This window comes from Mixophyes fleayi, chromosome 10, assembly GCF_038048845.1.
Source record: "Mixophyes fleayi isolate aMixFle1 chromosome 10, aMixFle1.hap1, whole genome shotgun sequence".
Lineage (NCBI taxonomy): Eukaryota > Metazoa > Chordata > Amphibia > Anura > Limnodynastidae > Mixophyes > Mixophyes fleayi.
The window spans coordinates 11,185,194-11,257,282 of record NC_134411.1 but is presented as its reverse complement, the minus strand read 5'-3'; the positions used below and the strand labels follow the sequence as shown (position 1 = coordinate 11,257,282).

Sequence of the window (72,089 nt, the reverse complement as noted above, 5' to 3'; positions counted from 1 at the left end):
ACAATTATGGGGCACGGTCAATTCGGTGGGCCCCATAAAATTACCATAGAAATCTGCCGCAAAATAATTTTCCATATTAAAAAGAGAGTGAAGGAGAAGAGGGCAGAGAAGAGAAAAGCAGCAGCAGGGACTATAGTGCTTTTTGTTGACATTTTGACTGTCGACTTTAAAACACTGTGGACATTTTACATATTGACAATTTATCTGTGTCGACCTTAGACATTTTGATGTAGACACTTTCACTGTCCACATTTTCACTGTTGACTTTTCATACCCAGCCAGCCAAAAGTGCGATTGATCCAACCCTTGCTGGTTGAGGAGTGAATATTGTGCCTTTGGGAGTTCCTTTATGATAGGATTGTACACTAGGTATTTGGTGTTGTGACCTTCTGGTAATTATTTCTAGAACATCTGTAATTCCTATGTCTCTTAGTGTTACAATAAAAGCAACAAGACAACAATTTGGTTTCCCCAACTGTTTGCCTAAATTATTTCATATTGTCAGGTGCCATCCCCGCACTGTCCGCAGGTGTCGGGGAAGGACGAATGTACTACTGTAGGGGCCACATCCCATTGCCTGGCAATGGGATGCACTTTCGGTTTTGGCCAGACGCTGCGCGGTGAGGTCGCTTAGCAACGGGATGCTCTCTCTGTTCCGATATCGGCGGTCAGGTGCATCTGACCCCTGAAATTACCTGTAACTTGTCAGGGGCCAGTTCCATCTATTTTAGGCACCTCCTCACTAGGTTTTGGTGCCAGAGTATTGGTTCACCAGCTCCAGCGTTCCTGCCTCCAGTTCCCTGTTCCTGTTATCGTTATTTGGTATGGATTCCTGGCTTGTTCCTGACTATTCTTTTTTCCTGCACTTTGGTACTGCTCCCTGTCTGGATTCTGTCCTTTGGCTCATCTCTGAATATTCTTCTGGATCCTCCCTGTGTACCATGCCATTGTTTGATATCTGACCCAGACTGCATGACCATCCCTGTACTCTATACATTGTACTGCTAACTAACTTGGAAAACTGTGACCTGCGCACCCCACGCAACCAAGTCCGTACCTACTTGCGGAAGTCCATGGTGAATACCGGGGGTTCATTAGACTACGTGCCTCTCTGTTTAGTTGCGCCAATACCAGTCAGTGGCATCTATAGTGTCATTTACATGACACATATCCATTATGGGTACCTGGTATGCCACACTGCCTATGGGCAAAAAAACTAACTAGTGCTGTAAAACAGCTTAACAATAGCCCGGTATCCACACATTGATCACTGGACCTTTCTCTGATCATCATGCATCCTGTTCTTCTCTTGTTAACCTCCCAGGTAAAGATTTACTTTGCAAATTATACTGCACTATATTCCGTTCCATGACTATATTCCGTTCCATGAATGAAGTAGTCCAGATCCAATATGTTCTGGGTTATGGTCTTGTTATTGTCAGGTTGATCCCAACCGTTCTGCTTACAGAAAAGGATGACAACCCAAAGGATTATCAATCACAGTCTTTGCAATGAGTAACATACTTGTGACTGGATCACTTATAAATAACTTATGGTATAAATTTATTTCAAGGAAATAGCGAAGGGCGCTTATTTATATAATTTATTTATATAATTTCAAATGTACTTATTTTTTATATTGTGTGTATTTTGGTAAAGGAAATATCTTTATTTCTGAGACCAGGGGAAGAAATTCATTTTTTGTGTTAACTTTGCTAAAGTAAGTGCATTATTTCAGAGGTATATATCTGATGCAATAAGCATTTGTTGAGGAAGTCTTTTGTGTATTTTGGTGTAGAGCAATGCCTTGTTTGGGGTTTTGTGACTTTTCTTTGGGAATTCTCAAGTGGAGGAAATGTCTATTTTGCAACTGTCTGAAGAAAAGACCCATGTTAATCTTATGTGAATTAGATTTCTTGATGTGTGAGAGTCCAACACCTGAAGACACAGGGAGGTTTGCTGTTCGATTTCCTCTGTGTCTAAAACAAGATGCAGGAAATCACAGCAAGTTTTAGGATATCACAGATAAGTGTAAATATTGTTAGCTTTGGATTGCATGTAAATCCATGTTTGGGTAAACATATTGCATCCTGATACTAAAAATAACTCAGACCTCAGGGGGCTGGCTTACCCTGTGGGGCTGGGTCCAAAACTGTACAAAAAAAAGCACATAAAACATTGAAAATCGTTTTTTTTGTTTCATCAGACCTACTAACTGGTACCTTCAACCAGTGTGAGCAAATAAACATCACTTGCTTCAAAGACCTGCTTGGGAACTACTCTATCCCTGTGACCTACAGATTAGATCCAACTCTAATCCGTTCCTGGCTGTTCTAAGGTTTGGACCCAGCTTTCCGGTACCACCGCTCTGCCCACTACCCAGCAGCTCAGGCCAGTGTGATACGCCACAGGGGATCCATCCACAGAAACCCTGATCCATAGGAAGAGGTCAGGGGTACCAGTCCAGGTACACCAGTAACGGGGTACACTAGCAGCATCAGTTACCTAGAACAAATCCGGTACTGGATGCTGGTAAGGAGTCCAGTGGTGGCAGTATTTGTAAGCCCCTCCTACTATGGTTAGACGCGCATTTGGGTTAACGAAAGGGAACAGTGGCAAAGTGAGCCCAGCCGGTTCCCAACAACAACAGACAGGGTGGCATAGTTGGCCCATCCTGTCACAATACTCATTATCTTTACGCATTTAGTCTAAAAAAAAATAGACTTCATCAGAAGAAACAAATTGTGCCTCTTATTGAATGTTTGGGAGTCACAGACAACCATAAAGAGAAGACAGTACTACACGATGAGTATCCCTGTTAAGTTTGGGCTTTTTCTTGCTGGGGCCTTCACCAGTAAATCAGTGAGTAAGATATTTGGGTGGAATATTTCCAGGTTGTGAATATCTGCAGCCCTGCGCCCAGTCCCAGACCAAAATCGAGGTATTGGCAATAGGAGTAGAGTGCAGGATCTCTACTTGTTCCCATCACCTGGAGCATCCCTTCCTTTCCCTCTGTATTCTTTCTCCCAAGTACTGTCGTTAATGCAGTACGGCACATATCGGCATTTACGTTATTTAAGGAATAAGGCCCACAATCACAAACTATACATACTCCGTTCAAACTCATTCCTTCAGTCATTCTAATCAGCATAAACTACCTTCCATTCAAACTCTCTAATCTCAACCATACTGTAGAATACACAATCTAACTTCTATTCAATCTATTTAAAATACCATAGCAACCACTTGAAATCCAGTTTTGCATTCAAACCATCTTGTAAACTCTGTAATCTCAACCATGCAGAGACACAAAGGACCTGATTCATCAAGGCACACATTCCGAGCGCAACCCATGTTCGGTATTAAGCGCACGTATTTCTGCTTTGCATATTTCCTAATTCATCAAGGCACAGATCTCAAGATACGTGTGCTGTTGATATTGGGGTAGGTTTGCTGTGCTCTACGAAACAAGACACTACAGGATATGTCCATTACCTATGTAAATTATAAATTTGCAAAAGAACACACACAAAAAATATTATTGAACTAATGTCACCTGTTAATAATATAAGCATTAATTATATAACAGTTTAAAAAAAATCCTTGAAATACATTTATTCTGAAGCTGTTAATGTTTACTGAGCATAAAATACATTTTTACAAATGCTTGTAATTGCAAACACATGTTATAGCATGTGTGACAAAGCGAGTGTGATATGTGAATTATAGCAAATACTTTTTATAGCCCTTCTTTTGTTTCCCCAGCTCATCAGACTACAACTGCATTGTCCAATTACATGTGGTTAAGGGGACATTGTAATTTAATGTAAATATATATATTTTGTATTATATATTGATGACTTGAAGTAATGTTATTCATTGTCTTTAAACTGAAGCCAGGAGGGTTATGGGTAAAGATCTGATGGTGTCCAGGATACAGGTGAGAGGGCTGGAGCTGCATTCATTCTCCCCCCTCCTTCCTCTACAGGAAGCATGGAACAGCTGGGGACCCTGTGACATCACAAGGTAGTGTAAGGGGTTAATTTTAGGAGGGGCTCACTGCTACCTTATCCTTGGAAGTAGGGGAAGCCAATTAAGCATCAATTGTTCTCCTTAGGACTAGTCCAGACGTTCTGTCTGCATCCCAGCAGGGGGCTTCTGTGAAAGGACAGTTCATCTTCACTGCCCTGTCCAAACCCCCTAGTCGTGCACTGGCCAATGGTTAAGAAGAATAGACCCAGGGGTTTGCCCAGGGAGGGGAAAGACTGTGGAAGTTAGACCTGTGATATAAGGAACAACTCCAGAGGGGGAGGGTGTTCATTGTGGGATTTCATTTATGAAGGTGCATCTAGTTTTGAATTACCATTTTCTAACTAGTCTCTATATATGCAGCTGATAGAAATCCATGGTTCGGGAAGTCTGGATAGCAGGTGACTATATCTCCTTAAGTTATTGGGGTAAGGGACAGATGATGTGGTAAATCTGCCTGGCATTTATTTACTGTGTGTACATAATATTCTAGTGTTGTTTGTTTGACAATAAATATACTGTTGTATTTTTATAACTGCATTTTGCCTGAGTGACCATACGAATCATAGAAGATACTGGGTAAACTTCCCTGGCATAGGAAGGCACGCGTGAGTGGCCAGCCAGCGTGAAGTGGGTAGCATTGGGCCAGATACACCTGGTATCTTCACAGCATGCATGCTAGACTGTCATCACTACTGTTCAGCAATAGATTAAGCAGAAAAACAAGTAAGTTTGAGATGCTCAGATCTTGATTCAGACGTGGCTGTGTGCACTTGAGTTTGGCACACCCCTACTGTAAATTGACTATGACAAAACGCCCCTATCTCATCCCATTCACTCCCTAAAATTGAAGGCTGTGGTAAGTGTCCTTTACGTTCAAAGACACAGCGGACAGGGCTGCATTCACGGACCTGTCTCCTGGTTGTGGGCATGCTCAGAGTGATTTTGTGTACGATACACTAAAAATCAGCAGATATGTGCCTTGATGAATCAGGCCCAAACTCTGCAATCTTTTAATGCCTCACACTCCATTACAAAATACATAAATTCTTACATGACCATAAGCTTCTGTTATGGGAAGGGAAAGAGAGAACGATAGACCTTCCAGCCCTGCTTGTGGGATTTTAAAAGCATCCAGAGGGGTGGAGCAACCCATGTCAAAGGAAGTAGTCACTAGTTTTGTACCTCTTTGTCTGAGGTGACTTAAAGTATTCCATATGTAAATGCAGGCAGCTTCTCAGCCCCCAAACTAGTTCAACAACTTTTGTGTACTATGAGTGAATCAAACATGGCTGAAACTGAGGCCAATATATATAATAAAATGGAATATTTTTATCACCGAGCACCTAGAGGAAACCCACGCAGACACAGGGAGAACCTAAAAACTCCACACAGAGAAGGCCATGGTCAGAATCAAACTCATGTCCGCAGTGTTTTGAGGCAGAAATGATAGCCCCTGTGCCACTGTGCTGCCCAGCCTACATGTATTACTATAACCTTCTACTATTGTTATTATTAAATGCACTCAACACCCATGAAAATGTCTCTAAAGGAAATGCATTGGCTAAATCCACTGCTAAAACTACAGCTCTATTTTAAACTACATTAGGCAATCTACAATGGCTACATAGAGACCTTGTGGTTGTACAATGCAGTCTGATTACTTATGGCACTGTCTTTTTGGGCGTATAATGGCACCTATAGTGCTGCTACGATAGCTTGGTCGCATATATTAGGTGGCATATGTGAGCAAACAATGGATCATTTTATTGGTGAACCAGTAATGTTTGTCCCAAATTTTATGTCTGTTGCTCAACAGCACAGTCATGACGAAAAGTTTTGAGAATGACGCAAGTATTGGTTTTCACAAAGTTTGCTGCTATAGTGTTTTTTAGACCTTTTTGTCAGATGTTTCTATGTTATACTGAAGTAAAATTACAAGCATTTCATAAGTGTCAAAAGCTTTTATTGACAATTACATTTTTTATACACAAGTTTATGCAAAGAGTCAATATTTGCAGTGCTGACCCTTCTTTTTGAAGACCTCTGTAATTCGCCCTGGCATGCTGTCAATAAACTTCTGGGCCACATACTGACTGATGGCCATCAATTCTTGCCTAATCAATGCTTGGAGTTTGTGAAAATTTGTGGATTTGTGTTTGTCCACCCGCCTCTTGAGGATTGACCACAAGTTCTCAATGGGATCAAGGTCTGGGGAGTTTCCTGGCCATGGACCCAAAATTTAGATGTTTTGATCCCCGAGCCACTTAGTTATCACTTTTGCCTTATAGCAAGGTGCTCCATCATGCTGGAAAAGGCATTGTTCATCACCAAACTGTTCTGGAGGTTGGTTGAAATTGCTCTTGGAGGATTCTTTGGTACAATTCTTTATTCATGGCTGTGTTCTTATGCAAAATTGTGAGTGAGCCCACTTCCTTGGCTGAGCAGCAACCCCACACATGAATGGTCTCAGGATGCTTTACTGTTAGCATGACATAGGACTGATGGTTGCGCTCACCTTTCCTTCTCCGGACAAGCATTTTTCCAGATGCCCCAAACAGAAAGGGGATTCATCAGAGAAAATGAAATAGTAAACTTCTCTAAAGACAATAAGAACGTTAGTTGTCAGAACACTAACAGTGAAACGGAACTAGTTTAGAGTAGTGTCTAAGTGTCACTCACCGGACTGTGAGTGCCGCTTCTCGTGTGTTTAGAGTGTTTTGGCCGTCCACCATCCTGAGGGTCTGCGCATGTGCAGCCCTTTCAAACCTTCAGTACCTGTTGCTTTTAGTTAATTGGCTGATCAGGCAACACTCCCTATTTAAAGCACCTGTGGTCTATACCTCATTGCCTGATCTTGGAGTCTCATTCCCCATGAGCCTCTGAAGGTGTTCCTGTGTTTCCTTGTGTATTCAGCTCCTGCTGATTCCTGTTGTTCGTTTGTGGTTTCCAGACCACTTCAACCTTCCTGTGTTCATCGTGACTGCACCAGCTGGTTCCTATCCGCTGCCTACGTGCTTCTACAGTATCCTGTTCACTTCAACTCTCCGGTGTTCATCGTGACTGCACCAGCTGATTCCTATCCGCTGCCTCCGTGCTTCTACAGTATCCTGTTCACTTCAACTCGCCGGTGTTCATCGCGACTGCACCAGCTGATTCCTATCCGCTGCCTCCGTGCTTCTACAGTATCCTGTTCACTTCAACTCTCCGGTGTTCATCGTGACTGCACCAGCTGATTCCTATCCGCTGCCTCCGTGCTTCTACAGTATCCTGTTCACTTCAACTCTCCTGTGTTCATCGTGACTGCACCAGCTGATTCCTATCCGCTGCCTCTGTGCTTCTACAGTGTTCCTGCTCATTTCAACTCGCCTGTCTTCATCGGAGCGCTCCGCTGCTTTCATCTCAGCTACTGGTTATCAGACCGCCTTAACTCTCCCGTGTTCTCCAGGTGTCCAGTTCCATATACTACTGCTTCCTGAGTATTGCCTTGTTCTTGCTGGTCTACCTACCGTGCGCTGCACCAACTTGGTTATCGCTTCCATCTTCCAGTGGTCTCTCCTCCTGCCGGCCGTCAGCCGCTCAGGTATCCCTGCACGTCTCTCTGACAGCCTGCTCTCCTGAACCGCGGTATGCATACTTCTCATTGACTGTGCTTGTGTATTGCATATCTAGCTGGACTGAGTTTGTTCTCCTCCGGAGTTCCTATCCACTGAGACTATTGCTATCATTTGACTGTGTTTCCTATTTGCCTGGATAGTTATTGTGACTCTGTATATTTGTGCAGTGCTGCTCAGTTATTATTATATTGTGCATATCATCGTGGGATCAAGTTCTGTGTGCCCGTGTATACTCTGCATTGCATTCATCTCCTCGTGCTCCTCCTCACATATATATTGCAGTGGTACAACTTGCTAGATGCAGACCACTGTCTCCTGTTCCCTGTGACACCAGTTTCAAGTATCCTCTCACATAGCAGTGGTACAACTTGCTAACGCAGACCACTGACTCCCCTGATACCTTCACCTGGATTCCATTCCTTCACCTAGACAGTGGTACAACTTGCTATACGCAGACCGCTGACTCTCACCACCTCCTCGTTACTCCTGGACATTCCTCCTCACTATAGCAGTGGTACAACTTGCTATCCGCAGACCACTGACTACCCTCACGTTTCCTTGTCCATCTAGTTCCTCGTGTACAGTTATCTACCTATTACCAGTGCTGCTAGTCATAGACTTTTCTCGAGCATTCTCTTACCATCTGCTGTCTCCTGTTCCGTGGTCATCCCGCTACCAGAGTACCATATTACCAACTATACTGCTCTGGTAAGTCCATCATCTGGTGATACCTGGGTAAAGACTCCTAGTGCCCGTGACACTAAGCTAATAATATCAAAGTTTAGAACAATTCTTAAAAGGAGCTTATTAAAGCATAGCAGTAGGTGTACAAGATGGTCTTAGCTGTTGCAGTCAGGTCTTGGCTTAAGGCGTCTTGGGTAATCTGGTAACCATGGTCCAATATTTGGCTAGTATGCAGTACAGCAGGGGCAATGGACTCAAAGAAGATTTAGGCAACATATTTTTGGTAGTTATCATCTGAGGGAGTAGACCAAGATTAGCACGTAGGGCATGTGCTTCCTCCAAGTTCCTAGTTACATGATATTTGTTCTGGTGCCATATAAGTAGTCAGGGTGAGTATTCCCATTTATACTTAATGATTTGATTTCGTAGGAGGGCTGTAATGTATCTGAATTAGGAATACCTTTCATTCACACATTGTTTCTCCTAGCCCTATTGTCCTGGGGCAAAGTGAATCAATTTGCAACTTGCCTTTTTCAGCAATTTTCTCGGACAAGTTTGAACCAGCCGATGTATGAGTCTTGATTTAATTTCTCAGTTTGACCTTTAGATTGGAGATAGTAGGCTAAGGAAAAACTGAGACGGCTATTAGGATGTTTACAAATTGATCACCAAAATTTTGAACTGAATTGAACTCCACAGTCTGAAATGATCTGCTGGGGACACCCGTGCAGTCAAAATATATCTTTGATAAAGATTTTAACAAGAAATGAGGCAGAAGGTAAATCACTTAATAGGATGAAATGGGCCATTTTGAGAAGCGATCCACAACAACCCAAATCATGTTACGCTTTTTAACTAGGAGATAGGTGTAACACTTGTGTAACGTGCAGTAAATAAGTAATAAATATGGAGTACTTGCCTTACTCTAGATTAGCGCTGGTCGGCCTGTGGTGCGGAGTCTAACGAAAACACTTGTGTTCACCAAGAACCGCTGAAAGGCGGGATGGGCTTCGCTGCGGGGAACGCAGGTCGCGGTCCACTGGTCTGCCTCTAGAGGTAAGGATGGGGGAGATATAGACGTGGTCAGCAAGCCGGGATCTGGTACACTGGAGCAGAGATTAGACGTGGTCAGCAAGCCGGGGTCTGGTACACTGGACCAGAGATTAGACGTGGTCAGCAAGCCGGGGTCTGGTACACTGGAGCAGAGAAACAACATAGTCAATCAAGCCTGGGTCTGGTACACTAGAACAGAATCTGGAAGATCAGCAAGGTTCACTGGAGATCACAGGAAACGCTAGTCAGGAACAGGAAGACGTTGCTCTGACGCTGCCCAGGCATCAGAGCAGAGTTTTTGTAGAGCATCTTTGAATTCCCCGCCTGCCGTGTCATGTGACAACGCTGCCGAAACCCGGAAGCAGCGGAGATCGCGGCGCTGGAACGGGGACAGGTAAGTGTGTGACAGTAGGTCAGTAATGAAGTCCATGGCAATGTGAGTTTATGGCCTCATAGGAATGGGCAAGAGAAGTAAAAGGACAAAGGGTGCTTGACAATGGACATTGTGTTCAGCACAAGTTATACAGACAGAAACATAATCCCTTACACCCAGATGAAGGGTTGGCTATGAGGAGGAGTCACAGAGAGATTCATAAAAGAAGAAAGGAGGAATTTAGGATCCAGTACAGGACTATTCTCTGGATCCTCCAGATTCTGGCCACTTTCAAAAGTTTGACACAGAGCTTCTGATTTCTTGTTCCTGTCCCCTGGTATACAAAGATCAAATTGAGAGAAAAACAAAGACTAGCAGGCTTAACGAGGGTTTTGGCATTGGGCAGATGTAAGATACAGTAGATTTTTGTGATCTGCAAAGATGCTTATTGAAGAACAAGATCCTTCAAAAAGTTATCTCCATTCTGCAAGAGCGAGTTTAGTGGACAGGAGTTCCTTATCACCAATAGTATAATTTCTCTCGGCTGACAGGAAGTTTTGAGAGAGAAAAAATCATAGAGGTGCAACTTTCGCATGGGAGTTCTCTGGAAAAGAATGGCTCCTACACTGACTAAGGAGGCATCAACTTCCAATAAAAAAGGCATTGAAGTGTCAGGTTGTTTAAGGACTGGGACTGAAGAGAAAGCCAATTTTAGGGATAGAAAAGCTTCTGAAGCGGTCGCCGTCTAATGCTTAATATCCGCATCTTTACGAGTCAGAGAAATGATGGGGCAGCTAAAATGGGGTATCACCTAATAAATTGTCTGTAATAATTGTCAAAGCTAAGGAATCGCTGACTGGCTGTGTGCCCCACTGGCTGTGGCCATTCCAACGCTGCACAATCTTTTCCTGGGTCCATTTGAAGACCAGAGTCAGAGATTATGGGCCTGAGTCATTAAGGAGAGCACAGCAAAAAACAGGAGTAGCACCTGGCCAAAACCATATTGCATTGGAGGGGGAGGCAAATATTAAATGTGTTGACAGATTTATAGTTTGGGTAGGGCATGTTCTAGATCAACTTTAAATATCAGTGTTAAAACAAAGCTATCAAGTATTTATGTGCTAGATGTAAAAACAGACAGTATTTAACTTGCGTACAAAATAATAAACTAATTTGCACCCCTTGAATTGTAACATGGTTTGTCCCGGAGAACATTTACTCCTTTTTTTGCCTTGCTTTTCTTAATGACTCAGGCCCTATATTTTCAAGAAAATGCATTTGTTCTAGTTCGAGGAAAATTTCTCTGGTTTACAGTGGAGCTAATGTTTGCATAGTCGAGATAGTACAAATTTGAAACTTGAAAGCAGTAAGAGACAAGAGGGTACATTACTAAACTGCAGGTTTGAAAAATATAGATGTTGCCTGTAGCAACCAATCAGATTCTAGCTGTCATTTTGTAGACAGTCTTAAATAAATGACAGCTAGAATCTGATTGGTTGCAATAGGCAACATCTCCGCTTTTGCAAAACCGCAGTTTAGTAAAAAAAAACAAAAAGTCATCAAAAGAGACCAAACAGGAGTAAAATAGGTCTCTGAAGATCTCATTAACAAAACTTTGCAAGGGGGAGGACATTAGCTCAACCGTTAATCAGTTATTTGATCACAATCCTGATTGCAAACAGCACATACTTAATTAATCTATAAATATGTGTCCATATCCAAAAACAAGAGGCTGTGGACCATTATTTCTAACCCACATTTTGAACACAATTTATTGGTGTCCTCTAAGAGAGTAAGCAGCAAAGCAGAAGATGGTAAGGATGGTCAGGTGAACCAGATCAAACCGTGGGGGCAGAAAATAAGCATCAGGAGGATCCAAGAGAGGTCAGACAACCCGGGTCAGAACCGAGGGGACACTAGGTACCAAAGGAGGTTCCTGAAGAATAGTCAGGCAGACGAAGTCAAAGACTGGAGACGGATAACAAGGCAGGAGGGATAAACAGGAAAAGGTCAGGAGAAAGCCGAGGTCATATACAGGAAGCAACAGGAAGCTGGTAAACAATACTACGGAACGCTGGACCATGGGGACCCAATACTCTTTCACCCTAATGGTGCCAGAGCAGTCTTTAAATAGAAGAGAAGCCAATGTAATTACCAGCGGCGGTGACGTGAACCATCGCCGCTGGACCCAGGAATAGTGTCCCTTTGCCTATTCCTTTATTAACTTTAGATATCTAGGCTTATAAAATCCAGAACAGAAATACAAAACAGGTGCGCATGGAAAATAATGATGCTATACTATTATGTTATGTTACAGTCCTTTATTATTCAATTGATATTCAATTGTTAACTCATGTAAAATACTCTGTAAATACAGCAATGCCTAAATATGACTAATTCTTTGAGGGTGAATATAGTCCAAGGAGAAATAGGGTTTACTCCATCACAAATGTTCATTAGCGCTAATATGAATTAAAGTTTCAAGATCACAGACTATTAATTTTGGAGACCTACTGAATACTGACATCACCATCAGTAATGAACATTTATTTTAAATTAATCCATGAATGATATTACACTGCAAATTAGAGTGTCAGAAATAACAAAACAAAGAGGACGATAATGTTATGTTCACAACCTGGACCAATTAAAATGAAGCACGCACTATACAGGAGTAGCCACTAGATCACCAATCCACAACAACAGCTCTGGGGAAAGTCACAATCACATTTCGAAACGCGTCGGGGGGCCACACAGCACGTCACATAAAAGAAATAGCCATGTGCACTCCATGGTAGAACGCATTCTGGCTTACTGGTCTCTCTACGAACTGCGCTTTCTATCTCCACCTGTATCAATGGAACCATTACCTAGGAATCAGACTCAGGAGGAATTTGTTTGAACTACTTACCGCAAGTATTTGGGACTCAATCCCAGCAAGTCTCTTGACTTCACTTTTGTACAATTACTTCTTTGCAGACTGTTTTCATTTGTTATGGACAATCATCATTATGGACGTTTGATACCCATACATGCATTATCTATATACTTCAACAACGATTAACTTCATCCTTGTTATGGATATTACAATGGACCTTCAATAGTTATAATTCTTTTAAACCTACATGAGACAACATAAACGTCAACACACTGCTTTGTTTGTATGATACTATCTACTATATCCTTGTAATCAATAAGTCTTGCTTTTATACTTATTGCCATAGCCATCCCAATAATTGAGAATTACTTGAGAGTCTAATAGACAGGCACATATATACAATATAGGTACAACTACCACAATAATTGTAATATTGAGCACCGAATCTGTGTTATGTTGGTTACTTATTAAAATGTGGACTATCTTATAATTCCTGGCAGCTGCTTTACAATACACTTATAATATACTCCTGTATTTGGCTAGCTGTGCGCATTTTGGTCTTTGACCCTTAATTGTAAAGACATTATGCTTGATTAATGTAGATAGATACAGAAGTCATCTACCAGAATGAACAGAAAAAAGTTGCAGTTATAGAAAAGCTCTGGAAATGGGACCTTTTAAATTAAAGCATCTGTGTCATTTTAACTGCTTGGTAAGAAAAGTGTATCAGTTCAACTAGAGTAGTTCTGTGAGAAGAGACCCTGGGTTAGTAACCTGCAGATCCGTATTCAATGCACTATTAAGTATACAATGGATACTGTGAAAGGTGAAGCTAATACCAGACCAATAAAAATAGAATAGCAGAAGTTTACGTAGCAGATATCAGGTAGCTAAAGCAATTGGGTGAAGTAATATTGTTACAACTGTACACTAAGTTATTAATTTCAGTTATCAAACACTAGATGGTGGTGTTGTAGTAGGTGTTCTGCAAGTGCAGAGAACTCTGTTTCTATATTTGACCAAGTGCACAACAAGAGAAAAGAGAGTTCTGATATTAGAGGCACAATTTTATATACTAGGATAGAGACTCATTCCCACTCTTATATTAATAGAAGTGCATTATAAGAATAAATTTTACTATGTATGTATATATATATATATATATATATATATATATATATATATATATATATTTATTATCATCTTTTTCATCATCTTTTATTTATATAGCGTCACTAATTCCGCAGCGCTGTACAGAGAACTCATTCACATCAGTTCCTGCCCCCTTGGAGCTTACAGTCTAAATTCCCTAATATAGACACACACTCACACACAGATAGACAGACAGAGAAGGAGAGACTAGAGTCAATTTTGATAGCAGCCAATTAACCTACTAGTATGTTTTTGGAGTGTGGGAGGAAACCGGAACACCTGGAGGAAACCCACGCAAACACAGGGAGAACATACAGACTCCAAACAGATAAGGCCGTGGTCGGGAATCGAACTCATGACCCCAGTGCTGTGAGGCAGAAGTGCTAACCACTAGGCCACTGTGCTGCCCGCCACTGTGCTGCCCATATATATATATATATATATATATATATATATATATATAAATATATATATATATATATCTATCATCTGGACCAATTACAATGAAGCAAGCACGTAGCCACTAGATCACCAATCCACAACAACAGCCCTGAGGAAGTCACAATTACGTGACGCAACGTGTCGGCAGAGCACCCCAGCACGTCACACAAAAGAAGTAGGCATGTGCGCTCCATGGTAGAAAGTACAATGGCTTGCTGGTCTCTATACGAACTGCGCTCTTTATCTCCTCCTGTATCAACGGCACTATTACCTAGGAATCAGACCCAGGAGGAATTTGTTTTAACTACTTACCGCAAGTATTTGGGACTCAATCCCAGCAAGTCTCTTGATTTCACTTTTGTACAATTATTCCTTTGCAGATTGCTTTCATTTGTTATGGACATCATTATGGATGTTTGATACCCATACATGCGTTATCTATAAACTTCAACAACGATTAACTTCATCCTTGCTAAGGATATTGCAATGGACCGTTGATAGTTATATTTCTTTTAAACCTAAACGATAAGCATAAATTCGATAAGATTAAATATTAACATATATATATATATATATATATATATATATATATATATATATATATTTAAATGTATATACATATGTATATTGATGTCTTTAAAATGTTCAAAAAATGTAAATTAATGGATATATACTATTATTATTATTATTATCATTTATTTGTAAGGCGCCGCATGGTTTCCGCAGCGCCGTACACAGTACAAACAGTAGACCATACAGGGTAAAACAGTACAGAACATTAAACATAAAATACCAATACTTCAGAAGCTCCGGGCAGGCAAATACAGTAGAGACGGAGCGAAAGAACAGGTATGGAGACAGGAGGAAAGAGGGCCCTGCTCATACGAGCTTACATCCTAAGGGAGGGTGACCAAAATCAGGCACAGAAGGGAGCCAGTGAAGCAAAGGGGAGAGAAGAAATGGGGCCAGGGGTGAAACAGAAGAGATGAGAGGTTAAGTGGATGGTTGGTAGGCCTTAAGGAACAGGTGAGTTTTAAGTGCCCGTTTGAAGGAGCACAGGTTGGGTGAGAGACGGATGGAGCGAGGGAGGTCGTTCCAGTGAAGGGGGGCAGCGCGGGAGAAGTCTTGGATTCTAGAGTGGGAAGAGGTGATCAGCGTGGAGGAGAGTCGGCGATCATTGGCTGAGCGCAGGGAGCGGGCAGGAGTGTAAATGGAGAGGAGGTTAGAGATATAAGGGGCAGTAGACTGGGAGAGAGCCTTGTAAGTGGTGGTAAGGAGTTTGAAAAGGATTCTATAGGGGAAGGGGAGCCAGTGTAAGGCAATACAGAGAGGGGAGGCAGAGGAGGAGCGGCGTGAGAGGAAGATGAGTCTCGCAGCCGCATTGAGTATAGAGCGGAGGGGGGCGAGGTGGGAGCAGGGGATGCCAGTAAGGAGGAGGTTGCAGTAGTCGAGGCGGGAGATGATGAGAGCATGGATGATAGTTTTGGTGGCATCATGAGAGAGGAAGGGTCGGATGTGGGCAATGTTACGGAGTTGGAAGCGACAGGCTTGGGCGAGGGATTGGATGTGGGGGGCAAAAGAGAGAGAGGAGTCAAGAGTGACTCCCAGGCAGCGGAGTTGGGTGACAGAGGAGATAGTGGAGTTGTTAACAACAATGGAGAGGTCATGGTGGGAAGGGAATCTGGGTGGGGGAAAGACAATGAGTTCAGTTTTGGAGATGTTAATTTTAAGAAAGCGTGAGGACATCCAGGAGGAGATGGCTGAGAGGCAGTCAGTTACACGAGTGAGGAGGGAGGAGGAAAGATTAGGAGAAGAGATGTAGAGTTGAATATCATCAGCATATAGGTGATACTGAAGACCGAACAAGGAGATGAGAGCCCCAAGGGAGGCAAGTATAGAGTGAAAAGAGTAAAGGGCCAAGAACAGAGCCCTGAGGGACTCCTACAGGGAGAGGGGAGGGGGTGGAGGAAGAACCAGACATGGATACAGAGAAGGAGCGGTTAGCAAGATATGAGGTGAACCAGGCATGGACAGAACCGGAGAGGCCGAGAGAGAGAAGAGTTTGCAGTAGTAGGGGGTGGTCCACGATGTCGAAAGCCGCGGAGAGGTCAAGGAGGATAAGTATAGAGAAGTGACCCTTGGATTTGGCTGATAGAAGATCATTAGTGACTTTAGCCAGGGCTGTTTCGGTGGAGTGGAGGGGGCGGTAGCCGGATTGGAGAGGGTCAAGGAGGAAGTTGTCAGAGAGGTGTCTGGTGAGGCGGCAGCAGACAATACGCTAGAGTAGTTTGGAGGCATTTGGGAGAAGAGAGATAGGGTGGTAGTTTGCAAGAGAGGTGGGGTCAAGATTGGGTTTCTTAAAGATAGGGGAGATAAGAGCGTGTTTGAATGAGGATGGGACAACGCCAGAGGAGAGTGATAGGTTGAAGAGGTGTGCGAGGTAAGAGCAGGCAGTCGGAAAGAGAGAGCGAAGGAGGTGGGAGGGGAGGGGATGGGATCAAGAGGACAGGTAGAGGGTGGAGAGGAAAGAATAAGGGAGCGAACTTCTTCACCTGATGTAGGGATGAAGGAGCACCACAGCAGGTTGATAGCGGGAGGTGAAGCGGTGAGGGTGGCGGGAGAGGGATGGGAGGAGGAGATGTTCTGTCTGATGGCTTCGATTTTGGACGAGAAAAAGGAGGCAAAGTCAGAAGCAGAGAGGGAAGGCGGGACAGTGGGGGGGAGAGGAGGGAGTTGAATGTGGAAAAGAGGCGGCGGGGATTGGAGGACTGAGAAGAGATAATGGACTTAAAGAAGGATTGTTTAGCTAGGAACAGGGCAGAGCAGAAAGAGGAGAGGATGAATTTGAAGTGAAGGAAGTCAGCCAGGGAACGAGATTTCCTCCAGAGGCGTTCGGCTGTGCGAGAGCACTTTTGGAGGGAGCAGGTGAGTTTGGAGTGCCAGGGTTGGGGAATAAGGCATCGACGGTGGATAGAAGAGGCCGGGGCAACAGTGTCCAGGGCAGTACTGAGGGATTGGTTGTAGAGAGAGGACGCCTGGTCAGGGCAGGCCAGAGAGGGGAGGGGTGATAGGAGAGTTCAAAGAGAGGAGGAGAAGGAGATGGGGTTGATGGCATCAAGGTTGCGCTGGCCTGGCTTTAGGAAAGGTGGGAGCAGGGGAGGAGGACAGAGTGAAGGAGAGGAGATGGTTGTCGGAGAGTTGGAGAAGTCAGAGAGATCACAGAGGTGAGAAAAGACAAGGTCGAGGGAGTGACCAAGACAGTGGGTGGGGGAGGAGGTCCACTGAGTGAGGCCAAGGGAGGAGGAAAGGGTGAGAAGTTTGATGGTGGCAGGGTCAGAACAGTTGTCAATAGGAATGTTGAAGTCGACCAGTATAATGGAGGGCAGGTCAGAGGAAAGATAGTGGGGGAGCCAGGCGGCGAAGTTGTCAAGAAAAAGAGTGGTAGGACCAGGGGGACGGTAGATGACAGAGACACGGAGGTGGATGGGGGAAAAGAGCCTAATGGAGTGGACTTCAAAGGAGGAGAAGGAGAGAGAAGGTAAAGTCGGTATGACCCGAAAAGTGCTGTTAGGGGATAGGAGAAAGCCCACTCCGCCTCCTGGACACTCGTCTGTTTTGGTGGAGTAAGTGAAAGAGAGGCCCCCATAGGAGAGAGCGGCAGGGGAGGCAGTGTCAGAAGAAGTGAGCCAGGTTTCGGTTATGGCAAGGAGATTAAGAGAGTTGGAGATGAAGAGGTCGTGGATGGAGGACAGTTTATTACGGATAGACGTGGATTTCCAGAGGGCTCACGAAAAAGGGGGGAAGGAACAGGGGAGATATGGATGAGATTGTCAGGGTTGATGGAGCGAGGGGGGGTGAGAGCTGGGACAGAGAGATTTGGGCCCTTGATGGGGGCCGAGGGGAGAGGATGGGTATAGGAAGGGAGCGAGGCGGCATGATGAGAGACAGGTGAATAAGAGAACGGCCAGAGGAAGCAGGGGAGGTGTGAGGGCATAACACAGAGGAGAGGGCAGCAAAAGGGAGTCCGAGGTGGAGCAGAGCAAATTAGAAGTTAGGTACTATAAGGACTGACGAACAGAGTGAAACAGTGAGTGGGACGGTAGAAGCTATAGAACCGAGTAGAACAGAACAGAAAGGCAGTGGCAGAGACAGTATGGAGTCCAGTAGACATTCAAATAAAATTGAAGTAAAATAAAATAAAACACAATAAAATAAAAAACAATAAGATAAAATACAATAGAATAAGCTATTCTGGCAGGACGTGAGATCCGGAGAGACACTGAGAAAATGTAGGTCCCGAGTCCAGGTGACCAAAGGTCAGTGAGGCCAGAGGTGAGGAAGGTCCAGGGAGGAGGAGAGCCAAGAGTTCAGGAGGGCCAAAAGGACAATGGCAGGTCCAGAGTTCAGGAGGGCCAAAAAGGACTAGGTGGGTCCCGCGTTCAGGTGGGCCAGAGTACCGGTGGGCCAAAAATGACTAGGTGGGTCAGAGTACAGGTGGGCCAAAAAGGACTAGGTGGGTCTAGCGTTCAGGTGGGCCAGAGTACTGGTGGGCCAAAAAGGACTAGGTGGGTGAGAGTACAGGTGGGCCAGAAGGATCAGGAGGATCCAGAGTACAGGTAGGCCGAGTGGACTAGGTAGGGGCCTTGGGTTTGGGAAAGGTAGTGGCAGCGTGAGTGTCTGTGTGTACACTCAGATGAAATCAGGGAGGGTGTGAGAGGGCTAATGGTGGGGCAATGAGCAGAGGCCCAGCGGGAGAATGAGAGGAGACCCTGCAGGGGCTGACTAACTACCGACTAACCAGAGAAGGCAGCGTGGTGGCCTCAGGGCAGGAGCAGAGCAGTGAGGAGAGCGGCTTCCATGGGGCGGCAGGAGACAGCAGGAGAAGGCGTCTGGAGGAGCAAGCCACCGGCGGTGAGGGATGGCAGCATGGAGGCTGGAGACGCAGGAGACATCATCTGGAGCAGCAGGACCCGCGTGCGTTTAGCAGCGAAAGGTAAGGCCCGAGCCACGGGATAGAGTGGAGGTGGCGGCCGGGGAGCGGGCACCCGAGAGGAAGGTAGCACACATCCTAGCAGTAGGCTGCAGCGGGCACTAGGAAGACATCTCCGGTGAAGTGAAACTGCGAGCCCAGAGAAGGATTCAGCTGGGCTCCAGCGGAGAGCAGGCAGGACACGTCTGTCCTGTTCAGAGTTCAGAGCCTAACTAAAAACAATAGGCTATTTTGGTGCAGCTATCTACATTTATAGATATTATATCTTTGACTAGTGGCACCTTTGCAACCTACAATAGCTGGCTTGGTGCTATGATTTTACAATGCAGATCCTCTAGATCAGGCCTGTCCAACCTGCGGCTCTCCAGGTGTTGTGAAAATAACTGATCTGAATAGATAACTGTTAAATACCAGTATTTAACAGTTATCTATTCAGATCAGTTATTTTCTCGTTTTCTATTCCAGTTGAGTGCCCCATACAATCATTTCTTGTCCTTTCTTCTGGATTTTGTGTACTTGTATTTACGACCTGTCATATCAGGACTACACGGCTTGTAGTGTGCCTACGATAGCACCCCCAGCCAAGTAGTTCTCTGCAGGGAGCTACCTACAACATAAGAGATACTTTCTATATTCAATCATGGAGTTTATTTACATTGGACAGCAAACCTTTGAGTGACTACTGGATTTTTGCAGCAGCTGCAGACTGCTATAGCCTCCATGAATACAATGCAGTGACATACTGCAGCTGGGTTTAATTTTTGTCAAGTTACTTTGCAGGTGCACCTACATAGTAACCATGGCATCTCTCAATCATGACAGGCTCACACTGGCAAAGAGGACCCAGAATTAGAAGATAACTATTAGAGGCAGGTTTATGACAGATTGTTTATAGAAAAAGCCTCCCCCAAATATGATTTTTAAAGAAACAAATTCTATAGATGAGAAAACAAATAAGCAAAGCTTTTAACAAACTTAATTAAAGGATCGTCTGAAAAGCCAGGGTCACAGTTATAAATGTAAATGATCCGCAAACACCAGATACTCCCATTATTTGTGACACAGTTTTGCAATACCATAATTCACTACATAAGTCATACCAATACTATAAAGAAAAAGATGTCAAGCTCATACAAGTGGCTGGACTACCTAAACAGTTATTTGAGGTAAACTCAATATTAGAGGAGTTAGATTGCAGAAAAAGAGGTCACATATACAATTACATTATTAGCCAATGTTAAATCCATTAGACCATATGGGTTTACTATAGAATATTATAAAACCCTGAGAAATGAAATTACCCCAACTCTTAAAGTGTTTAACAACCACATCCTCATCTCTGGTAACTCTCCAATTTAATTAGCCCAGAATCATCATCCTCTCCAAACTGGGCCACACCAAAGTAACCTCATACAGGTCAATCTCCCTTTCTAACCAAGACTTCAAATTTCTTACTAAAATTATGGCAAATAGATTACAAATTATTATGCCATGCCTGATCTCACCTTCCCAACTAGGCTTTGTCAAACATAGGCAGTCAATAATGGGCATTTGAGTCCAGCGTTGCAAACTTTTATTCAAACTAATTGCTCCAATCACATAGCACATGTAACAGTTAATAAACATGTACTCAAACACTTTCATCCTAAAAAGAGAGACAAGACAAGCCTGCCCTCTTTCCCCTCTACTTTTCAATATTGCCCTTGATCCCATATTTAGATATTTAACCTTAGTAAAGAAATTCCATGGCATCAGGGTTAGAAATAAGGAAATAAGAAGCCATAGCATTTATGGATGAACTTCTAACCTTTATTTCAAACCCTAGACAACTCATACCTCTGATAGCAGACACTATAAATAAACCCATGTCTTTTTCCAGATTTAACATATACTGAATCCCAAATCTGAAGCTTCGGGATTCCACTGGGCTCAGAAACACATAACCTATTTGGGCATAACCCTATCATCGTAATTACCTATATGCCTACAACTGTAAACCGGTCTTTTCAGCAAGTCAAGGATGAATTAAATATTATACATTATGCAAATGACACCCTTTTATTAAGAAAGGTGGATCTACAAAAATGTAATAAAAGACACAAAAATGTAATCTGGAATAGGAAAAAAGCCAGGATCAGCATGATTATATTATAGCAAGTTGCCTGGGGTGAAGACAGGGGGGGTCACCTTCCTCAAACTTAAATATTACAATTTTGGCTACTAACTTTAATTTGCTGTAGATTGGATCAGAAACAAAAACAAATATATATGCACAATGGTAGATTCTCAACTATGTACTCCTTTATCGTTCAGCTATGGCTTTGTATGCACCTGTTAACAAACTCAAAGAACACCAGGGGGTAAATGTATCAAGGTCCGATTTTGACAGAGTGTTAAAATCATGGCAAATCGCTGATGTTAACCCGCGATTTTAGTGAAAAAAAACTGAAATGTATCAAGCTGCGATTTTGACACTGATCTTCAAAATCGCTGGTCATCTCTGGCAATTTGCTGCAATGTAAACACTCCAGTGTTTAGCTAACTCTTCTGTGTTTGGCAAACTCTCCTGTGTTGTAGCAGCGAGTTGTAAACACATCACTGTTACACTGCCCTGTCATAATGGAAAAGAATAGAAGAAATAAAAAAAAAAAAAGCGTGGTTTCCCCCCTCTATTCCAGCTTAACCCTAGTGCTGCCTGACTACTGCTGGTCTCGTAAAAATCAGGGGAAAATTTTGTGTGGGGTCCCCCCGATTTTCACTTTACCAGCACTAGGCAAACCAGCCAGGGTTGGCGCCACTATAGCAGTGGGACACACGGCAGGGGTCCCCCTGCCATAATGACTAACCAACCCTAGACTGTTCAGCCCTGGGCTGGATTCCCTAGGGAGTGGGGTCCGCCAAAAAATATGAGCGGGCAGCCCCCCTAGAGACCCCCAGCCCAGTGCTGATAGCACTAGGGCTCTTCCTACTACCCCTGGGCTGTGGGTAGTAGGGTAATACCGGCGATAAAGTGTAAAAATAACAAACAGACGCCATTTTCTTTTGTGGAAATTATTACTTTAATAATTTGGGGGCTCGAAGTTGGTGGTTACGCTACCGGACGATAGGCAACGCACACGGATTTCAGTTCCTCAACAAAGGGTGGAAAACGCGTCACATACGGGAAAGAATGCAATGTGTTCAAAACCTGTTGTTCATTCTGTGTTGTGAAACCGAATGTCCGTTGTTGCTTAATCTAAAAGAGCGCTAACTTGAATCTAGGGACAAGAAAGAAAACTGTTTCTTTTTATTGTAGTTTTGCGTTTTAAAAGGTGTTGCATTGCATAGTATATGTGTACTTCCTGCATTGAGTATGTGTACTTCCTGTGATGTTACCACGTATTTAAACAGTCATTTTTGATAGTTTGTTATATGTATAGTTTAATGACTTCCTAAAGCCTCTGAAAAGATATAACTATTGTTTGGGAAATTATTTTCTGTGCAGAAAACAAAAGGTTGTATGAGTATGTGAATGGTATGCATATAGACAAGAGTTTATTAACTGTTGAAAAGAGACAGGTAAGAGAAGTTTGTATACTTGTTATAAGAGACTGATAAGAGAAAAGTTTGTAGACAGTTGAAAATAGATAGCGCTATTGTTCAGGTGTGTCTCACGAGGCACAGTAAAAAGGTGACCTGAAAACAAAGGTTCTGTTCTAAGGGTGAACAGGATATAAAGAAACCTTTGTGTGAGTGGCGTTCTGTTCTAACAAAGAGCAGGGGAAAAAGAGACGCCACAGAGTATACATGGCAGGTATACTCGAAGCGAAAATAAGAGGTTTTCGCGGCATTTCCAATAGTAATCGCAAAGCTTACTGATAGTTAGTATCTGTAAGCGGTGCGATCAGACCGCATGGTTGATTTTTCAGCTTTGATTGTGACTTGGGAGATGTGGGAGGAAATACGCTGCAACCACTGATATTCGTGATGGGTATCGGTTGCTAACAGTTGTAAAGTATTCAAACTAGGAAAAGCAGGGTATTGCGGAGTTGGTACTTGTCTGATCCCAGTTGTGTTAGGTTGTTTCTCCAGTGAGTACTTTGATAATCGCGTGTTATTGTTCAGTGGTACTCAGTAACGTGGAGTTGAGGGGACGTACCTGTTGAAATCGTCCAGGGCCAAGAAGAGATGGCCAATTGTGTGCTGCCTAATGAATGGCCGGTTGTTGCGACAAAGTATGTTATGCATAATAAGTATGGTGCGTACGCAACAGCGTACTGCGACAAATGGGTCAAGATGACCCGGGAGTGTGTGAAACCTTTCCCAAACACCGGTAGTTTTGACTCAGAGGTGTTAAATAATGTTAGAAATAAAGTGCGGTTGATTAAATCAACAAAAACAATAATTGAACATGATGACTGTTTAAAATTGTGGCAACAAGAAGGGTACACGTGGCAGAGGAGTGCGTGCTCAGCGGAAGTAGGTGTGGCGCAAAGCGCGTGTACAACGGAAATGAGCGATGCAAAGCATGGAGAACATTCACGCCCTCGCTGCCAAATGAAGTTGGGGTGATAAGTACAGCCGATACCAAAAATGGTAAAAGTGTAATGAGTAATTTGTATGATGTATTAGGTTATGATGAGAATAATGTTTCAGAAGAAGGAAATGTACCCACCGTCATTTCGGCCATTGCCCATGCTGGTAACGTGAAAGGGACACCACGTGGACAAGGAAACGGAACAGTCCCACCAGCAGGGGCAGCGGCTGAAATTGGTGAGAATAATGTAGAGGTCAGCAGAGGGGGAGACATCTATTATACTGCAACAGCAATTCCAGTAACTAGTTCAGAATGTAGTGATTTGGTAGGTCTGCATCCTGTCCGAAAACAGCAGTTCCCAATGGGAAGGCGGACAGAGATGGTGTAGTTCCCATAAAACACATAGCAATGCATTTTCCATGGACTAGGACGGAACTGTTTACAATTATGTCTGATTTCCCTGATCCTAGAAAAGATGTGGCCAAGTGTCAGAAATGTATTTGACATTTAGGTAATGCCCATGAGCCTACTAATAAAGATTGGCGAGTGGTGCTTAGAACCTGTCTTCCTCTCGATACTGATATACAAAAGTTCATTAAGGATTTTATGTTGGAGGAGAATAAATCCTTAACTGAGGATGATAATCAGGACAATATTAGACGTATAATCACACAGTTGGCCATATATTATCCAGTGATAGTGGAATGGGGAAAAATTTTCACTAGCAAACAAAAAGTTAGTGAGATTACAGCTGACTACTTCGCTAGAGCTCTAGCAGCCATGACTAAGTACTCAGAGATAACAGATATAAGGGAAAATGTGGAACACAGGGAAGTAGCTGTTACAGTACTAATGAATGGTCTCCGGGAGGATCTAAAGACCAGGACGCAAACCTCTTTTCCTAATTGGAGAGGTCTCTCAGTAAATGAAATTAGAGAGCATGCCGTAGAGATTGATAAAAACATATGCAAAAAGGAAAAAGCGCAGAGGGATAGGCTAAAGATGGTGAGTATCCAGGCTTTAGAAAGATTACATTCACAACCTCAGATTTATAAAAACCACAATAAGGGACGAAAGAAACAGAAATCATTGAAGTGTTTTAACTGCCTTAAGAAGGGACACTTGAGGAAAGATTGCAAAGAAAATCTTAGAGCAAAAGCTAGGAAATTAGGACCAGGCAAGGCAAATGCTAATCAATGGTAAGTATTAGTGTGCAAGGTTAGAAAGAAACTGATTTGGCGGGAAAGTCAGAGCACATCCCCTGGAGAGCTGACCCCCATCTTTGGATATTTAGATTTGAACTGGCCTATGACCTGCAGCACACTGGACCTTCCTGAAACCTGGACCAACAGAAGCGAGCCACATCTTTTGCATTGTTTTCTCTGTAACACTGAGTGTATATAATATAGCTTTGCTGGCACTGGCTTCAGTCATTCTCTGACCACAGTCTTCTGGAGTGAAGTACTGTAGCTGGTACCAGTGGATCGCAGCAAGCGCATGCGGGCGCCGGTATGTATATATCTTTGGTATTGGCTGTACTGTATTATAATTATGTATTGAACTGCTAAATTTTGCATCTGCTAAATAAATTATTTTGTGCTTTGGAAACACAAGAAATCGCTTAGACAATGCTTATTGGAAAATAATAAAATTACTTTAATAAGCATTTGGGAAAAGTTAATTTATTCTGGGCTTGTTGAAGCTTTGGGTCTCAGAGTAAACTGCTGCAGATACAGGTTGTTGAGGCTTTCTGATACTTTTCACTCGATTTTAGAGATGTTCGCTGACCCCTATGTTTTGGATTTGGTTTTGGATCTGGATTAACTTTATGTTTTGGTTTTGGTTTTGGCAAAGCCGCCCTTGTGTGTTTTGGTTTTGGATCCCTATTTTTTTCTTAAATTCTTATTTTTTTTCTAAAATCACATAATTTGGCTCTTTTTGTTCCTACATTATTATTAAGCTCAATAACATTCATTTCCAGTAAATTTTTGTCAAGTGACAACAACACAGCTACTCCTCCTGTTTCTGTATGAGCAATGTCACTGAGCAATGACACTGGAGACTGGAGAGTGACAAGGACACTGCTACCCCTGTTTCTGTGTGAGAAATGGCACTGGATCTCCTGGGGAGGGAGGTACTTATGGAATCCAAAACCCGTGAGATCAACAATGACGTTTTGCCTCCATTCAGATCCGAGGACATGCAAAAGTACTGAGCTGGCTCGTGAGCCAACTTGGATCCCCAAGTTCAGGTGGGCTCAGCTTTCAGAAAACCGAGCCTGAGCATCTCTGCTCGGTATACATTACTAGGACACCATTAGTGATGGCGTGATGACTTATATTATCTTATTGATATCTCATTCATGAGACTATGTAAATATTTTCCATTCTTTGCCAGAAGGTGAAAGAACAGGTGAAAGAAACTTAAAAACCTTGAACAATTCATTGAATGTAATTGTTCTTGCTCTACTTTGAATTATTTTACATACAGGTAGCTCAGACAATTCTAAACAAGTCTGTTGTACCGTTATTACCACTGTTCTCCAGCATTCAGTTTCCATCATTAGACCAACTCGAATTATTCATTCATCTACATATACAAATATCATGGATCTATTCGCCATCTTTGCTTGTAGATTAGGAAAATAAACAAAACAAACAAGCTTCTAAAATGCTCAAAATAATTTTTTTAATTCAAATCACATTCCATACTCTGGAGATGAAAAATAACCATATTACACTCTAGTTCCAATGGCACAGAAAAAAAAATCATAGATACATATTACAATTCTGTAAACAGACAAATAAATAGATAAGTGCTTGTAGCGTTAGAAAAATTTGAATTTGACATCCTTAAAGTCGGTTAAATAAAATTAGAAAAAACAGTCCTTCATGTTCACCTATTAGTTAATTCTTTTGAATTTACTCAATTTAACTAATTATACTATTTTGTAAACAGAACTATATTTTCTAACACGGACAATTGTAGTTGCCTACAATTCATGAAATGCTTAAGCGGACCTGAGTTTATGCAGTATATATACCTATCAGGGGTAATTACTTCTAATATGAGAAGTCTACAGTTCTTAATAGTGCAAACTACATACTATGTCTAAATCTAACCATCTACATAAACTTTTTAAATATAGAAAATTTATAATTGTTAAAATAAAGTTTGCAATTACTAATGTAAAATAAAAGGAAAAAATGGCATATTAAACCAATAGTATATTATAATATATTCATGGCATCTACATGTGGACTCTATAATTAACTACTAGTGCATATAATGAAAAGCTTTGAAGTATGGTTCTTCAGAAAGCACATTAAAATAAAAGAGCAAATACAGTTTCTTTAGAAATATCCCAGCCATTGCTAGAAGTCTCATTTGGTATATGAATATAAATGGCAGTTGGAGACTTCGTTGAAAAGATCTTGGCAGTCATAAAGCAAAGCAGAGTCACCAAGAGCCCATTGGTAGAGTGTTTTCACCAGAGCATTTGGATGTAATGTAACGTCATAGTTTATATTTACGAAGTTCTGGTTCATTGTAATTCATTTAGCTAGATTGATGTTGTTGTTCAGTCCGTTTGTTGCTGCTGTTGCCCTTGATCGATTGTTTGTTCAGTCTCAACCTTCTGTTGATGCTGTGAGATGGAGGTCTGAGTATCTTTCTCACAATCAGTGCTGGTACAGCCGCACTCTTCTGCATAGATGTATGTGTAGACAGAACTGGTTCCATCCAAACACTTGAGATTTACTTCCCGTTTGCTGGTCCTTACTTCCTGACAACAGCTGCATTTGTGCTCCATTGTGTTTGCCTCAAGAGAGTACCTATGGGAAGACCACAATCAAATACAGTGGGAAAGGTTTAAAAAAAACAGAGCAGTCAATCTGCATGGTTAGGAATCATGATCTAAACTTCTAAAACCTGACTTTTTTTTTGTATGAAGATATAGAAAAGAGTGCAAAAAGGTTTATGTGATTTACACTTTCTGTACATAAACATAATGACTATAACTTACATGGATGTGGTCATACAGCCTCCTCCGCAGTAGGATAGTTCCACAGTCTGGTCTGATTCACAAGTTTCAGTCTTGATTTGTTTAAGTTGTTTGTGAGCCTGACATCCTGATAAGGCAGCTTTAAAAAATACAAATACACTTATGTAATTGTCAAATTTTCTTATACATTAAAATAAAAGTATTGTCATAGCTACACTTACGCTCATCAGCGTGTACTTTTTAAGTGAAACATTATTTTCACCATAGTTAGTCATTCAGTCATGTTCAGGATTTTTGTTATTTGAATGGCACAGCATGTTGATTTAGCAACATCGAATTTAATGGATAATGTTGCTATATATATATATATATATATATATATATATATATATAAATATTAATTTATATATTTATTCCATGCCCAACTTGTTACTTTGAACTACTGTTTAGATACTTCGGTGTGTTCTTAGAGATCAGTAAATAGACAGCAAGTATCATTCATGAAATATCACTTACACTCGCAAGTTTGACAACAGCCGTCGGACTTGATAGTACCCTATGGGAAAAAGACATAGATGAGGAAGGATGAGAGAAGATGACTCAAATATGGGGGGGAATTAGAATCTGCCTCGTTAAGAATATTTATTTCATTTTAAGGTATCTAGCTATGTAAAATGGATTTATATTCTTTTAACAGTGCACAATAAAGTGTGTTTTTCTATATATTGTTTATGCTGATAGATTCTGTTCTATGTCCACATACAAAACTAATGATGTGTATTTTCATTATGTCTCTCTTATGTGTCCTTTCCTAGCAATACTACAGTTGTACAAAGCATCTGGGGTGTTTGGCTTTTACCCACAGAATCTGGTGTATCACCATAAGAAAGTCTACTTATTCCAACATATCAGTTCCTTAACAGAACAGTGTCCACCCATTTATCTGTGTGTGATCTTTATCCCACTGTTTTATATGCCCTTTTGTCTTCACTTGGTCTGTGACTGTTCAATAAGGGATGGATGTGACATAACCCACAAAAGGCAGCACTTGAATGGTTGACATGTGCAGCCCTTCTCCACCTGTAATGAACCTCCTGCCTTCATGTGTATATGACAGTGATCAGCTTGTATTGCTATTTGTGTATGCAACTCTTTTATGTTCTAATTGCTATAGAATATTTATTATGCATAGATTAATTATAAAATAATATATCAATGCGTCCATTAATTGCAAGTGTCCATTTCATTTTCATTAGGTGTCCATTAGGTTTCTTTTAAAATGTCCTTTCTAGATGAGCATTCATAACCTGTTTTTTAAATATTTAGTACTAACAGTGCTCTTTATTGCTCTTTTTTTCTATCATAACCACAGCTGTATTTTAAATTAGATTATACAAATTTATATTAAAAACACAAACCTCCAGACACTGTGATCTATTGAAGGCTTGGCATGTCTTGATAATGTTTGCAATTTCATAGGTGCTGGTACAAGTGTAAGAGTGACATTTGTCTTCTGGTGAAACATACACCTCTCCAGGCTGAAATGTACAATAAACATGTCACTATGAAGACATATTCAGAAATGTTTTCACAATGAAAATATACCAATGTTCAATAGATGTCTACCACAATTTTTTATAAGTAACACATTCTTTAGAAAATAGGTGTGTTCTGCAGTTTCTATCTGTTACAAATTCACAAGTATGTTGATCTTTTTCTTGGGCATAGACATAAATAAAGGACAGGCAAGTGTGATAGATGTTTTTTGACAAATTCCTCTACACATGTTATTCTATCATATTAAATGTGGTTATAATGTAAAATGTAATATGCTGACAAAAGGCAAATATGCACTGAAACTATCATTGTCGTCAACATTTATTTACATAGCGCCAGCAAACTCCGTAGCGCTTTACAGTTGGAACTAGTGAAATATTATTATTTGATGTTCTTTAAATGTAGTTTTGTGTCACCTAAAATGAAAACGAAATATACAGTAAAATGTTGCCATTGTTTTCTCACTTGCTACACAGCATTTCCTAACACAAAGCTAGATACAGTGATTTTAGCACTGGGGGTACCTTCATGAGTTTTGTTGAGTTGTCCTCTGTGTGCATAACACAGGCCACCTTTATACATGTTCCGCAACACTCTCCTGCTGTTATCTTGTATTCATAGCCCTGTGGTATGCAAAAAGATAATTCATTTCCCCAAGTTCATGAAATCATTAAAGTCATTGTAATTGTGCATTTTAGCCAGATGTGTCAATGTTAAAAAAACGTACAGGTTCACAGTTTTCTATATCACAGGTCCTTCTGACTTCAACAGGTACAAACTGATCCTCGATTTGGTGACACTCGTATTGTAGACATGGTTCATCAGTTGGGCTCCATGTTTCACCAGGCTGGAAATATTTGAAAGAACGGATGTTCATTATATAAATAAATATCTGTCTGTATAGTGGGTAATATAGTGTGTAATATAGTCTATTATTTTCATGTCCACTGTATGCCATGTTAGGGTATTTACAGTGTGCTATATTTATACAGAGAGTACTAGAATTGTATTATGTCATGTCCAGAGTATGTTATGTTGGATAAGTATAGTGTCCTATGTTTAGATATATAGTGTAATAGATTTGTATTTTTATTATCATATCCAGTGTTTCTCATGTTGGGTATGTGCAGTCTAAAAAGTCTGTACGGAGTGTTCTACATGTGACACATATGGATTAATATGCCCAACAGCAAATATTCCCCAATGTATTGCTTTAGGGGTTTTTTGTTTCTAATATTTACTACACATATGAGGTGCACAGGGTTATTTTTCAATGGCTCAAATTAGAAAATCACATATAGTTCAGATTAAAAAAATAATAATTTTAAAATACAATACACAATTGTACCTGTAGAATTTTTGTGGAGTTGTCTTTCATTTTCATTGAACATGCCACCGACTCACATATACCACAGCATTCATCTTCAACAGTTTTGTACTTGGTGCCCTGAGAGAAAGAAAATAGTATTTATTAGCTAATCAGCGGTTCTTAACCAGGGGTGCGAAACAACATGTCTGGGGGGAAGGTGAGTCGAGCTAGATTTTTGACAGAAAATTATTTTTAACTTCAAGATTTGTAGATCATATAAGTAATTAGTTCAACCAGTATCCAAAAAGATTGTGGCTAGATGGCAATGACCCCACTGAACGGACACTTAACTATGTGAGAAGTCATTTTCATAATTTCCGAATATAAAAACAGAGGCCAGAAATCCTCTAAAATGCAAATCATGACATGCGTGTGTCTTTTTCTTAAAAAGAGCTTTACATTACGGATATCATTATTAAAAAGCAACAGCAAATAATCATGGAGAATTAAATATTTGTACATTTCAAGTTGAATTTTAATAAACATATATGTAAAAGTATTTTGCAATTAATTTACGGTTTCTTGATATAACAATATTTTTCAACGGGCTGTGACAACATATTTTGAGAATCAAAAGGTTGGCCGCCAAAAAGTTTAGGAACCACTTTGGTAAATCAATAAGTCTTGGAACCCCCCCCCCCCACCAAAAAAAAATAGTGTTCGTTTTTAAAACAACCCCAAGGAAATTAGGTACATACCGCTGGGCATTCTTCAGCACTGTTAATAGAGCATTCCTTTGTTATGCTATCTGTGCTAAAGTGTTCATTAACCTTGTTGCATTGGTAATAAGTACATTTATGAAGAGGAGAGGACCACGTCTCACCAGGCTAGAAAATAAAGCAAAAGATTAACTTGACAATAGTGGGTTTTAAATTATTGAAACACATTAGTATTTTGGATAATATGTAGTAGGCAAATGAGGAGTCATATGTTCTTAAAATTAATGACTTATGAAAAGCACATAGCAATTATTGAAAACAAATTTTTTATAATCTAGGACATATCATTTTTTTTATTGAATTATATTTTGTATGTATAATGTCAGACACCAGTTTTGTTGATAAATTGTGGCAATAAAGAACAAGGACACCAGGGATTAAGGATAACTATTGCTGCTATCTGACAGGTGTTTCTATGCTATATGGGGTGATGTTGACATTTTCAAAGCAAAGAGGCTTCATTAACTAGGCAATAAAAAGTTACTCAACACAATTCACACTACTCTTAGGGGTATATTTACTAAACTGGGGGTTAGAAAAAGTGGAGATTTTGCCTATAGCAACCAATCAGATTCTAGCTTTTATTTATTTAGTGTATTCTACAAAATGACAGCTAGAACGTCCCCCTATTGTTTAGTTTACATTGTTTCCCCACTAGGAGGATCCCGAATGCCTCAATAATACTTCATGGAAAAGTACAATATATTCTCCGTAATGTTTTGTCCTAGCCAACAGCAAAACACTTGTGGACATAGCCTATACATTAATGATAACCTAAGCTGTGCACTGCTACAACTGGATCAATAGCTGCAATATTACAGTGGCTATCAGGTAACACTAGAGAAAACCTAACTATTTCTCTTTAAGGAGGAATGCTTTTAGAAATATCTCTGGGAAAGATTTCTATCTACATCATGCTTGACAACTCTCCCGGAATGTCCGGGAGACTCCCGAACTCTGGGTGGGACTTCCGGGAGAGTATGATAGTCTCCCGCTTCTGCCCACTTCCTAGTGAAGAGTGCAGAATTAAATCCAAAATGCCGCAAATCACCGTGAACCGTGTCATTGGGGGCGGGGCCAAAATGACGCACTTTTCGGAGCCCTTCCCCCTGCACGCCCACCTGCCAACGAAAGCTACCGGATCATACTTGCCAAAAGTTGGCAAGTATGATCTACATACATATGTTTATGCATGCTCCCTGTATTTGGTTTAAATGTATGAACATGTCAGTATGTTTATCGAAAAGCAACAGTGACTGTGTACCTTTATGGTGACAACTTTCTCATCGTCCATCTTCATTACACATTCCACCTGTTCACAATTACCACAGCATCGATCCTGTGCCTCCTTGTACTTGAAGCCCTATCACAAACAATAATACAAGTTGAAGCCTCTGATAAATGGTATTTATACCCCTTTTGCTGTTAAGGATGTTGGTAGATATGAAACTGACCTGGGCACAATCTTTGTTGCAAACTACGGGATCGCATGTGATCAAGTTGAGTAAGGTCTTAGCATCCTTGTCATTTGTGCACATACAGTCCTCACATGAATCTTTGCCTTGCGGGATTGGATTTCCAGGCTATAAATACAGAGGAAATAAATGAGTTCTTGTATGCAGCTTATAAATTGCTTCAGTTCTCCATACAGGTCCAATTCATGTGATTTAGAATGCTCAAAATAGTGCAGTGTGTGAACTATTATTTAAAATCATTCTTGTCTACCATGTTATGTTAAACTCTTTACCTGGTACTAAGATGAGGATTACAAATTGCTACTTACTTTATAGATTGCTTCATGGACAACACAGACTTCCATTGGTTCTGTTTAAAAAAAAAATACATATTAGCGTATTATTATTTTTTTTAAACAATTGCAAATGATCCAGAAGATTATTTAAACAGTTTCAGGCTACTGTGAAAATGCAATATTTACATGGCAACAGGATCCCAGTAGCTCGCTTTGCATTAAACTCTGGGCCTGATTCATTAAAGATCTTAACTTAAGAAACTTCTTATTTCAGTCTCCTGGACAAAACCATGGGTCTGATTCATTAAGGATCTTAAATTGAGAAACTTCTTATTTCAGTCTCCTGCACAAAGCCATGTTACAATGCAAGGGGTGCAAATTAGTATTCTGTTTTGCACATAAGTTAAATACTGACTGTTTTTTCATGTAACACACAAATACTGGATAGCTTATTTGTACACTGAAATTTAAAGTTGATATTTGTGTGCTACATGAAAAAACAGTCAGTATTTAACTTATGTGCAAAACAGAATACTAATTTGCACCCCTTGCATTGTAACATGGTTTTGTCCAGGAGACTGAAATAAGAAGTTTCTCAAGTTAAGATCCTTAATGAATCAGGCCCTCTGTCTTTATTAAAGATAGAGTTAAATTATACTATTAAAGTGCCTCAGTTTTCTCCACACGGAGTAGGCAACCATTTGACAGCTAAACCAATAGTCATAAGTATGCAGCCTATCAATTTATCAGTAAACTCTGACATCATTGAGGCACTTTCAGAAGAAGCATGCTACAGTACTTTTTGTAATGTCTCTAGTCCTGTTCCTATGAACATTGGTTGAATCCACATAATGGCTGATAATTGTGTGTAGCTGATCAGTGCTTGCTAAAAATCTGTATTATTCCAACTTGAAATAAAAGAGACAAAAAATATACTTGATTATAAATTTGTAGCTTCATTTCAACTCACACAGCAGTTGAAGTGAGTCAAAGGGCAGAGTATTGTTGTAGTAAAAGCAGAAAGTCAAAATAGATAACCAATAAAGATTAGTTAATAGCAACAAAAATGAAGTACTTACTGCAGTCATATATCGGGCAGCAATCACCTTCCAAAAGTGTAGGGACAGCTTCGAATCCAAGAGGGCAACTCCTCACCTCGTTCAAACAGTGGCTACTGTTACAGCCTATGGGCAGAAAAATCAAATACACTAAATATGTATTCACACAGCATTAACATTAATTCGGAGAGTCAAACAATGAGCAGGTTTTGAAAAGTATGTGATTGCTGAGTTCACTTACGACATTCATTCTGCATGCAGCATGGCTGGTTGGGGTTAGGTAGCTGCATGATTATATATCCTTCCTTATGACAGGTGATGTCAGCTGGTTCTGGGCATTTCAGTGGCTCACACTGAACAGTGAGGGAATTTTTTTCACAGATACACTGCTTGCAATTGCTTATCCAGGTCTCTGCAGGCTGTGGGCACATAAAGTCTACTGTCATTGGGAATAGTATTTTTTTTTTATTGTGAGAGGTTAGATTAGAGACAAAGTCATGCAATTTGAAGACATTTTTTTCATACAACAAGGCAAATACCATTCTGATTCTCATCAAAACAAATAACAATTCTGATTCTCATCAAAACGAATAACAATTCTGATTCTCATCAAAACGAATAACAATTCTGATTCTCATCAAAACGAAAAACAATTCTGATTCTCATCAAAATGAATAACTTCATGTTTAAAAGTTTTAAATCTTACTCACACTTTTGGGCATTCCATCAGGTCCAACGCAAGCTAAAATAGATGAATGGGTTATTTTTTTTTATGGTGGGCATATTATGACAATAAAGCAACAAGTAAATCAAAGGATTAGTGGAAGACAGAAACTTGGGCACACTAGCAAATAATATAATAAATACATATGAGCAAGTTGGTAGTGTCTTGATATGCAATTGTTAATCTAACCAGTCTTTTGCAGACTTTTGGCATGCGTTATATATTTAATTGGTAATCAGATTTAAAAAGACTGGTTAGTTTTATGTATTACAGCTCACAAACCTGGATAAACTTTTAGAATAGGATGAACAAACCGTCTTTCCTGTAGAGAGTGATGTTCTCACAGGTACTCATATGCCCCCAGGACTTAAACTCAGAGTAGTAAAAGTTTTCTCTGGAAACAGGTAGTAATGATGTATGGAGACAGGGAGAAGAGCAAACCAGGCTGTATACAGAAGATAACCAGTACAGATACAAATGGTCGAGGGCAGGCAGCAGACAGGGATACCAAAGTCAAGTCAGAAGGCCAGGCAGGACGTGAGCAAGAAAGGTCCAAAACCAAGCTAAGAACAGCATACAAGGAGTATCCACGAACATGCAGGGTCAGACAACAGGTAATCAATCAAAATCTCAGGTTTCAGCAAGACAGCAGGCTTCACGAATAATGCAAGGCAAACAATGCTATAACCTTCAGGGATGTTAAGTCCTAATGCCATTTAAACTAAAGGGGCAAATCAGAATGCTCAATTGGGAGTGAGTCCACCCCATGGTAATGGGTCATGTGACTGCAATCACAGAACAGAGCATTCCGGCTGCCTGGTATTTGGGACATAAAAGGCAGTCTGCCTGAAAGAGCAGTGTCTCATCTGCTAGGCAACAGCCTGGACATTAAAACAGTTTAAGGTATTACAAGTAGCATGGCGGCTAAGGAGCAGGAAGACACCCTCATTTCTAGTGTACCGGCTACTAGGCAACAGCCGGGACAGAGTGTTAAATACAAGCCATCATGATTAGCGAGGTGGCTCATAACATTATGTGAGTTGGAGAAGCACCTAAGACCTGTTACTATTGAGTTAAGACAAGCAAATCATTTCACCTGAATCTCACTAAGTGAAAATAATTACATGAAAAATAAAGAAAAATTAGATCTAGTCATCACACTTATATGATTCTATTGTAAACCTGGAGCGTGCAATCTTTGTAATAATCCCATCAGAATGTTATAGACATTTGTCACTGATGACTTAGTTAATGAAAACGTGACTATTCTTGAAGTTTTTACAATATTTAGTAATATTTTGATATTATGATATTATGATCCTAATACTTACAGCAACTCTTAACACAGGTATCAGTGTAGGAGTTGAAGAGTGTGGTCCCTGCAGGACAGAAGCAGCCTTCGATTTGACCAGTACTGAGGTCGTGCATGTCTCTGTAATAAGAAAAGTAAAATTCTATATTTGATATAAAGTTAACAGGTTTTGATTTACACTTTTGTCCCCTAAATTCTCCTATGCTGCTCCACCCCTTTACCACTGAGGTCACTGCTCTCAAGTTTCCAATCCCCACTCGATCTCATAAGTATAACATACATGCATTAAAATAATACATCCATTTTTGACACAGTGGGGCATATTCAATTGTCGGCGGAAACTGTAAAAATCTCGCGGTCCGCGCAGTATTACCGATATCACGGCAATAATGCGCGGGAAAAAGGTTATTACGGTAGTTTTCTCGCTGGATTTCAGCTCGCAGCTCCAGTAATAACGGTAGTAGTTTTAACGCGCCGCAGCAACGGCACAATTGAATTTGCCCCTGTGAGTACATGTTTTAGTCTGTACGTAATAATTTATTGAACAAATGTTGCTCACAAGAAGCTGTTTAAATAATAACATTAGGTGTGCTTATAACCATATTCTTAGCCCTCTAAAATTAGAGAAATGATCTAATTTATATTTTTGGGCTTAAGAAGTGGACAGACAATATGTAGCTGTCTTTTTAAACTGAATCTTACTTGTTCTCGCAGGTCTTAGTATGCATTGGTCCACAAGCATTGTAAATCTTTCCAGTAGGGCAGCTGTATGCTACATTGCATAGAGAAAAATAGATCAATAAATTGTAATCTCTACAGTTTAATATTCATGACAACAATAATAATAATAATGTATAGAAATTGGTCAGCAATGATAATTACTTTGTGGTCTTTTTTTAATATAATTTCTGCATTCAAGGAAATGGATCAAATGTTTCAAAAGGCCAAATAGATTAATCCAGAGTGAAGCAATGCTCTGAACAACACTTACGGCAATGGCCTCCAGTCTTTTTTCTCCAGTCCACACAGATTCCATTGGCAATGCACAAGGTAGCATAAATCTCCAAACTGGAACATTGCACTGTATCATTGCGAATTCGACAGGCATCAAAAAGACATCCTTCATGGTAATGCTTTGGGGGTATGATTTTGTGGCACTCAGCAAAGACTCTTTAAAGACAACAATCAAGGTAAATTAAACATTTTCTATCTATGCTTCAAGAATACTGCTAATTATGTTATGTTATGTGATCTGTAGCTAATGCTCATTTTCTTTCAAAAAGGTTATATTACACTATACATATTGTGACATATGAATACGAGAAGAGAAAGAGTAGCTCAGAAGTGACAATATATTAATGACATTGAGAGACTTGCTGGAGATCTAGATGAAAATGCTATACAAGATTCATGATATCTTACTATCTAAGTTAGTAGGTGTCCCAGTTTATCAGGAACCGATAACAAGTTTATAAGTTTGATTTGTCAGGGAAACTGCATCTGAACAATAGCAATATGTAAAATGGATTGCATTGTCTAAAAATAGACACCTGAAATGAAACACCTGAAATTATAACTTACTCGCTCATGATTACATTACACAAATCTGAAGGTGGGCATGTTGGTGGTGGTGCTTTAGTCACAGTAGATGGTGTAGTTGGTGGAGGTGGTGGCACATTGCAGTATGGTTTGTCTGTCACATTGACCTTCCATTGAGGAGCCATTTGGGAGCAGTCTTTCACTATCTTACCATTTGGCAATCTGCAGTCTTCAGTGCTATTGTTGGAGCAGGTACCTGTTTTGTAAAACACAAATGCTTATTGATGTTCTTTACTGCACACCAATGGTATAAAAAATACAGCAAAGAGGACAACAATTATGAATAGAAGTCACATATTTCTGTTGTTAAATATGATATCACATACCGCACTGTCCTTCTGTGTTGTAACCAAATTTACTGAATGGCAGTTTAACAACAAAGATCATTCCACTAAATGAGATGTAAGCACTAATTTCTGGGATTTCCACTATCATGTTGATACCAGCGCTGGTAATGGCAATGCCATCTTTGGTAAATCCTGGAGATATCCAGTCTTTGTTGAACCTAATCTGTTGGCAAAGGATGCATATTGTCATAACAGCAATTAATGCACTAAACAGTTAACATTGTTCATTAACTCTGGAGGTGATAGATCAGGCCTGACCAACCAGTGGTTCTCCAGGTTTTGTGATACTGTACATCCCAGCATACTCTGCCAGCCAATAGCCAGACGATAGCTGGCAGGACATTCTGGGACTTGTAGATTCACAACACCTGGGGAACCACAAGTTGGCCAGGCCTGTGATAGATAATAATTAGTGCAAGCAATGAACAATGGCAAGGGTTAAAAAATGGGGATGAAATATGGAGCATTATGATGGATATAGTTCCCTCAGTTTAGATAAATACATTCTTATTAAAAATATGGAATACTAAAAAATATAACAAAGTTGGATTTAGCCATTGACTTAAGACTGTCGTTCTTTCTCCATCACCAATTAAGTCTCATAAAGGAATGCATAACTATGACCCAGGAATCTCTTACTCTGTTTTTCATTTTTCCTTGGTACAGCATACGTGTTAACACAATCTCATTGGATTTATAGTAGATCAAGATCGACTGTGGACAGGACAAGCCATCTGCAGCATCACAGAAGTAGTTATCAATAAGGATATGGAAGTTGTCAAATTTGGGAGTGATTTGCTGCACAAGAACATAGGTACAGTTGTCCAGGAAAGTGTAATAAGTTCCATCGAAGGTGATATAATGTGGATCACCCCACCCACTGCAGACACCTATTAGGGATAAAAAAAAAAAAAAAAAGTTAAAATTTCGGTGTAGTCAACCCAATGCTAAATAAGAAAATTCAAATGTCTATTTCCATGGTAAGAATACTATAATTACCATATTGTTTTCTGATGGTCATATGTTTACTGATTTATTTAGAAATGGATTAGAACATATGTTTAATGGTAGCTGCAAATACTTTATTGAGGACTAAATAGTATTGTATATAAAATGTGTATCATTTATGCATTAAAGTCTATAAACTCATATATAATGGTCCCTCTTTACACCAACCTCTTTTATAAAAGCACCTGGGTTTTAGCACCTGTGTTGACCTATGTTTAGCTGGCATTATAAAAGGAAGTACATGTGTGTATTTAAATTTGCTCCCAGCGGTAATGCACTTTGTTTCTGAAACTTACATTCGCATTCATAATAGTCACAGCAGCCATTTGCACTCTTCTTTTTTACTGGTGGGAAGCCATTGGCACAGGTCAGTGGCTTTACTTCTGGACAAGACACTGGCTCAATAGTAACAACGTTGTTCCCATGACATGTGGCCACTGTGCAGTTGTTAATTGTCCATGTTTCATCGGTCTGTAGGGTGGAAAAACATTTCAAATAGAAATAGTTTCAACTGATTTGTTATAATAAAAAATCTGGATTTCACATGGAATGATGAATGCCAAATGCTCATAAAATGGATTAAAAAAAACCCTCAAAAGATATTTATTTAAACCTGGGATTTTCTTTGAACAGTAGGGCCTAGATTTACTAAACTGCCGGTTTGAAAAAGTGGAGATGTTGCCTATAGCAACCAATCAGATTCTAGCTGTCATTTTGTGGAATGTACTAAACAAATGACATGAGTGTACAACAGCAAACTTTTATACTGTGCTAATATTGTCTTGCAAAAAGTGAAAAAGTGTGCATTGGAATTATTAAATTAGAGTGGAGCAAAACTCCATAGCCTGGATATTTTACTGTAAAAAGGATCAAAAGTACTATTCATAACTTTAGCCATTGAAAGTACTGTAAAGCAATGCGTAATACTCCATAGAGTTGGAGGACAATAACAGTGAGTACCAGGACCCTGCTGCTTTGACCCCTCTATTGTACTAATGTTGGATGAAGTGGGAACCCTCCATAAAAAAACTCTCCCAAAAGGTAGGAAAAAAAAGACTAAACACACTGTAATTTTTTAAAATAAAAGTAGTGATTATTGACTGACCATAAAAAACAGTTAATTACCTTTCTAGGTGGACAGCCTTCTACTACAGTTGTTTTTTTAATTGTAGTTGTTGATAAAGTTGTTGTCTGCTTTCTGGTTGTTGTAGGCTTAGTTGAAGTTGTGGTTTCAGGTGTAGTTGTTGTGGGCTTAGTGGTTGTTGTGGCTTCAGGTGTGGTTGTTGTGGGCTTAGTGGATTTTGTGGTTTCAGGCGTGGTTGTTGTTGTTGGAGTGGTAGTAGGACAAGGTCCATTGAACCTATCAGCCTCACAAAAGTTATTACAGACTGCATAGAAATAGCAACCAGCTTCATCTGTTTTGTTGTAAATGATTTCTCCTGCAGCACAAAACAAGTATGCACAATTGAAATGTCATAGTAATCTGCTATACACATTCATACACCCTTCAAATAATTAATAATAATGAGAATCACTTAAATTATATTGTATTTGGTTACTAGAAACAATACATTATATAAATGCCATACCTGGTGAGAAGCGTTTGTTGTCTACTTGGCAGAAACAGTGCTGAGTAGTTGTAGTAATGATCTCATTTGTGGTGGTTGCGACTGGCTTTGAAGTTGTTACTGAAGATGAAGTAGTTGTTGGAACTGTTGTTACAACAGAAGTGGTACTGGAGGCTTCACAATGACTGTAATCATCACAGCACTGAACTCTTATCTCATAATTATAACAAATCTCCAGTTCTCTATCTTGTTCTTCATTTTTGCACACAAGACCATAGTGGATATTACATGTAACATCTTGTCCAAGTTTATCAATACTGACACTTGGGAAATTTACTGCCCTGCATTGGATATCTGAAGGAGTCTGACAAATTGATTTTCCTGCTGCAATTATATTTTTGTAGGTCTCATAATCTCCACCACCAATTCCAGATAATGGATGATCTACATCGAACCAGGGTGACCATTTACATTTTGGTTGACATGTTGTTGGAGTTGGTGGTTTAGATTCTGTTGTGGTCTCCTCTGGTGTAGTTACTACAACAACGGGTGTACTTTCTGTAGTGGTCGATATACTTGTTGTGGAAGGTGTACTTTTTGCTATTGTAGTAGTCGTTGATTCTGGAGTTGTAATTACTGTGGTTGTGGCTGAAGATGTTGTTGGTGGTGGTGTTGGAGTAGTTATAGTAGATGTGGTTATAGATTCTGTTGTTGTCGGTGTTGGGGTAGTTATAACTACTATAGTAGTTGATGTTTCTGCAGTTGTAATAAGTGGTGTTGTTGTTGAAATAGTAGTCGTTGGTACAGGAGTTGTGCTACAATGACTGTAGTCATCACAACATAAAACTTTTATCTGGTAGTTATAGCACTGTTTTACTTTTCCAGTTTGATCCTTGTTGTTGCACAGCAAGCCAACAGTAACATCACATTGAACAATCTGCCCAACATTATCAATACTGATACCAGGGAAATCTTCAGCTCTACATTCAATATTTTGTGCGTTTTTGCAGATATGTCTTCCTTTAGCTTTTATGTTCTCAAAGGTTTCTTTGTCTCCTCCATCTAAGCCAGAAGTTGGAGTATCAACATCAATCCATGTTGTCCACTTGCACTGTGGTTGGCAGGCTGTTGGTGTTGTTGTAGGGGTTGTTGTAACAATTTCTGTTGTTGAAGTTGTGGTTTCTGTTGTAATTTGGGGGGTTTCAGTTGTAGTTGATTCTGTGGATGTAGTTATAGTGGATGTGGTTGTAGATTCTGTTGTTGTCGGTGTTGGGGTAGTTATAACTACTTTGGTAGTTGATGTTTCTGCAGTTGTAATAAGTGGTGTTGTTGTTGAAATAGTAGTCGTTGGTACAGGACTTGTGCTACAATGACTGTAGTCATCACAACATAAAACTTTTATCTGGTAGTTATAGCATTGTTTTACTTTTCCAGTTTGATCCTTGTTGTTGCACAGCAAGCCAACAGTAACATCACATTGAACAATCTGCCCAACATTATCAATAGTGATACCAGGGAAATCTTCAGCTCTGCATTCAATATTTTGAGGGTTCTTGCAGATATGTCTTCCTTTAGCTTTTATGTTCTCAAAGGTTTCTTTGTCTCCTCCATCTAAGCCAGAAGTTGGAGTATCAACATCAATCCATGTTGTCCACTTGCACTGTGGTTGGCAGGCTGTTGGTGTTGTTGTAGGGGTTGTTTTGACAATTTCTGTTGTTGAAGTTGTGGTTTCTGTTGTAGTTTGCGGAGTTTCAGTTGTAGTTGATTCTGTGGATATGGTTGTAGATTCTGTTGTTGTCGGTGTTGGGGTAGTTATAACTACTTTGGTTGTAGTTGGTGTTTCTGTAGTTGGTGTTGTTGTAGGGGTTGTTGTAACAATTTGTGTTGTTGAAGTTGTGGTTTCTGTTGTAGTTTGGGGGGTCTCAGTTGTAGTTGATTCTGTAGTTATAGTGGATGTGGTTGTAGATTCTGTTGTTGTCGGTGTTGGGGTAGTTATAACTACTTTGGTAGTTGATGTTTCTGCAGTTGTAATAAGTGGTGTTGTTGTTGAAATAGTAGTCGTTGGTACAGGACTTGTGCTACAATGACTGTAGTCATCACAACATAAAACTTTTATCTGGTAGTTATAGCACTGTTTTACTTTTCCAGTTTGATCCTTGTTGTTGCACAGCAAGCCAACAGTAACATCACATTGAACAATCTGCCCAACATTATCAATACTGATACCAGGGAAATCTTCAGCTCTGCATTCAATATTTTGAGGGTTCTTGCAGATATGTCTTCCTTTAGCTTTTATGTTCTCAAAGGTTTCTTTGTCTCCTCCATCTAAGCCAGAAGTTGGAGTATCAACATCAATCCACGTTGTCCACTTGCACTGTGGTTGGCAGGCTGTTGGTGTTGTTGTGACAATTTCTGTTGTTGAAGTTGTGGTTTCTGTTGTAGTTTGCGGAGTCTCAGTTGTAGTTGATTCTGTGGATATGGTTGTAGATTCTGTTGTTGTCGGTGTTGGGGTAGTTATAACTACTTTGGTAGTTGATGTTTCTGCAGTTGTAATAAGTGGTGTTGTTGTTGAAATAGTAGTCGTTGGTACAGGAGTTGTGCTACAATGACTGTAGTCATCACAACATAAAACTTTTATCTGGTAGTTATAGCACTGTTTTACTTTTCCAGTTTGATCCTTGTTGTTGCACAGCAAGCCAACAGTAACATCACATTGAACAATCTGCCCAACATTATCAATACTGATACCAGGGAAATCTTCAGCTCTACATTCAATATTTTGTGCGTTTTTGCAGATATGTCTTCCTTTAGCTTTTATGTTCTCAAAGGTTTCTTTGTCTCCTCCATCTAAGCCAGAAGTTGGAGTATCAACATCAATCCATGTTGTCCACTTGCACTGTGGTTGGCAGGCTGTTGGTGTTGTTGTAGGGGTTGTTGTGACAATTTCTGTTGTTGAAGTTGTGGTTTCTGTTGTAGTTTGCGGAGTCTCAGTTGTAGTTGATTCTGTGGATATGGTTGTAGATTCTGTTGTTGTCGATGTTGGGGTAGTTATAACTACTTTGGTAGTAGTTGGTGTTTCTGTAGTTGGTGTTGTTGTAGGGGTTGTTGTAACAATTTCTGTTGTTGAAGTTGTGGTTTCTGTTGTAGTTTGGGGAGTCTCAGTTGTAGTTGATTCTGTGAATTTTATTGCAGATGAAGTGGGCTTTGATGTTTTAAATGTTCTAGTTACTACAATTTCTTCAGTTGTAGATTTAATGGTTGTTTTTGGAGTTGTTGTCTCTTCTTTTGTAGAAGCAGAAGTTGATATTGTAGTAGGAGACGTTGTTGTTGTTTCTGAGGTTGTAGATATCTCTGGTGTCGTTGTGGAAACTGTAGTTGAGGTGGTTGTGGTAACAGGAGTAGTTGTGGTGGGAGTTGTAGTTGTTAATGGTGTTGTAGTTGTTAATGGTGTTGTTGTTGCCTCAGGTGTTGTGGAAATTGTAGCTGGAGTAGTTGTGGTTAATGGAGTAATTGTGATAATGGTAGTTTTTACTGGGGTTGTGGTAGCTGAAGTTGAAAGTGTTGTGGTTTCAGGAGTGGTAGTAGATATAGTGGTAGTTGTTTCTGGTGTAGTTGTGGAAATTGTAGTTGGAGTATTTGTAGTTTCCGGAGTAGTTGTGATAGTGGTTGTTGTTTCTGGGGTTGTGGTAACTGTGGTTGAATGGCTTGTGGTTTCAGGCACAGAAGAAGATATAGTGGTAGTAGTTTCTGGAGTTGTTGTTAAAATTTTAGTTGAAGCAGTTGTGATTATAGGAGTAGTTGGGATAGTGGTAGTTGTTTCTGGTGTTGTTGTCTCTGGTGTTGTGGTGGAAATTGTAGTTGAAGTGGTTGTGGTTTCAGGAGTAGTTGAGGTGATAGTGGTAGTTGTCTCAGTAGTTGTAGTTGTCTCTGGTATTGTGGAAATTGTAGTTGAGGTGGTTGTGATAATAGGAGTAGTTATGATAGTGGTAATTGTTTCTGGTGTTGTGGCTGTCTCTGGTGTTGTTGTTGAAATTGTAGATGAGGTGGTTGTGGTTTCAGGAGTACTTATGGTGGTAGTGGTAGTTGTTTCAGTAGGTTTAGTTGTCTCTGGTGTTGTGGATACCGTAGTTGAGGTGGTTGTGACAGTTGTGGATATAGAGGTTGTTGTTTCCAGGATTGGTGTAGTCTCTGGTGTTGTAACTATATTTGGAGTTTCAGAAGTACTGGCAGATGTAGTGGTTGTTTCTGGTGTTGTGGTTGACTGTTGTTGACAGTGACTGTAGTCATCACAGCAGAGAACTTTTACTTGGTAGTTGAGACATACTTTGAAGTCTCCTTCCTGATCATCATTTTTGCAAATAAGACCAAAAGTAAGATTGCACTGAACAACTTGCCCAATTCGACCGATTGGTTCTTTTGGGAATTTTTCGGCTCTGCATTGAATACCATCAGGTTTTGTACAAAATTTTTGTCCTGCCGCTCGGATATTTTCATAGGTCTCAAAATCCCCTTCATCCTTTCCGACACCTGGTATATGGACATCAATCCAGTTAGTCCATGTACATTTTGGGTGGCAGATTGTTGGAGTTGGTGTGTTTGATGTAGTTGTACTAGCAGGGGTGGTTGGAGGGGGAGTTGTGGTCACTGAGGTTATAGTTTGAGTTGTCTCTTTTGAGGTTGTTGGCTGTGTGGTAGTAGATGTTTCTTTTGTGGTTGAAGGTGCTGTGGTACTGACAGTAGTTGTTTCTGTGGATATAGTAGTTGATGTTGTTGTATTGACATCACACCTTACAAAGCTACAACATTTGACTTTGATTTGATAATTGTAGCAAATAGGTGGCAGCTGATCCTTATTCAGGCAAATCAGTCCAAATGATGCATTGCATTGTACATTCTGCTCCAGCTCTGCTAGTGGTGTGTTAGGAAATCTCTCAGCTCTGCATTCTATGTCTTTTGGATGGTTACAGATGGGATACCCTTTGGCTTTTATATTATCATATGTATCAAAATCTCCATTATTCATGCCCACTTCAGGATAACTGGCATCAAACCAATTGGACCATTGGCAAACCTCTTTAACACAGATTGTTGTAGTGGGTATTGTTCCTATGTAATAGCAATGATAAAAAAAAATGTAATTAGATTAGCTGATAGATAAATATTTCTATACCTGTTTTTTATAAGGAATAATGCTCCACCATTGTAATTTATTATATTTGATATCATTATATTTGCATACTAAATGTTAATGGGCAGAACTACCGCCATTACAGGAGTTGGGTAGATATGGGGCATGAAGGAGAGAGTGACCCAAACAGGGCTTTACTTTGCATTCTCTGCCCCCTGTAAAGAAGAAAGAGTAGAGGGAGGCTTCAGGAGCAGATGAATTTGTATGGCTGGGCCCCTCACCTCAAATTTCTTATGTGGTCGGGCAATGGAGAGTTACATACTTGTACATGTTTACCATTTATTGCAACTTACCTGTAGTAGTAGTAGTGGGATTTGTTGAGGTAAAGATAAATGGGGGTGTTGTTGTAGTAACAGGACATGAGTAAATATCTCTATAAATTGTGCCATTCTCCTTGCAGATAGCACTGATACAGCCCCCAATCCCATCCGTGGTGTTATAAATAACATCATTGTAATTGTACATTTTACCCTGATATTCACAATGGCAAGCTGTCAAAATAGAAAATAAGAATACATGAAGAAAAAGAAGTACAAGTGATATTTTGCAATAATAATAAGTGCACTATTTCAATGATAAAATGCAAAATACAAGCAACCTACTTAACAAATTATACAGGTAGGGAATGCATCAACCTATAAATGTGCAGTAATCACAACTTCAGGTTTCAAAGTACATGGCCTATGTTAGTCCACCCCTTTCCTCCCCTATTCCGCCTCTCAAGTCCTTGGCTGCCGCTAGTGTTAGTTGCTTTCGGACATGAATTGCATGCAATTACGTTCATTGGGATAAGATCTGTTTCTGAACATGTGCAAAGCTATTTCAAGCAGAATACTCTACGCAAATGGACGTATGTCCGAACTTGAATCAGGCCCCTAATGTGCAAATTGAATATTTAAATATGCTACAATATTAGCAGTGACTGCAGTAGGAAAAAATACAATATAATACTATACAGTGCATCCGGAAAGTATTCACAGTGCTTCACTTTTTCCACATTTTGTTATCAACAAAGTATTGAGCAAAGGCTGTGAATTCTTATGTACGTGTGATATGTTAGTTTTTTATTTTTAATTCGTTTGCAAAAATCTCAAAAAAACTTTTTTCATGTTGTCATTATGGGGTATTGTGTGTAGAATTTTAAGGGAGAAAAGAAATTTATTCCATTTCGGAATAAGGCTGTAACATAACAAAATGTGGAAAAAGTGAAGCGCTGTGAATACTTTCCGGATGCACTGTATATATATATATATATATATATATATATATATATATATATATATATATATATATATATCAAACTTTCTCTCTGGGCATAGAGGGAAAAAAATTGTCTGCGAAACAGCAGATGCAGGACATCCGGATCAGGACTGGTTAATGGTATAGCCCAGCAAGATTTTAGTGGGGGCATTGAAATGTTACAGTACAGCTGGCCACATAGCATTTAGAATGGACAAGGAGAAAGGCAATGAGGATGGCAATATGACAGGAGAGGGGCAAGAATGGATAGCAATGAGAAATGGCAGGGGGCAATGAGAAGGGAAATCAGACAGGAGAGAGGGAAAAGAGGATAGCAATCAGACAGGAGTAGGGGCAAGAAGGATGGCAATGAGAAATGGCAGAGGGCAATGAGGAAAGGAATGAGACTTGAAATCAGACATGGGAGAGGGCAATGAGGATTGCAATAAAACTTTGTGGGGCAATGAGGATGGCAATCAAACAGGAGAGGAGGCAATGAAGATGGCAATGATACAGAAGTAGGGGGAATGAGTATGGCTGTGAGATGTAGCAGGCTACAGTGAGGAATCTAAATAGAGGCGAAGACCATTTAAAGTATGTCTTCTGACATGTTGCTTTGCTTTGCAAAGCAGGGCAGCATGAAGGAGCAGCCGCATATGATAAACAGTGGTGTTACAAAAATAAAATGTAGGGGCTGGAGGCAGAATGGCACTTCTAAAGTGCTAGACATGCTCCTTCCATTGTAAGGCAACCCCCTCCCTTTCAAATCAAGATATTTGCAAACCCTGTGGGCCCCATAGCAGCTGCTTGGGCTGTTCCTAAAATATTTATGCCTCTGTATCAAGCACTGTATACTGCGTTTGCTAATCATTTCATTAAACAAGGATATATTTATTGTCTTGTGATTTTGTAGGGGGTATATTTACCTTCTCTTTGGTACTTGCAATTTACTCCTGACATGCTGCAGGTACTGTGGAAAAAAGGTTCCAGATTAACCAATATGAATGAATGATTGTCGTATGACAGAGCTCTATCTTGTGCATTTTTCTCAATTACAGATAATAAACATCATGCTTTAGGTGCTTCTGCTGTAGTTTTAGGTACAGAAATCCCATCTTTATTCTAACAACATACACAAAATCCCTAAAGTAAGAGCTATTTACGCAAAAAAATAAAGTGAAAAATTGCTAATGTAGTTTTCCCCAGATATATGTGATGTTACTTTTGAATTGTTGGACCACAACACTTACCAGGTTTTACAGTTCTCATTAGAAGGCACAGGTTGCCAAACTTTGTAATGATTTCCTTCATCATCATAGCAACCGCACTGAGGTACGCACTCCATTTCATCCTCATCAAAGAAAGGCTTTGCTGCTGGGCAGCTTGGATAACATCCTAATTAGTCAAAAGACATCAAGAATCATATCAAGTTGCCGAACATTATGAGCCAACTGATTGGATGCATTCCGTTGATGTTCTAAGTAACTTAAACCATGTTCTTGTTAACCCCGTCATGTGAAGCCATTCAATGACCTCTAGAGACATTCAAAAACCTTATTTATTTATTTATTTATTAATTATCTACACTAATTTAAGTGCACATTGTGAAGTTCCAGCATTTGAAAAGACATGTCTCTAAGGTCACACTTATAGAATTTCCCTGTGGTATCACTGTTCCATACAAAGCTGAAAACCTTTGCACAAGTCTATCTTATCTCACATGAGGGAAGTGTGGCCATCAGCCTAAACACAGGTAAAATCACGTGGGTGAGTGATTGGGTATTTAGCCTATGGGCTTCTTCTATTGTTATCCAATAAGACGGAAGAGGGGGGTGGTTTAGTTTTATATAGGTGAAGTTCTCCTGCATTTCCCTCTCTCTGCTTCTGGATTCCTCCCGCCCACCCGGCAGTTATTAGGTTTTTTATATATGGTTTCTTTTAGGTGGGAGACCAGTGCAGTCAGTAAGTTTGCATATGGTGCTTGGGTTATCTCGTCATAGGTCACTACTCCCTCTTTTGGATTGTGTTGTCATCACGTGTGTTGGGTCCAGTGAATGGGACTCTGGGCCAGTATGTTGAAGATTTTATTGGCGGTTATAAGGGGGGGTTGTAGTCTTGCCGTTGGACAGATATTTCGCACCGGCCAATAGATAAGGTATGATCCTGGGTTGGTGGTACAATGGTCTGACCTTTCCACCATTATTGGTTTTGTGTTTGCTGACTGCTCTGCTCTCGTCCGCCTTTCAGCCCCTTTAGCTTTAATATTAGTCATTTAATAAATAATATTTTATTCCAACGTTAATTTGGTGTCTGTGTCTTTATTGGTTTTCCTTATGGTATTATGGTAAACACTAAGAACTTCCACACTGTGCATTTTATCGCTCATAATAGTACATGCAAAATGAACATTTGCGTATATAAAACAAGTTCAAGCTCATTAAAACAAGGAAGCCACATTTCATTTACTTATCTAAATTAATCCAAATTTTTATAAATTATACCAAATAAAATAGTACTAAATGGAAAATAAAAATACCATCATAAACAGAGTGATCGCTGATTTTTATCCCTTTACCTTCTAAGCCAGATAAGTCATGCAGACATTTCCCACTTGGGTTCCTGCAGGTCTTCATACAGGGAGCTCCGCAGGGTTTGTAGTGCCACTCACACTCTCCTTCAGGGTTGTAGTAATCACAGAACAGAGCTAGAGAAGGAAGCCATGTATTATATGATATTCAATTTGAAAGAAGTTGACAAAAACATATATATATTTTTTTTTTTATAAAAACCTGCTACAATTGTTGTGTCAGTCAGTATAGAAGTAATGTTTGATAGAGGATAACACAGCATTGGCATTATACTTCTCAACAAATAGTTTTGCATACGAAAGCACATTATAGTGTAATACTAACGACAGATGCTTGGAGTTCTCCAGGAAACACACATGCCAGATTCTCCACAGGCCTGAGCATAGGCAGCGACGGCTGTACAGAAACACTCACAGTCACCTCCAGAATCACAAGCACAAGAGTCAGTAACACAAGCATCATAGTACTTGGATGGATCAACCTGTACAAAAATGAAAATAAATATGACATTTTCTTTAATATTGCACATTTTTGTATATTACCATCAAATATTATTTTTAAACTGTATTACCCAAAAATTATATTCTGAAAAAGAGTGGCTTATTTGTCTCCCTAGGGTTAAGCTTACTTATTTTATAGAATTAATGCAATTGTGTTTATAGTGCTTTAAATGCTGGCCAGCAAATACATCTTGCACTGAATAACCCTAACAAGAGTGAAGCATGCTTCTCTAGGTAGATATTCTGTGTTAGCAGATGATTGGATTATTAAAGCTTTAATCTAAAGCACTGCCGTGTTAATGGCAGTTTCTAAAAGTTTATAAGTATCAATCAACCTATTTATATGGCAAACACAATGAATGTAACACTAAAGGGCAGATGTGTACAGGACTGTGTACTATGTCATACACACCTGAGCATGGCAGGAAGCAAATGCTTGGCTGTTGATGATACTGCATTGTTTCTGTGCCCAAGATTTCCGATACGGGTTGGTGCTGCAGGCATCTCTAGGTTGTTTGGCATCTGGACATGTTGGTGAGAGTTTCCAGCTATTGCCAAACTCAGTAACATCCCCGACCACAGACTGACTTCTTGTAGTAAAATCGTTATTTCCATTTCCATCATAATCACCGCAAAGACCACAAACCTTCCCCTGTAAGTGGAGTGGATGTCATCAGTGAATGCATGATAGTATTAAGAGATATCAAACAATCAAGATAAGTATTCTCCTATATGGATATATTTCATTTATTTTTGTTCAGTTTTAATTTTCTCACCTTGAATATTTTCAGAAATTTTTGATTACTTTTAAAACTCTTACAATTATTTTTTTTTATACATGTCATAATGCATCACAAACTAGATCAGTATGAAGCAGATTCAACAAAGTATATCCATGTATTCATTTATTTTGGTCTAGTCCACATTATTAATGATGTACTGTAAAATGATTTTTTTAAGGAGAAAGAGTTATACGGCAATGGACAGCTAATTAATATGTAAAAATATATATTGAATAAGCAGTTAGCATGGTCTAACGATGTAAGAACTACTACAATAATGCTCATAAGAGACAGCTCATTCAAAAACCTGTACATTTATTAAAACATTTGACACAAATATAATTTAAAAGTAAACTAAAATCTAATACGATCCAGAAGCAAGAATTGTTCAATTAAAATATCCAGAAGTTGTGAATCAAATTACAGATAAAAACCTGGGGCCTGATTCATTAAGAATCTTAACTTAAGAAACTTCTTATTTCAGTCATCATCATCATTTATTTATATAGCGCCAACATATGGCGCTTAACAATTGGGGACAAACATAATAAACTAATAAACAAACTGGGTAAAACAAACAAAGAGGTGAGAAGGCCCTGCTCGCAAGCTTACAATCTATGGGACAATGGGAGATTGACACATGATGTTAAGTCTACAATTTGCATTTTGGCCCAGCCAGACTGCAAAGGTAAAAGTGACTCATAAGCTAAATGATCCCGTCATACAACAATGTTTGTCTCCTGGACAAAACCATGTTACAATGCAAAGGGTGCAAATCAGTATTCTGTTTTGCACATAAGTTAAATACTAACTGTTTTTTCATGTAGCACACAAATATCAACTTTAAATTTCAGTGTACAAATAAGCTATCAAGTATTTGTGTGCTACATGAAAAAACAGTCAGTATTTAACTTATGTGCAAAACAGAATACTAATTTGCCCCCCTTGCATTGTAACATGGTTTTGTCCAGGAGACTGAAATAAGAAGTTTCTTAAGTTAAGATCCTTAATGAATCAGGCCCCTGATTAGGTGACTTGAACGGTAGGATATTGATCCTAGTTCAGTATTTAAGGCAAAGGCAGGGGACTAAAAAATGAGACTTACCTCAAAATCTTTACTAAGCTTGATGAAGATGCTGGTTTTTCTGTCCCACATCAAGATAAGTCCATTGTCAGCTTCAATTACAAGGTAGATACCCATATGCCTGACTTTGTATGGAACAACTCCTCCAATGCCCCTTTCCAGTACTTCAATGTGCTCCTCGGTGAGAATAAGCTCGTAGCTCTGTGTATGGAAAGATTGTAATTATATAGGAATTTATTCTACTAGATTATTTGTATAAACTTATTATGAAACTACAATAATATATTCATGTCTTACCCCCAGGAAGATCTTGATGCTTTTGGAACAAGTGGTTCCAGTGGTTCCACATGGGATGTTCTCAGTGATGATTCTGAAGGAGCTACTGTTTGTGGCATGACCACAGTGGTCCTGAAAGTCAGAAGGGGAACATCATGTAATTAGCATTCTCATTAATTAAACTTCATAAGTGTCAAATTATATTGTGTTGTTTATATAATTTTACCTGAGCAAGTGTATATTCACAAGCTCCATTAAAGCTGTAGCGTTTACCGTCAAAGGTAATATAATGTCCATCACCATACACAGCACAAGTGCCCAGACATGGGTCATTGGTACATTTCCACATTCGATCCTTGCAAGTACTATTGTAAAAAAAAGATTGAAATTAGATTTCCTGCTGTTTTATTTTAGACTTTTTATTTTTTTCTTTGTCATGAACAGGATTGATTTCTCATACCAGGTATTGCATTTCATTTTAATCTGCTCTCCCGGCTGGTAACTGGCATCATTGTGAATGCATGGGCACTGTTCTTCTTTAATGCAGCCGCCTTTACCATCTGAAACCAGCCCTAGAGGGCACACACAGCCGGATACACATTTTGCACTGTACTGTAAGATACAAACAGTAAAATATACATAAAATAAATGTAGCAAATTCACAACATCTATAATTCTGCCCATACAAGTGACCAATTGGCCCAGTATTACAGTGTGTGTGGCCCCAGAATTAGTGTGATCCCCAATAATGAAGCAGTTTTATGGTTAGGATCATTATAATACATGCCCATATGTACTATACAGTGAACACTCACACAGGCCATATCCAATGTTTGGCAACTCTTCTGGCACTCTGCACCCTTGGTGTCAGCTGTGGCATTCTTGCAGTCAAAATAAACCATGGGAGAAGTGCACGCTAAGAAGACACACAAATTAAATTAACTTGCTTCTCATTTTTCCGAAATTAGCTTATTTTTCATTGTGCAAAGAATCAAAAGAAATTGGTGAGCAAAAGTAAAAGAAACAGAAATATAACACCAAATGTATTATATCACAAATGAGAAACAAAATATTAGTATTTATAGCAACTTCACAAACTAACTATTTTTACCTGGTTCAATAGTTCCAATACAACTTAGTTTCCCCTGAGCGCAGGTGCTGTAATGAGAAAGGTAATCATGTTATGTTAATATACCATGGTAATGTAGATAATGGGCCTGAGTCATTAAGGAAAGTTAGGCATAAAAAGAAGTAAATTTTTTCCGGGGCAAACCATGCTACAATGCAAGGGGTGCAAATTAGTTTATTATTTTGTACATAATATAAATAATGGCTGTTTTTCATCTAGCACACAAATATTTGATAGCTTTATTTTTACACTGAAATTTAAAGTTGATTTAGGACAGTGATGGCTAACCTGTAAAACTCCAGTTGTTGTGAAACTACAAGCCCCAGCATGCTTTGCCAGCTATCATCTAGTTATCTACTGGCAAAGCATGCTGGGACTTGTAGTTTTTTACAACACCTGGAATGTCACAGGTTAGCCATCACTGATCTAGGACATGCCCTTTCCCAAATATAAATCTGTCCCCACATTTTAAATTTACCTCTCCCTGCAATGCATGATTTTGCCCAGGTGCAAAGTTACTCCTTTTTAATACTTTGCTCTCCTTAATGACTCAGGCCCAATGTATTTATCAAGTTTATCATAGACAATGTAGAATGCTAAATGTTTATCTATTTCTACACTCACCACATCATTCCCTTATCATGTACAACTTCTCCAGAAGGTACGGCAGAGCCCCTGTAGTAACACGGACAGGCAGCAGCAGGTACACATTTGCCACTGTCATCCATGTAGAAGTCCTCGGCACAGGTACAACCGTCCACTGGGACAAACTTGATATTGCAGGTGACATCAGACTCACTGAGGGAGCGGCAGGTGGGCTGGCAGGTGTTGACAGTGTAGGTGTAGTTCAAAGTTTTTGGACAGTTGTTCATGTATTTAGCTGTACACAAAAACAAAGTATAATTTCAAACCTAGTATATTCTATTCTACAGTATTTTCTAATTTGTGCGCACTGTATGGGAGCTAGAAGACACACATATCATATGTACTTAACCTGTTGTGTAAATGTAAAAAACACTATATCTAAAATAAATAGATATCAACTCTTTTCTTAGCATCATGTAAATTATATATGGTATAATGTATTCCCTATTGTAAATTATAAGGATATTATACTGTATCACTAAAGATTACTGAGACCGTATAAAGGCTGAGTCCACAGGGCCAATGCTTTTATACAGGCCACTGTTCTCTGCTGTGACTTTTAATATCAGTAACCATTTACAGTTGAGCATACATTATTCTTTATAATGCACATTTTCATAATGAACACGAAAGCGATGACATCAGAACATTATAAGTGATGGCATTAGAATTCTCTATTTATAAAGATATTAATACCAGGAGCTTATGCATATATTAACATCAATTGTAAATGATTTCTTAATAACATGAGCATATGTATGGTAGTTGCCATTATGAATATGGTGAGCTTGGTTGTTGTGGTGGGAACACTGTATTTTGCTTTTTTGTATGTACAAAACTTTTGGCAGATTGCTTCAAGAGCTGATCAAACTTTAAAATAGTTCAGTGGATTCCAAACTTTTTCAGTTCAAGGCACCGTTGGGGTCTCCAAAATTTTTTCGAGGCACCCCTAAGCCAAAATAATTACCAAGTAGTCCCCCACCGTGCTTACCAAAGGCCCTTTCCGAGGCACCCATGTGAGACCTCCAAGGCACCCCAGGGATCCTAGGCACACAGTTTGGGAACCACTGAAATAGTTGGATCAAGCACTGACAAGCTCATTCACCGGATTAAAAAAAAAAAAAAAAGCTATTCTGAATTGGAATTGGCAAAGAGTTCTCTCTTCCTTACAGCATGCAGTGCCTCTCCATCCAGTCAGTATGACCCCTTTGGAAGCGCAGGCTCGAACATAAGATGAGAGGGAAGCACACATGCAGTCCTCACTTTTCTCACAGTTACAGGTGTCAAACATGCAGTTCTGAGAAGGAACACAACAGTTTGCGATCATTTTAAATCCTTTGTTAGATCATTACATGTTCTGTTCTAGATTAATCGTTAAATATATTATACATGTGCTTTAAATTCAAACAGCATGGCAACCAAATAACCGTAAAGTTATGTGCTTACTTGTTTGTAAACATCAGGATTGACTGTAGCATGGCAGGCAGCAAATGGACCAGTTGTGTCGGATATCAGACCACACCAATACTGAGCATATTTCTCTGTAATAAGGGAAACAGCCAAGCACGACATATTATCTTACATGTATTGTGTCAACAGGCTCATTAAAGCTAATGTTCACATTTCCAGGTATACATTTAATACAAATGTACTGCAATGGAAACTGTCACTATTCAAAGAGAAATGGTTTACTGGTATAGGGCCTGATTCATTAAGGATCTTAACTTAAGAAACTTCTTATTTAAGTCTCCTGGACAAAGCCATGTTACAATGCAAGGGGTGCAACTTAGTACTCTGTTTTGCACATAAGTTAAATACTGTCTGTTTTTTCATGTAGCACACAAATATCAACTTTAAATTTCAGTGTACAAATAAGCTATCAAGTATTTGTGTGCTACGTGAAAAAAACAGTCAGTATTTAACTTATGGGGAAAACAGAATACTAATTTGCACCCCTTGCATTGTAACATGGTTTTGTCCAGGAGACTGAAATAAGACGTTTCTTAAGATCCTTAATGAATCAGGCCCATAGTTATTAATTCTTTCATTTTTGTCTCTTAGCCCAAGATGCAAGTATGATACTTGCAAAATAAGCATTGATTTTAGGGCTTCTATAAATCAAAGTTATCATCCATTTATTATAGAACTCATTTTGATACATATAACACAGGTCACATCTTACCATTTTCCACACTAAGGGTGCAAGGGTCTTCATAGACATTCTTAACATTAGCACAGCTTCCTTGGGTCTTCCAGGTGTTGGCAAAAGATGCTGGTGTGCCTTCAATAACACCATTGATGGTCTGGAATTCATCCGTCTGTTTGTCATTGTAGTTTCCACAGAGACCTGAGAAGATGAACTGGTTATTAGGGATCTGCCATCCACACTGCAGTTCACAAAGTGGGGGGAAAAGCTCAGAGATAAAACTTACCACATGTCAGGCCCTTCATAGAGGGTTCTAGGACCACATAGACCTGCATGAATGGAGTGAGCTGAGCCACTAGTTGTACGCCCAAAGTAGTTTGGACAATAATGTAGAAGGAGGATGGTCTGAAGATGGTGACATTGGCTGTAATTTAAAATGCCCTCATTAGAATTACTGTATCATTATCACAGCGAGTTATAGCAAATTATTTTTTCAACCTTGTACCCTACCTGCAGATACAGGCAGCTGAGTATAGATGCTGTTCACAAACACACTGCCACAAGGCTTGATAACTACAATCTGGGTAAGAAGCACAGAAGGTGAGCGATGTACAAAATAGTTTAAAAATATGCTCATACATATAAACTATAATAATGTAAAAAAAAGAATAGTGCTTTAAATTAATAATACATAAAGATCTATATGTACTGGTTTCTCTAAACTGACCTCCTTTATTCTCCCCAAATATTTAACTCACACTTCTTATTTTTCCATAAAAAAAACTCTTCATGAATGCAAACCACCATGATAAGTGGGAATAGGCTCTTTTTTATTTGAGACCTAAAAGAAATGATATAGTAGACGTTTTGCCCTGAGCAAACTTCAGATTGTACAATTCTGGCCTTTCATTTAAAATTTCTGGGAGCTTATATAAGATGTAATAAAATAACAGAGTCATGAATACTGCAAAAACAAAAAAGTTAAAATCATATAGGCACAATGGACACTTACGGTTTCGCCTCCGTTAAGGATGAGGGTGACACTCTTAAGGCAGGTCTCACTTTCCGTCAGTCCACATTTACGAAGCTCTGTTAGTATGGTAAAGGAATTACCACTGCACTCCTGTGTGTAGAAGGAATCGTCATAAAAATGTAATCTCGAAAAAGCACACAAGTATTCTTTATACTATCCTAATCTTCTGTAATTTCTAATCTTTTTTTCATAAAGGGGTGATATCACAATTAATAAGTGGACATGATCACTTTAGCATTCTTTAAGAGCGCAATTCAACTCCTGCATCGTTATAATCTCAGTGATGTATAATCATTGTAATGAGAGGTTTAAAATCCAGAAAAAACGGAGAATACATATATATCCACCCATCATCTACTTCAGTAAGTTTTTCCCCATCCTAAAGCAACAGATTCTTGACATATGTGCAATTTATCCTCAACAGATGTAGCATCAGGGGAAGGCTGGCAAATTTCAGCCCAGGGGGCAAGACATGTTTCAGCAACTTATTTTAAAGGGAAAAAAATGCAGGTGGCCCTGTGACCCAGCCCAAAGTAGCCCACTATGGGGCCCCTCTGCCCCCGAGCCCAGCCTGCCCCTGTATAGCATACAATTATTGCCTGACAAATTTATTTGCTATCAGAATGAAGTATGCTTCTAAGAGTAGTGGCTTTTATTTAGGGCCCCAACAGCAGTTTCCATGTCTGCTAAAGCAGTTTATATATATATATATATATATATATATATATATATATATATACATTTTCTAGACATGGCTTATGTTATCTAATAAAATATCAATTTTATACTAATGATAAACCGTTGTGCTACCAAATACTATATTGCCTTACCTTGGTCAACACATAGTTGCAGTCACCATGTATGTTGTAATGAGTTTGGTCATAAGTTGTAATGTGAGATCCTCCATCTAAGGAACAGGTTGCGGGACAAGGAATGTTCTGACACTTCCACTTTCCTGCTGTGCATACGCTTTTTTAAAATAAGTAGAAAATAAATGCAATTAAAAAGAGTACTCATATAACAGAAAGCACTAGAGGGCAGACATATGTCATATGAATGATGTAATTGCACATTCTCCTTTCTTTAAGAAAATACATTTTTAAATAATAACTTATAGTGTGATTTGTCCATAATGATAAAACTGAACAACATAATGAAGTAATTTGATTGAAAATCTTAACTAGAATATGTCAGCTAACATGATTAATGTGTGACATTTTTTTGTTTCCTATGTGATACTCAAAGGCAAACATCACATGCAGCTATATTTGTTTTTCTGCATATTAAAATCACAAGACAGGTCAAAAGTTATCAGTAGATATAACCTCAGGTACTTCCTACACAGAAGTGTTGGCAGAGAAATACATAAATCAAAGTGCAGAATATTTTATATGTGTTAACTAGGGATTGACTCACTGTACATACATTGGTTAATGGGTTCTAGTCAGGGGCAGGCTGGGCTGGGTGGCAGGGGGGCATCTGCCCTTGGGCCAGTCCCATAGTGGGCTAACTTGGGCAGGTCACTGGGCCACCTACATTTATTTTCCTTCAAAATGTTCCTAATAGGCTTCTAAGTTGAGTCTTCCCCCCCGGGCTAAAATTTGCCAGCCCTCCCCTGGTTCTAGTGACAGCCAAAACACCCTAAATGAGGAATCAGATGTGAATTTGAATGTTATAGCCATGGAATATATTGGGCTTTATTAAGACTTATTTAGAGTTTAGAGCACATCCAGCTATTGGGTGTACATTTGGACCAGGACAAACCATGATGTGATACAAGGGATGCAAATGTAATTTTGTTTGCATACAGGGAGAATAGTGCCTGATTTTGAATGTAGCACAGAAATACTTACCAGCTTTATTTTTACACTATGGTTAAGGGTTGCACAAGGATCCGCTCCCTTCTCAACTTTAAATCTGTCCACATATTTTAAATTTGCCCCTCGACCATGCAATATGGCTTTGGCAAGGTGCAAATCTGCACTTTCTAGCTCTATTAACTATTAACTGTAAATGAATCACACTTCCAATTGCTAACATTAGAATAATCAGCTGCTGGCAAAGAGGTGGAACTGGTGGTAGAATTGGAGGAGCGAGTTATATTACAGCCATCGTAAGTATATTGAAGCCATTGCATCGATCCTTATTCATATTTTTGTTTTTACAAAGTTATTCAGCTCTGGTTATAAGCTGAAATAATGGTTTTACAGTTCCTTTTCTATTAATTAAAAACTAGATGCAATGCTTAATAAGCCTGCATGGAAACACATAGGACTCAAAAATGGCCTGTACCTACCCTCAATTTCTAAGTATGAAGCAGTAGAAAGGTGGATTTATAATCACAATTGTCCCTGTTAATCTACACACTGAATGTGTATGTTAGTTTTGTCCTTCAACAATATGAATCTATCTTGTATATTTTTTATATTGGTGTGCTGTTATTGCTTTTTCTATTTCGATACTTATGAGTGACACTAGACAGCACTCATTATATTATGCACCCTTAGTTAGTGTAGTTGTAATTATATTTACTAGTGTGCAGGGGCTGGCGGGGCTGGGGGGCAGGGGGCATCTGCCCCCCATGTCAATCCCATAATGGGCTACCTTGGGCTGGATCACTGGGCCACCTCCATTTTTTGCCATTAAAATAGGCTGCTGAGTCGAGTCTTGCCCCACCAGGCTGAGATTTGTAAGCCTTCCCCTGCTAGTGTGTCACCTTAAAAACAATTTTTTTTATAGGTGGCCTGATTCCAAAATTTGTAGTGGCAAAGCAAAGCTGATAATCCCAAAGAGCCAGTTCTAATCTCTACCAGCCAAAGTCAATATTAAAAAGATTAGAGCCTTGTTGAGTTCAAGGCATATCAGGGTGGTGGTATGTTACAAACCCTTTATAAAACATTACCATCTATTAATCAAAGAGGGGAGTTTGCACTTAAACATATATTGTTTGATTGAAGGGTGTTGCTGCTAGTAAACTGAGTGCAGGTTAATATTATGATTGGCTTGGAAATCAAACTGTACAACACCCAGTTGGAAAGAGTGCAATTGTCTGACTGATACCACATAATGCAGGTATTCATAGGGCTCCTGTACATAGTCACATTGATGCCACCAACGAGCTGTTTTCTCTGTGATGGTAATATAATGAAATAGTGATACTTTTATTTTTGTCCATTGAATGGTGCTGTAGAACTCATCTTTGTAGAGTCATGTACATTGGATTCAAGTGCATCACATATTTTATCAACAGCAGAATATTGACTCACCAAGTGCTACAAGCTGTAGCGTAAGTTGTTCCAGCAGCATAGCTGTTACTGTTGAAAGTACAAGAGCACTTTTCAAGTGGGACACAGCCAGAGTTGTTAATGTCATCAAATACCGTCCCTACAAAGAATAAGGAAATCATTTTATTTTTATTTTTTTAGAAAACAATATAAAGAGAAATAATAAAAAATGTTTATATTATCAATCCCCCTACATATATAGAATGTACATACCTGGAGGACAGAAGCAACCTTCTAAACAGTGGTTTTCACAGAGAACACTTCTTTCTGGATTAGTACAGGAGTCAGCACAAGGGGATCCACATTCCTTGTATTTCATGTTATAAGGACATGTTATAGCTTTATGGAAATAATGAAAATATTAAGTTTCACTTCATGTACCTGACCCTTTGGGTACTCATAATAGTATATCTGATATATGGCTTCATCACTGCACATATTTACTGTCTCTGAAATTGATAGTTTCATACAATATTCGAAAAAATGACACTTACGGCACAGATCTTTAGTTCTCCAGTTCTCTGGTTGACCTCCAGCATGGGCACACTGCCTTGAGTACTCAGCAATTGTGTTACACATGCACAAAGCAGTAGTTTTGCTATCACAGCGACATAGGTCTTGCACACAAGCTTCAATGTATCTATCAACACCCACCAAGGAATGACAGCTTGAGAAGGTTGAACCCAGAAGGATGGATTCACAGACATGTTCCTATAATAGGCACAAAAACTCTATTATCACACAAGCTATTGCTGATAAACATCGAATTGGCGTTGTTCAAAAGCAATCTTTTCATGACATTGTTTCATAGTTATAGTAATAAGACATGGTCCACAAACCTGATCAGCCATGGTCCCATTACTTACATAATCTGTGCAGTTGCTCTTGGGTGTAGGTGGGACATCTTGACACTGCTCTGTGGGTCCATCTAACTTCTGCAAGTTTCCAAACTGAGCTTCTGTGATCTGGACTCCTGCAAGTAAAAAAGATGTATTTATATGAAGAATCTTGTCATGTGTCTGAAAATGAGTGCGATAATGCCCCATATCTTAGTCAGTTGAATCAATCTTTAATTAATTGAAAGACCTAATGTTGTGCAAATAGCATGTATTGTATTGTATAAAATACAGTTGTATTTGTATAATAGTGGTTCCCAAACTGTGTGCCTAGGGTCCTTGGTGTGCCTCGGCGATCTCACAGGGTGCCTCGGCCAGGGCCAGTTTGGGATCCACTGGTATAATATACAGTGACATTTATAAACATTTGCACTTATAAATGACATTTATAAATGCAAATACACATGAAAAGTATGGCGTTGCCCATCGCAGCAAATAATATTTCAGATGTGTTTTAGTATAGAAAACGACATGGTTGCTTTGGACAACACAACAGTTTTCCTGTGTTCTAACTTCATAATTGCCCCCTCCCTTATATCCTTCCTAAAATATAACAATATTTGATAGACATTGCTGTTATATTCAGTGTTGATTAAGGATATTATTTTATTATTAATTTATTAGGACTATTATTCTGTATATTACAACAGAACATGCAACCAAGTGAAACTGACCATTGGAAATGAATTCATTGTGGATTGAGATACCATTGAAGTCGCCACACAACCCACAGGTCTGGTTGGCATACTTTTCATCTAGTTCCAGCTACATATTAAGGAGATGAAGAAAAAATTAGTTACAGCAAAATAACAAAGGGCAAGGAATGCCCAATTACAGGTCAAATGATGACAAAGTAATCCATTTCTACTTCTTACCAGTAGACTATCATCATCATTCCACATAAAGACCAGACCAAGTTTTGTGGTCACTGAGAGATATACTCCGTGTTTCTCAATCTGAACTCCAGAACCACCAAAAGGCAGCTGGACTCTGGGGAATAATTGGGAGATACATTAGTAAAGTTAATACTGGCTTAATTTTTATGAATGAGCTAATCATTTTATTTTGGATAATTTCCCTTAAGAGTCTACCCGCTTTCAGGTCCAAGTAATCCCAACAATCCATACTATTGAAGCCTATTAGACAATACATTTCAAAACTGTGAATCAGTGCTGGATTATAATAAAGGCATATGGGAAATAAGTCTGGACCTCAGGCCTGTGAGTGGGTCCAGACCTCCCCCATTAAAAAAATAATATGGCTCATATGGCCCTGACAAGATATGCAGTCAATTTGGATGAAGGGGTTGTTATATTTCCTAAAAACATAGGAGGATATTCTTATTGATTTTTAAAATACTTAAACTAAGCTTAAACCATTTTATGGATCAATCCTCAAAACATCATTGAGCAATGGACAAAAGAAACACAGACAAATAGGACCAATCTATTTATTTCGACACCCTTTCCTCCTCCTACCCTTGTGTCTCTGTCCGTCCTACCCTCCCCTTAGATTGTACGCTCCTTCGAGCAGGGCCTCCTCTCCTCCTGTTCTCCACCACCTTAACTCTGCTCTCCAGCTCATTGTCTCCTCCGTGAAGTCCTCCTGCCCTTCTGCCCCTCTAGCTTCACCGCTGGGGGCTCTCACCTCTCATCTAGCTGTACATTGAGCTTCTGAGTTACTGTGCTTTTTGTTAACTGTACTGTGCTGTCTCACCCTGTATCGTGTTTCTGTATGTCCCTGTACGGTGCTACGGATACCTAGAGGCGCCTTATAAATAAAAATTAATAATAATAATAATAATATTAATGATCTATTTCCCAGACTGATCTGTGCTTATGCCCACTTTATTTAATTTGTTTGACTGATTGTTTTTCCTGTACATCTGCAAGACATTCGTTCCAAGCACATAGTTTTTCAGTACAAGGCTGAGCTCATAGTTAAGATACTATGATGGTAAATTACAATTAAGTGATTCATACTGTATGCAGAGTCACATTAAAACTTCATGGGGCTCTACTCAAGGTTTTGGTTTGGGCCCCATCTCTCAACTACATCCATCAAAAGACAAACAAACAAACACAAAAATGTTGAGTAAACTGAACTCAACAAAAAACAAAAACAAAACAAAACACAGAACAAACATAAAAACAGCATAGGGCAATTTGGCTCCTGGTGTGTGTGGGGGGAGGCGTGTTGGTTGCCAGTGTACAATCTGGCTCTGACTGTGTGACTTGGTGACATTGAAGTAGCTATCATTGAAAGATATTACCTTTATAGCACCTTACCCTTTTCCATTGACTGCAACGGCATTATGGTCAATCTGCACTACAAGTCCATCTAGTTTCATGGAGATCTTGTCAATGACTGGGACATTGTCCACGACACTGCGCCGTATCTGAATGTTGAAATCTTCATATGAGCTCTTGCAGTGAGATGCATAGACATAGTTGCAGGTGCCCGGGAAGTGGAAGATATCTCCATCAAAGTTCTTAAAGTTGAAGTTTCCCCAGGTGCTACACACCCTGTTATTGTGAGCTGTGTTGATAGCTGCATGATATGGAGGAGATTGTGTTTAAGCAAAATGTCCCAATATCACAATAGTTTCACTGTTTTAAAAAATCAATCTGATAAGTTTCCTGATGATTACAATTACTAGGACTTTGCTTTGTCACCTGGCCTGAAAAACTTCTGAGATGCGTTACTTTACATTGCCAATTTGTGTAGTTACTCAGTACAAAACCTCTATTTACTGGCTATATCTTTATTTTAATGGTATAAGTATGATACCAAAGTTGAACTATTCAGTAGACCAGAATGGAGTGCTCTGGATAACACACACCATTGTTACCGACTGAACTTCTTCAAACGATGTGGAAGATGCTCTTAGATTCCTCTGGGGGTACAACTGGACTATACTTCCCTTGCCACCAAGCTGGATTTGGTTATTGTTAGCTGTCAACAGTAAGTGCATGCACTTAGCTAATTTACCTGTGGATTTGACCATTAACTAACGTTGATGTGTTAATAAGAAAATCTTTCAGTATGAATATTTTATTAGAAATATAATTTAATATCCACAACTTACCCTTCACAGGAGGGTTTTTTGCAGTCCCTGCGATCACTGATATTCTTGGAGGTCCACTTATCAAAACTGAAAAATATTATGGTAAATGTTAGTCGAGGACCAAATAAGCATATGTATACTGCTAGTAATAAATAATTATTAAGTTTTGGTGTTTTTTTATGTTGACCTACGACAAGAATGAGAGCATGAGTCGCTTATCTATTAAACCATCAAATGATGTCCTATGTTATCAGTAGGGTACATTACTCTGTAAGCCATAGTTTGTTGTATACATTATAGATTAATGGTATTCATATTCATACTTACTGTCTTGTTGCTGCTGCTGCTGCTGCTGTTGTTGTTGTTGCTGTTGCTGTTGTCCTTGCAGAGTTTCATCAACAGTGTAGTCAATAGTCTCATCTACACTATAGTCCCCATCATACAATTGAGCTGTATTGGAAATAAAATAAAGGAGGGTTTATAAAACAGAATGAGATTTCAACAATTAATTTACATGAGGAAAGATAATATTTGGCTTTTTTCTCAATGCATAATTAAATAAAAATGTATAAATTATTCAAAATAGGGCAGAAGATAACATAGTATTGCTCTTTAAGTTGTAGGTAAATACTTACGATGATGTTTGTGACATATAATTCCAAAAATATTTACATTAAGGATGACTAAACCTTTAATACAAGGTAATTCATGTATGTATAGTCATTTTAGAGCATTCACAGATATGAATGTGAAACTTCACTTACCATGACAGAACTTACAATAATTTACTTCATACAGATATAGTTGGCTCCCAACTATTGACCACAGCTATGAGCCATATTAAGCTACAAAATATATCTACCTTGTAGCTTCTCAAACTATTTTATTCAAACCTTCTGTCAAAAGAAATATCCTAGTCGTAATGAATTCATTTCATGTATTCAGACTAGGGAATTTTTTAATTACTATACATAACACTGCCAAACTTCAATGTGAAAAATGTTAATTAATAATATACATCAATGAATCCAGGACTGGTTAAGAGCTCATTCACAGAGTCACTTTTTTTTAAACAGGATATCATTCACAAAGCTACATAAAGTGTACAATATACAAAAAAGAAAGCTGATGACCGCAATCCCACCTGAGTCATGACCTGACGTTGTGATTTAGTACATCTTTAAAATCCAGAATGTTTTTGTGCAAGAATGCAGCAATTTTTTTTTAATTAAAAACAGTCACATAAAATCATATATTTGCCCTTTTAATAATTCTCTCTTTTCCAGTCCTGCTGTCCAGTGTGATCACTTATCGGCAAAACACACAACAAATACCTTCTGACACTTTTTTTAGGAAAGGCAGTCATCTTTTGGACAGTAATATTCCCTTTCCCTACATAATCTTTCTTCATTTTAATCTTGAAATCCTGATATTATCTGCATTAAGGGGCTCATGTTAAGTTGAATGCAAATTGCATTGTTGGTGTATAATATGCTTTTTTACATCTGAGCATGCTAACAAACCACTACTGCTTTGTGAACTTGCGCAGAAGTAAAAAAACATATTACATGTCAACAACGCAATTTGAGTTCAACTTAAAGTCCTTAAATCTGCAATGAAACCTAATAGGATCTGCATGAAAAAACGTTACATGTTTTGATTATTTTTTTAATTGTATTCTCCTTATGTGAAAAAATGCAAATAATATAACAAGCAGTAAATCACATATCTACTCATAGCTTTGCAGAACTCTTACATCGGTATAAAGTAATCAAACCAAATACACCTGTTTTCTAAGCTGCTGTCACCACTCCTGTGTGCTGTTCCCACTGGCTGGACATGAGCCACTCTTTCGCAGAGATTTACATAGCATCACAGGAATTACTATACGCTTCCACCTTAAAGCAATATCACTAATCTCTCTTTCATAACAATGCATTAAACCAAAATAATGCAGATTTGTGGGATATAGTTAGCTAGGGATGAGCAAAGTTGGAGCAAAATTTAGTGTAAACTGACTTTTGCATGCTCTGCCATTATACTCTGTATTTGTAAATGTACAGTTTGTGAAAAAGAGCTCAGTTGGCGATGGACAAATCATTCTGCTGTGTGATGTGATTAGAATAGGATTGAGAACACTTACAGCCAAATTCCACCAGTGAAATTTGAAAAGTGTTGCAGCCAAATGTGTAACAACGCAAATATTTAGCAGAACAGTTTTGGAAATGTGACAGACAGACAGACAGACAGATAGATAAATAGATAGATAGACAGATAGATAGATAGATAGATAGATAGATAGATAGATAGATAGATAGATAGATAGATAGATAGTACAACCAGGTAAATTTGTCAAACAGAGGATCGTCCACAATTCTGTTACTATAACACACATTGCTACAGTATTTGTAATGATTTATGTGCTTGTTATAAGCTCGTTAAGCCTGTCTCCACACAAACAGTATGGTTAAGCCATAAAGTACAAACAGTTGTTAAACTACTTGAACATTTTAAAACACACAAATTTGTAAATGCATAAAGACTCACAGATAGGTATATAAAATATTGTTCCAAATTCTAACCCAAACAAAAATGTACTTATTTAGTCACAACCTCTAGGGGTAAATGTATCAATCTGAGAGTTTTCCGGCATGTTTGAAAAACCAATCAGATTCTAGCTATCATTTATTTAGTACATTCTACAAAATGACAGCTAGAATCTGATTGGTTGCTATAGGCAACACCTCCACTTTTCAAAGCCGCCGGAAAACTCTCAGCTTGATACATTTACCCCCTAGTGACTGTATTGAGAGAGATAAAATAAAGAAAGCTAACAAAGAATATAAATCTAATTAAATATACAGTATATTGGTTTTGGTATATAATTAAATAATAACATTCTATTGTTTAATGTTATGAACTAAAACATATATATATATATATATATATATATATATATATATATATATATATATTTATTATTGATGAGATTTTTTGTGTAATAGATACAAAATATCCTTTTATGTAGTAGAGCTCAAAAAACAATTTTTTACTTGAAATATGCAAAATGAATGATCAGTTTTTAATTTTTTTTAAAAATTTAGGATATATTTCAAGATTATGTTTGCATCTGTAGTACCATAATGTAATGCAAAATAATGTAGGCAATGTTTCTCTATTCCATACATTTACTTTGATGGGAAATGTTAATTTATAGTAAATACTATAGTTTAAGACCTGTAACCACACTGGATTAGTGTATATGTCAGTGCAGCAGGTAATACTTTCCTTTACAAATATTTTTTTTTCATAATATATATATTTTCTGTTGGAAAAAAAATGTTTAAAAGCAAAGCGTTAAATTTACAGATATGCTTTTCTTTTGCAATATCTATGGATTTACTTCATTAGATTGTTCACAGCATATGGAGTAGAATACGTACCATGTAGTGTGCCTAAGATGACTAGTAGGATCCACAGTGGGATCCCATTGAAGGTTCCCATCGTCTCGCAAGCTGGGGCAGCACTGTGGATGATAGGCAAGGAACGGGTTGGTCAGTCCTTTGGTGATCTTTATATACACTTGTCAAGGTAGCTTGGCACAGCACCAGGATTGCTCCACACAGGTAACTTGGGAGGAGCTGCTGGTCTGTCCTTTAGCTGCAAGCGTAAGGGAGGATGCTGGAACGAGGTGTGTACTGTACACTCTATGTAAAGTATGCCTATGTATGTGTGTTTACATTCATATCTCTTTTATTTGGGTATGATTATATGTTCTGTAGAAATAGATAAGTGTAAGTATGACTTTTAGTTAGTATACCACTTACTGCCCTAACTGCATTTGTTCAATTCATTAGTGATTATATCTTTTCCCTTTTTTTAATGAGCAAAAACATAATGTGTAAATGTATCTTTACTGTAGCAGCTGAGCACTTACTTGTTAAATGTTTTTCCAGGTTATTTTTTCTTAAGTCTTGTAACCATATCTACCTTCACTGTCTGTTTAAGGTGTAATGTTTTCCCCTTATTTTTGTTTGCTTGAAATTTGAAGTAAATTTGGTAATTGAAATGATATATTTCTTTCTATGGAATGTTAAAGCTATAGATACATTTTAGTATATTTTATACAATTTCATAGTAATAAATCAAATGATGATGATGATGATTATTATTATTAGAAGTTGTAGTAGTAGTATTACAACTAAAATATTATTGTATACAATGTAATTGTAACATGCAAGTGTGTTGCATTGTATTTTAGTTTACTTAACGTAATGAGAACAAGATTGTGTTGTATAATATTGCTTCTGAAATGTTATACTGTGATGGTCAACTACCAAAATGTCAAATGCCATTTTGTGAATCATGTGCCTATTTATGTGAAGATCTGGTTGTTTAAATGTAGAAGTACATGATTTTTGGCCAAAAAGGTAACCACTGTAGGTCTGCAAAATGTATAATCTTCTGATGAGAGTAATTGGGTGTTTGTAACTGAGTGCAGGCTAGATTCATTGGTGTGACTGCAAGGACCTGTAGTCAAAAATTAAATGTTCTTTTGTGGGCTAAGACTATTTAATGAAAGAAAGCACATTCTGGGACAGTTTCCCTGGTTAGCAGGGGGCTAATTTTTTTTTTTTTTTTTTGTACATCCTAGTAAAAAGTGTATATCACCCTGTACTTTCAATAGGACAATCTAGGTCCACTTTGCAGGGAAACAAACATTTTTAGCAATGTACTAAAGACATTGAAACACACATAAAAGTGCAAGATCTAGTAAATGCAACACTGATTTCCCCTTACTCTAGAGATTCATTTAAGACATACATGTCTTAGTCAGGAAATAAATACACTTCATTTTGATAATACTGATGTTCTGCAAACAAATCTGTAATAAGCAGTAGTCATCCAGGGCTCTGATACATTATTTGACTACATAGAGGATACTATGGTTATGAATGGACAATAAATATTCTTTTTTGCAGCTAAACCCCAGGTTTAGATACTTCTAAATAATCAGAATGGCTTTCTCATGTTCTGACCAATCAGAGCAAAGCTCTTCTGTTTGATAGAATGATAGGATCTTGGCTTGTCATTTGCGGTAAAAAGCAATCATTCAATTTTAAACATATATTCTTATTTTAATTATTTCAATTGTAAGCATGGAAGAAAGAAGAGGACCCTTCCTGGATCTAGTTGAGCAATAAAGGGGTTAAAGAGGGTATGTGTGGGGAGTGTTTATTAAAATAAAGGACTTTTTCAAGGAGTCTGTCTATTTTACATTGTTTTTTATTTTACAAGTGAACTACAGGTGTCACTGGGCACTGGTTGCCAGGGCATGTTGGTGCTTGTAGTACTACACGCACCAGCATATCCTAACACTTGATGAATGACAGGTCTTGATTGGACCTGTAGTTCAATAGCCAAAAATAACACTTTCATTTGTTTTTTTTAACCATTTTATTACCCCACACCAGTGAGAGCAGAACTTAAATAGATCTGGATCATTTAAATTAGGTTTATTTATCTTTATGATGAATGTCTAAGCACATGCTGACTAAAAATCTATCTCAGACATGGAAAAAATATACATATATGTGAAGCCTTGAAGTTTCGTTTTCAGGCTACCTATGTTAAGCAAAGGACAGTCATGTGACATTTCCTTTAACCTGATATATTTTTATTTTATTTTGTATTCATATTTGGAGAAGGGCTAGGCATTCATGCCTGTCAACTCACATGATTCTACCATGTGACACAAAAAGAAATTGCTAGTGATTGGGTCCATCCCTAAAACATTATGTGGATTTTTTTTTTTTACTTGTAATTAACTTATTTTGCTAATCATGGCACTTGAGCAACATCAACACATGGGGTGATATGAGACTTACATGCTTTTTGTGTACTTCAGTCAATATATGTTGGGCACTGGGTTTTATATAGTGGTATGATCCTTTCATGCTGGTCACCGAAGTGTCCATGATAATGGGGAGTATTTGATTGGCTTTCATGGGTATATGCTGGTCAACTGCTGGTATCTGCAATGCTCAGTTCTAACACAACAGCTATCAATTGTAATCTTTTTTTTTTTTTTTTTGCGGTATCAGCCACAATAAGTATTTACATCATTATATCCCTTTGTTATGTTATGAATCTATTAGTTCTGGGAATTCATGAAAACTTGTTCTTCTACTTTTCATCATTAGCAATCTTTAACTTGAAAGGCTTACTTCCCCTTAATACGTTGAATTCAAATAAAATCATGACATTGGTGTGAATTAATAAATAACTTGCAATATATTAAGTAATTTAATTGATTTTTCGTCTTTAAACCAGGAAAACTTTTATGCTTTATTTTGGCAAAGCCTGTGATAAATGTCACTTGAAAGTTTCACTACTATGCCAACAGGACAATTAGCAGCATTCACTTCCAAATGAACAGAGAGAACATTAAACATTATAAATCAATGCCCCCTTTACCCCCGCCTTTCAAACATCACATTCACTACTCTAGTGCCTCTCTAGTTTGAATTCCTGTGATTCGGAATTATGCATTTGAAATGCTTGGTTGGTTGTATCACAAAGCAATGTAAAGAATCACTACAATATATACATATACATGTCCTTATTTATATATGCATACATATTGAGTAAATATGTGCTCACATCCTTATCGGTGGACTGTGTATTCTTTTTGTGTATACATTGTCTTGCTGACCTATCAGTAGTGGAAATATTAATGCGCTCACTGTGTGACTGATGGGTGTGGAACCAAAGGCAAATTATTTTTTTCCTAAATTCACAAGTTGTGTAAGACCTGCTACCTTCCATGACTCTATGTTGTGTAAACTAACCATATAAAGACAAGGGGCCTGATTCATTAAGGATCTTAACTTGAGAAATTTCTTATTTCAGTCTCCTGAACAAAACCATGTTACAATGCAAGGGGTGCAAATTAGTATTCTGTTTTGCACATAAGTTAAATACTGACTGTTTTCTCATGTAGCACACAACTATCAACTTTAAATTTCAGTGTACAAATAAGCTATCAAGTATTTGTGTGCTACATGAAAAAACAGTCAGTATTTAACTTATGTGCAAAACAGAATACTAATTTGCACCCCTTGCATTGTAACATGGTTTTGTCCAGGAGACTGAAATAAGAAGTTTCTTAAATTAAGATCCTTAATGAATCAGGCCCCTGATTAGGTGATTTGAACAGTAGGATATTGATCCTAGTTCAGTATTTAAGGCAAAGGCAGGGGACTAAAAAAATGAGACTTACCTCAAAATCTTTACTAAGCTTGATGAAGATGCTGGTTTTTCTGTCCCAGAAGTTTCTCAAGTTAAGATCCTTAATGAATCAGGCCCAAGATAGCCTTTAGTGCAGCCATGAGTTCACTTGGATGTCCATTTATTACCAATTAGATAGTTAGTTACTAAAATGTTTTCACTGAAACTTTTTAAACAACCAAACTATAGTTGCAT

General features: G+C 38.8%; 1 protein-coding gene across 1 annotated transcript; it reads right to left on the bottom strand.

Moving 5' to 3' along the window:
- Nucleotides 1-26,396: 26,396 nt before the first annotated feature.
- On the bottom strand, nucleotides 26,397-68,134 carry MUC5AC (mucin 5AC, oligomeric mucus/gel-forming). Its single transcript, XM_075187860.1, has 53 exons — nucleotides 68,048-68,134; nucleotides 64,932-65,054; nucleotides 64,626-64,691; nucleotides 63,826-64,087; nucleotides 62,413-62,527; nucleotides 62,212-62,302; nucleotides 61,508-61,614; nucleotides 61,136-61,352; nucleotides 60,855-60,980; nucleotides 60,624-60,741; nucleotides 58,188-58,326; nucleotides 57,337-57,447; nucleotides 56,835-56,904; nucleotides 56,611-56,748; nucleotides 56,361-56,525; nucleotides 55,625-55,719; nucleotides 55,349-55,475; nucleotides 54,158-54,413; nucleotides 53,516-53,562; nucleotides 53,220-53,320; nucleotides 52,865-53,016; nucleotides 52,631-52,769; nucleotides 52,426-52,536; nucleotides 52,150-52,329; nucleotides 50,675-50,914; nucleotides 50,087-50,243; nucleotides 49,750-49,878; nucleotides 48,425-48,569; nucleotides 48,101-48,144; nucleotides 46,229-46,426; nucleotides 40,769-45,853; nucleotides 40,305-40,618; nucleotides 39,476-39,650; nucleotides 38,811-39,061; nucleotides 38,151-38,334; nucleotides 37,807-38,020; nucleotides 37,217-37,395; nucleotides 36,928-36,997; nucleotides 36,245-36,345; nucleotides 34,900-34,931; nucleotides 34,431-34,608; nucleotides 34,211-34,315; nucleotides 33,165-33,205; nucleotides 32,836-32,964; nucleotides 32,646-32,744; nucleotides 31,361-31,489; nucleotides 30,642-30,740; nucleotides 30,021-30,140; nucleotides 29,818-29,916; nucleotides 29,155-29,274; nucleotides 28,253-28,292; nucleotides 27,758-27,875; nucleotides 26,397-27,566 (listed from the first exon to the last, which is right to left on the bottom strand). Exons 1-53 carry the CDS (start codon nucleotides 68,106-68,108, stop codon nucleotides 27,314-27,316), a joined length of 12,165 nt encoding a protein of 4,054 aa, XP_075043961.1. The 5' UTR covers nucleotides 68,109-68,134; the 3' UTR covers nucleotides 26,397-27,313.
- Nucleotides 68,135-72,089: the final 3,955 nt, after the last annotated feature.

Excerpts from the sequence above, each read along its gene's own strand:
- MUC5AC (XM_075187860.1), bottom strand. The coding sequence starts at position 68,108 with ATGGGAACCTTCAATGGGATCCCACTGTGGATCCTACTAGTCATCTTA. Across the intron at positions 64,692-64,931 it reads GCAGCAGCAGCAACAAGACA|TTTTGATAAGTGGACCTCCA; the intron begins GTAAGTATGAAT and ends AATATTTTTCAG. Across the intron at positions 57,448-58,187 it reads GCAACTATGTGTTGACCAAG|GAGTGCAGTGGTAATTCCTT; the intron begins GTAAGGCAATAT and ends TTCTACACACAG.